We start from the raw sequence: 72089 nt of genomic DNA on the forward strand, positions 1-72089 counted from the left end.
TGCAGCCAAACAAAGACAAAGTCTGTTACCGTTTTCATATCCCAGAGAAATGTTTTTGCCCATGTTATAAGGACTATCAATCACAGAAGTATGGAAAGTCTAGACAAAAGACAGTTCCTTGGAATCAAGCTCAAAAAGGCAATGTTAAGTGTACATAGCCCTAGTAGGGAGGTAAATTCCAGCAGTTTCTGCTGAAATAGTACTGTATTTATTTTTATACATTTTTTGGATGTTGTATTTGATATTCAGATTTCCAAAGATGGATGTATTTGTTTTGCATCTTGCTAGTTACTGAAGTCCATGTGATTTAAAGTATATACAACAAAATACTTGCATAAAATTTTTACAAGTTCAGATTAACTCTAATTTCACACACTGTTCAAGCTTGACTAGAAAATGTGAGGAAAGTTCTATTTTCAGCTGAAAAGACTTTTTCCTAAGTAGAATTTTAGAAATGATATAGCACTTTTATGCACAATTGAAATGCTAGTTTTATTATTCATAGTAGAAATTTGTTACATATATAATACTTGGTATGTAAACAGTAGAATCAGTTATTGTTCCCAGTAATTACTAAGATCACTGATATAAATATTTTGAAAACTAGGCCAGGTTTCCCACTATAGTTAAATCTGCAGAGGAAAAAAAAACAAAACCAAAACAAACAAACAAACAAAAAAACCAGCAGCAGTAACAACAACAACAACAAATCCATAAAATATAAAATAGCAAATGAATACCATTGTTTGTCACACGCTGATAGTGTACATGTGATTCAGTATATGATATTTCAGAACTGGGCTTCCTGAAAAGCTATAGACAAACTGATTGTGTCGATGTCCACAAGTCTTATATTAGTTTATCTTCAGATGTACAACAAAAATAATAATAATTAAAAAAAAAAAAAAAAAAAAAAAGCAACTTAGAATCATAAAATCATAAAATTCTGAGAGTTGCAAAGGACCTTCAAAGGTCATCTATTCCAACTGTCCTGCAATGATCAGGGACATACACAGCTAAATCATATTTCTCAGTGCTTATGAAGGCAATATTAAGACAGAGTAGGAATATAGAATGCACTCTTCGTGGGCATTAAAGCTAGAGGTGTTGCTTCATAAAAGTATTTTTAAATAGTGGTCAAGCATTGGCATAGGCTGCCTGAAGAGGTGGTGGACTCACCATCCCTGGAGGGGTTCAAGAACTGTCTAGATGTGGCATTGAGGGACATGGCTTAGTGTGCATGGTGAGGATGATTTGGCAGTTGAACTTGGTGATCTTAGAAGCCTTTTCCAATCGTAATGATTCTACAATTCTATGATTTTATATTAGTGCACAACTTTTGTATTATACATTTCAATAGCACTCAGATAATTTGCTATCTTCTGTACTTTGTGGCACTGGCAATGTGATACTTGGAATGTGAAAGCTGTAACATAGTGAAAAACACGCTGATTAAAATTACAGAAAGATGACCCAGGTTTTTAAATAAAACAATAAGTACCTAGCAGCCTTTCAATTACTGAAGATAATTATCAGGCAAGTTCTAAGGAAATGCTTTCTGTTCCAGTTATAAAACAATGAGGTAATTCTCTCTATTCTTTTCACTCCTGCCACTCAAAAATACCTCAGTATTTGAAATATCTAAAGACCCAAACAAAGAGAAAATAGTCCAGCAGTATTCTACTGAATTGGTCAGAGATTTAGGCATTTAGCGAAACAATAGGTTACTGTACTGCAAGCTGTCATTCATGGTCTTCTCATAGGCAAGAAGAACAAATAATGGCTGCTTCTTTCACTTCTTTCTCACTTGTGTCTGCTGAGTAAGCTTGAAGACTGTACCAGCAATAAGGAGAAAAACAGTCTCTTGAGGAGTTAAGAACAAGACATGTTAGAAGACAATTATGTTCAGATTCGCCCAGTTTGAATTATACTGCCATTTTTGTGCCTCATTCCTCTTAGATGTGTAGATGTAGAGTCACCTGGTCAAAAAAGTGAGATTCAAATTGGCCCTTTCCATCTCTACCAGCTCTCAAGCACTCAAAATGTCACACTCATATTCCATGATAGTTTTGGCCTTGAAACTCCTAGTTACCATCCATGTACATCTCATTTCCCAAAAAATTTTTTTCTGTTAAATTCTGGACGATGGAAAATAATATGTTTCTCCTTTATATTTTCACTATCTCTGTGCTATTTTCTGGTTCTTTCTTATTCACTTGCTGCCCCTGGGTTGTACCAGCAAATACAAAAGTGAAAAGAAATGCAGCTGACTACTGGCAGGCAGGAGTGTGAATATGAGCAGCTCTCAGAAGAAGATTATATCAGACTGCAGTTAATAGTCTCCTCAGTCTGACTTGTGTTTTACTGATTCCTTCCAAACCTATGCCCTGTAAGAAAGGACTTTTTAGATAAGCTTATTTTTTAAAAATAGGATTCTATTTTATGTCAGGGAATTCAGTGATTCAGTAGCCATTGCAACACATGAAAAGCACTTCTGGTCTGAAAAGAGATGAATTTAAAGCAATCACTATCCTTTTTTTCCTCAGGATTGCAATTGTTTAAACAAGTGGATCTGCAAAATCTACTGTTTGTGTCTGGAGAAGAAGAGTATGTTCTTGTCTGGGGGGGCAATGTGATATAAAAATCTTTCTCATGAATGCACCTACCATTAATTCGTATTTTTTATTTTAATATGTCTGCATTCTTCGGGAACTGAAGTAAATGGTGAACTTTGTCTGAGGGAAATACTGACTGCTTAGTCTTTTGTTTATACTTTGAAGTCTGGAGCCAATGCAGTGCTATGTTAGTGCTCGGATGTTAAAAAATATTTTGCAAACTAGCTTTTCCTTCAACCAAAGCAAAAATAATGTTGAATGCTATACATGTGAATTTTCTTCCTAGAATTAGTTTAAAAATTTTATTTCCATTTTGTAATTTCTGATCAGATAGAAATACAGGGCGGTGATCTTCATAGTCATGCCTGCATGACCTTGTGAGTGGTGCTGGTCTAGCAGTTACATGGGGTGGAGAGAAGCATCCAGATGCTCCCTCATAAAATGTCCAAGAAAAGAAGGGAAAGCTATTCTTTTTTTCTAAGTGAGTTCTTCCTCTATGAAAGTGAGAATAAGACTGCTCAGTCATAAGCAGAGCTATGAGGGGACAGTCATCTATGTTCTCAACCAGGTGAATAATGAATAAGTGAAGCATAGGAAAACAGCTGACACATTTATCTTCTACATACCAGCAACAGGGAATCATTTCTAGCAACCTAATATATCAAAGGATCCTTTGAAAGAAGATGTCCCTCATTTATTTGGCTATGCTTACTAGAGTGTTGTTTTGTGATGTAAAATTACTGGTGCAAAGGAAGAGTTAGGGCTTAAATTATTTTTAGGGACTTTTTAAATACAGTAAAGAATTGTTCATTTCCAGTGTCCTCTTTCTATTTGTATCATAGGGAGCTTGTTACTGTGAGCCATTTTTTTCGTCAACATACAGAAAAATTATAAAGGATAGTTATATCGTTATATCTCAGAAGCATCATAGTTGTCCCACTTACTTGACCAGTTTTGACATCTGAGGAAGGAGGGATATCTGTAGATGTAAGACAGTGTTTCACAGAATCACAGAATCACATAATTGTAGGGATTAGAAGGAACCTCTGAGGATCAAGTCCAACCCCCTGCTAAAAACAGCTTCCTTAGGAAAGCATCCAGGTGGGTCTTGAATATCTCCATACAAAGAGATTTCACAGTCTCTCAAGGCAGATTAATAAACTTAAATTACAGGGCAACAGGGCAGCCTGTTCCAGTGCTCTGCCACTCTCACAGTAAAGTTCTTCCACACACTGGTATGAAACTTCCTGTGTTGCAGTTTTTGCCCATTGCCCATTGTCCTGTCACAGCACATCACTGAAAAGAGCAGTGTGGTGCTTGGACAATACTCGTGGCACAGCCATGTTAGCCACATAATGATCAGTAATTTAAAAGTATACTATATGCAAAGAAAGAGAACATCAGTGAATTTTATGAAATCCTTTTTTCAGTCAGCTTTCTGCAGGAGACATACACCATTAGCACTAAATCAGTTATAATTAAATTGCATTTAATCAAAATTGGCAAATTCAATTTCCCCCACATTTCATTGTGGTTTAAATGTTATAACAATAGATTTAATTAAAACACCTTCTACAGTATCTTCCTGGTAAAATCACTACTAGTTATAATTTTACTTTTTTGGATGAAAATTAAGCAACGTATAATTGTCCTAAGTTACTGACGAGGTTACTTGCTCTGGTACAATATAAAGCAGTACAAAAACCACCATCATGTCAGAAGGCACAGCTGTTAAAAAATCATTTTGGGCTTTTTTTAAGGCATATTGGACATTCTTTGGTGTTAAAAAATAAAAGGCAAATATTTGAACTCAGAATCTTGATTCTAGCTTGAAAGAAAGAAGACGAAAATGCTCCTTCCTTCCAGTGACTAAAAGGAAGCAATTTACCTCTTCTGTTGGAAGGCTCTGATATCAGTATGATTTCAGGAGCAAAGTTGATGTTGAACATGTCCTTACACACTGTCCTGCAGAGGTGCTTTCTTGAACTAAAGTCATGGTTAAATGGATAAAAAGAAATAACAGCCTTCTACCTTTTCTTTCTAAAATACTGCTACATCTGTAGCAAGGTTTTAAGATCTCACCAAAATTAGCAAAATATTATTCTTATCCTTAAACTGAGTTGCATAAAAATAATTGTATCTGACATAAAATAGCTGTTCTTTCGAAGTTATACTTTGGGGTAACCAGGGAGCAGGCAACCATAAATTAAAGCAAGACAGTCAGATTCCCTGGTTTCCAAACTGCCATCTTGGTTATTTAAAAAATGCACCTTTTTAGAAGAGAGGCAGATACACTAAATGCATGTATTTTTGAATAGCTTTATGGGGCAGAAGTATCCAGCTTCTACAGTCCAGATTTCTCAGCAGAAGTAATCAAGAAACAAAACAAAACAAAACAAAACAAACAAACAAAAAACACAAATAGAATAAAAATAAGTAACCCTTGGTGTCTCTGAAATCATCAGGGACATGTGTACGCCCACGTAGAAATAGAGCACAAAAAGTATCTCATTGATGAACCACTACTACTAGGCATTATCTATAGCTCCTCCTAGTAATTTAAGTTTATTAATCTTGTGAAATGAATGTTATAGACCAGTGAACAGCTTGTTACTGAGCCATTTTTGCCACTGCATGTACCATATGTCACATTGAGGCAGAATAGCTCTAGAAGAAAAGATCTTCAGGCAAACCCTTGGTTTATTAAAGCCACTCTAGGCAAGCAATGGGGAGGGATGTTAAATCTGTTTTTAAAAGGTTTATTTTATTGGAAAATAGAAAGCATTAAAAATAAGTAATAGAGCAATTATGTTCAAAGTTCAGCTTATGCATCTTCTCCTCTTACTTTAGAAATTGTTTTGTTTTACCATGGTTCAACTTACTTGGCACCTGGCATGACAGCTGCAAATGGAAGTAGCCTGTCTCCAAGGGGTAAGAGGATCCTAGCCTAGGAAGTGGCAGGACTCATTGAGAGGTCTTTAAACTAGGTACAAAGGGGGAAGGGAACATAATGAGGACCACTGGGGTTGACAGGGTCTTTTGAGGGCTCATACCAAACTTGATGGGTGAAGAGGGTGGAGTACAAAAGGATGAACTAGAGCAGAGGGATGCTGTTGTTCTAGGGGATTCTAGATCCTCTACAAAGGCAGTGAGATGGAAAGCCCAGCTGAAGTGCCTTTATACCAATGCACACAGCCTGGGATATAAACAGGATGAGTTGGAAACCGTGATGCACTTGGGAAGTTATGACCTTGTTGCTATCGCAGAAACATGGTGGGATGACTCCCCTAACTGGAATACCACCATCGACTCTTTAGAAGGGATAGGCTAGGTAGGAAGGGTGGGGGAGCTGCCCTCTATGTCTGAATAGACTGTGAGGAGCTCCCTCTGAGAAACAGGTTGAGAGACTGTGGGTTAGAATTATGGACAGGACTGATAAGTCCAGCTGGTGATAGAAGTATACTACAGACCACCTCATCAAGGGGAGACTGTTGACGAGGCTTTCTTGCTTCAGATGCAGGAAGCATTGTGCAGGCTCTTGTCCTTGTGGGGGACTTCAACCATTCGATATCTGTTGGAAAGACCACACAGCAAGCTGCAAGAGGTCCAGGAGGCTCCTGGAATCCATCGATGGTAACTTTCTGGTTCTGGTATTGGACAGACCAACCAGAGGTGAAGCATTGCTGGACCTGCTGCTCACCAATGTGGAGGAGATCATTAAAGGTGTTAAGGTTGGAGGCAGCCTGGGCTGCAGTGACCACACCCTGGTCGAGTACATGATCTTGAGGAATGTGGGCCTGACAAAGAGTGGGGTCCTGACCCTGAAATTTGGAAGAGAAAACTTCAAGCTGTTCCAGGAATTGTTGGCCAAGATCCCCTGGGATACTGTCCTTAAAGACAAAGATGTTGAGGAGAGCTGGGTAGTCTTCAAGAATGCCTTTCTCAGAGCGCAAGAGTTCTCCAACCCTCTGAATAAGAAAGTAGGCAGAGGAGGTAGGAAAACAGCATGGCTCAGCAGGGACCTTCTGGGCATACTGAGGGCAAAGAAAGGTGCATACAAGCTCTGGAAACAAGGCTGTGTCACCTGGGAAGAATACAGGGATGCCATCCAGACTTGCAGATGTGGGATCAGGAAAGCCAAGGCACAGGTGGAACTGAACTTGGTGAGGGATGTGAAAAACAATAGGAAGACTTTCTACAGTTACATTGGCCAGAACAGACAGGCCAAAGTGAGTGTGCCTCCTTTGGTAAATGTAAAATGAGAACTGGCTTCAACGGACGAAGAGAAAGCTGAGATACTGAAGGATTTATTTGGCTAGATCTTCACTGGCAGCCAGGATTCTAATATTTCTCACATTCCTGAGCCCTGCATCCCTGAAGACTGGGACAGTAAATTCCCCTCCACTGTAAGGGCAGAGCAAGTCTGAGACCACCTCATGAGACTGAATGCATACAAGTCTATGGAGCTGTATGTCATGCATCTCAGGGTTCTGAAGGAACTGGGTGAGGTAGTATGTTCTCCATCATATTTGAAAAGTCGAAAAGTTGTATCTGTCAGGAAAGGTCCTGGATGACTGGAGGAGGAGGGTCACATCACTCTTATACATAAGAAAGGTAGCAAGGAGGACTCACGGAACTGCAGACCAGTGAGTGTCACCTCTGTTCCTGGGAAGATCATGGATAACATGATTGTTCACATGAGGAACGAGCATGTGATCTGAGACAGCCAGCACGGCTTCACCAAAGGAAGGTCATGCTTAACCAATCTGATGGCCTTCTATGATGGAGTGATGGCATTGGTGGACAAAGGGAAGGTGACCGGTGTAATTTGCCTGGACTTGAGCAAAGCCTTTGACACGATCCCCAACCACATCCTTATCTCCAAATTGGAGGGATGTGGATTTGATGGGTGGACCACCTGATGGATAAGGAATTGGTGGAAAGGCTGCAGACAGAGGGTGGTCATCAATAGCTCTGTGTCCAGGTGGAGTCCAGTAACGTGCAGCGTCCCCCAGGGGTCTGTCTTGGGACCAGTGCTCTTTAACATCTTTATCAATGACATCATTGATGGAATTGAGGTACCCTCAGCAAGTTTGCTGATGACACCAAGCTGAGTGATGCAGTTGACACAGTGGAAGGGATGCCATTCAGAGGGACCTCATCAGGCTTGAAAGGTGGGCCCAGGTGAATCTGATACAACAGGTGAATTCAACACAACAAAGTGCAAGGTTTGGCATTTGGGCCAGAGGAATTCCAGGCACTTATGCAGACTGCAAGGAGCAGTCCTTGAGAGCAACCCTGCAGAGAAGGACCATGGAAGAGAAACTTAACATGAGTCAGCAATGTGCTCCTGCAACTCCGTCAGAAAAGTAAGTGGGATCCTGGGCTCCATCAGAAGAGAGGTGGCCAGGAGGGACAGGGAGGTGATTGTCCTTCTCTATTCTGCTCTTGTGAGGCCCCATCTGAGTACTGTGTCCAGGTCTGGAGCACCTAGTACAAGAAAAACAGAGAGCTGTTGGAGAGGGTCCAGAGGAAGGCATCAGAGGGCTGGAGCACCTCCCCTATGAAGACAGGCTGAAGGAGCTGGGCTGCAGGGTGACATCATTGCAGTCTTGCAGTACCTAAAGAGAGCCTATAGACAGAAAGGAGTCAACTCTTTGAAAGGGTAGATAACAGCAGGACAAGGGGAAATGGCTTTAGACTGAGGAAGGGAAGATTTAGTTTGGATGTCAGGGAGCAGTTCTTTACTATGAGAGAGATAAGGAAAAGGCTGCCCAGAGAGGCTGTGGATGCCCCATTCCTGGAAGTGTTCAAGACCAGATTGGATGGGGCCCTGGGTAGCCTGGTCTAGTATTAAATGGGGGGGTTGGTGCCCCTGCCTGTGGCAGGGGGTTTGGAGATTCATGATCCTTGAGGTCCCTGGCCATTCTGTGATTCTGTGAAATTGGTTTCTTTATCTTTTGCAGGGAGACTTACTATCAAAACTGAATTGTATTTTCATCAGACAAATTACTTACAGGTACAGTCTTTGGTCTTCAAGACTCTAGTGGATTGAACAAGAATTTAACCTAATATAAGGCTATCCAAGTAGAATATAGATGTAAGCTAGTCCTATTACCCACAAATTCCAGTTCTTTGGATACTAACACAGACAGATATACAATCTTTTCAGCTAGAGAATCATGTATTGCATACCACTCTTAGGGAGAATGATGTATCTTAAAGTTGCGTCCAGTTCTGGGCTCCCCAGTACAAAAAAGACAAGGATCTCTTGGAAAGAGTCCAGCGGAGGGCCACGAAGATGGTGAAGGGCCTGGAGCATCTCTCCTATGAAGAAAGGCTGAGTGAACTGGGTCTGTTCAGCCTTGAGAAAAGAAGACTGAGAGGGGACCTGATCCAGGTCTATAAATATCTAAGGTGTGGGGGGCAGAATGGCGAGGCCAGACTGTTTTCAGTGGTGAGTGGAGACAGAACAAGGGGAAATGGCCGGAAACTGCAGCATAGGAAGTTCCGCACAAACATGCGCAAGAACTTCTTTACAGTGAGGGTGACAGAGCACTGGAACAGGCTGCCCAGGGAGGTGGTGGAGTCTCCTTCTCTGGAGATGTTCAAGACCTGCCTGGATGCCTACCTGTGCAACTTGCTGTAGGGAAGCTGCTTTGGCAGGGGGGTTGGACTCGATGATCTCAGGAGGTCCCTTCCAACCCCTACAATTCTGTGATTCTGTGATTCTGTGTGATTCTCTGAATTCAGGCTACATGGCTGCAGTATGGTTAACGTCATCACAAAAATTATAAGACCAAAGTAATTAGTTTATCCAAAGATGTCTAATAATTTTGATGCTGCAGACTGCGTATATGATCTAGTTGAAAACCACTGGATGTAGATCACACACCTAAGGGATGAGTGAACTCCTGGAAGAAGTCATAGAAGGACATGAGGTTGGTCAAGCACGACCTGCCTTTCATGAACCCGTGCTGGCTGGGAGTGATCTGGACGCCATACATGTGCCGTGTGATCTCACCCAAGATGATTTGCTCCATTGCATTCCCTAGTATCGAGGTCAGGCTAACAGGCCTATAGTTATCCTCCTTATGGCCCTTCTTGAAAGTGGGAGTCACATCAGCAAGCCTCCAAACCTCTGGGACCTCTCCAGTTAATCAGGAGCACTGATAGATAGCCGAGAATGGCTTGGCAGTCACCCCCTCCAGCTCCCTCAGCACCCAAGGGTGTAGCCCATCCGGTCCCATGGACTTGTGACAGTCCAGATGGAGGAGAAGCTCTCTGATGGTCTCCACCTGAATCGCTGGGGGTACATTCTGAGCAGCATCCCAGACTTCCAGATCAGGGCATATAATGCCCAGAGAATAACTGATCTGGCTATTAAAGGCAGATGTAAAGAAGGCATTGAGGACCTAAGCCTTCTCTTTGTCCTCAGTGGCCACATTCCCTGCTGCATCAAGTATAAGATGAGAAATATCCTTGGTACTTCTTTTGCCATTGCTATATTTATAAAAGGATTTTTTACTGTCTTTTACTGCAGTGGCCAACCTGAGTTCAAATTGGGCTTTTGCCTTCCTAACTTCCTCCCTGCATGCCTTAGCTACTTTCTTGTAATCTCCCCAAGTATCCTCCCCCTTCTTCCAGAGGATGTAGACTCTCTTTTTCTCCCAGTGTCTCAACAGTAATGCCCAGCTCATCCACACTGGTCATCTTCCCCTATGGCTCACCTTACGGCACTCAGGGACAGCCTGTTCTTGCACCTTTAAGGTTTCCATCTTGAGGAGCATCCAGGCTTCCTGGTCCCCTTTACCCTTGAGAAGCAACTCCCAAAGGACCCGTGCTACAAGCGCCCTGAACAGATCAAAGTCCACCCTCTGGGAGTTCAAGAAAGTAGTTTTACTGGTCACTCTTTCGAAATCTCCAAGAATAGAGAATTCTACAATTCCATGGTCTCCCTGCCCAAGACGGTCCCCAACCTTCACTTCTCCCACCAGTCCTTCTCTCTTAGCAAAACCCAGGTCTAGCAGGGCACCACCCCTCGTAGGCTCTCCTACCAGTTGCATAAGGAAGCTATCTTCCACGCAGTCTAGAAACTTCCTGGACTGCTTCCTCTGCTCTATATCATATTTCCAACATTTATCAGAGAAATTGAAGTCTCCCATCAGAACAAATGCTGGCGATTGCGTGACTTCTGCAAGCTGCTCATAGAATGCCTCATCCAACTCTTTATCTGATTAGGCAGTCTATAACAGTCCCCCACCAAGATGTCCCCCCTACAGGCCTTCCCCCTGGTCCTTACCCATAGACACTCCACTCTGTCATTCCCAACCCAAAGCTCTTCAACATCAAAACGGTCTTTAATATAAAATATATATATATATATATAAATACACCACCACCCTTCTTCCCTCGTCTATCCCTTCTGAAGAGCTCGTAGCCATCTATCTCAGCACTCCAGTCATGGGAGTGGTCCCACCATGTTTCCGTAATAGCAACAAGGTCATAATTAGCCTGACTCACAATCACTTCCAACTCTTCCTGCTTGTTGCTTGTGCACTTCAGTGATGCACTTCAGTCAAGTCATCTGCCTCACCCCCAGTTCAAGCATTGATCCCCTAGGCTCATCTCTTGAGAGGCCTGTTTTGTCCCCCTCCCCCTTTGTAGCTAGTTTAAAGCTCTTTCAATAAGCCCCGCTAGTTCCTGCACCAGTATTCGCTGTCCCCTTTGAGATAGGTGGGTTCCACAGGCTGACAACAGGCCAAGGGCCAAGTAAACTGCCCCATGATCAAATAACTGAAAGTTTCTGGCTCGACACTAGCCTCTGAGCCAATTATTCATTGCCTGTGCTTTCCGATCCTGCTCAGTGTCCCTTACTGCACCTGGAGGTATAAAGCAGAAGATCACTTAAGCTCCTGCTCCTTGAACTAAACGCCCTTGTATGGGAACTGCTGAGTCACGGCCTGAACCTCTGATTGATCACCTGAGGTGAGCCATGAGTCAGCCAGAGGAGCACAGGTGAAGGCAATTCACCTGTGCTACCGGAAGGGGTGGAGCCTGGCTCCACCCCTCCTGGACCTATTTAAGAGCTGGCTACCAGAGGGGAAGGATCTCTTCTGGAGATCCTCCTCTTTGATATCTTCTAGTGAGCTCAACCCAAGGGTAAGCTCTTCTACTTATTCTCTTTTGTGATCCTTGTTTGCCTTACTCTTTTGATTATATTGCAATTATAACATCTTGGTTATACAGCTTTGCCTTACTCTTTTGATTATATTGCAATTATAACATCTTGGTTATACAGCCCTAAACTCTTGAATTTTTTTATCATTGTTCATAGGCTTGTCTGAGCAGTTTCATCACTTCCCAACTGAACTATGAATAATGGAAAGTAGTCAGATGACCTAACCAGATTAGGGAGTTTCCTGGTTATGTCCCTGACCCGAGCCCCAGGAAGGCAGCACACTTCCCAACGGTCCGGGTCAGGTGTGCATATGGGGCCCTCTGTTCCTCTGAGAAGGGAGTCACCCACCACAACCACCCTTCTTTCTTTCCTGTCAGAGGCAGTCTCAAGGCGTGGGTGTGACCACCTCACCCTAGGCTCTCTCCTAGGCAGATCCTCCATCACCTCTCCACTCACCTCCCCTTCAACTTCCAGTAACTGGAACCCGTTACTAAGAGGGAGCTGGGGAAGCGGGCTGGGCAGGCAGGGGTGTCTCCTGTGACACCAAGTTGAGACTCTCTTCCAACCTTCCCCATCAGTCAGGTCTGTCTGACTGTGACTGGGCAGAGGGTCCACCACCTTTCTGGGGTTTTTTTCCCAGAACTCTTCCCTCTGGTAAGGCAGTGAGTTATTCCACCAGTCAATCTCCCGCTCACACTCCCTGATGGTCCTAAGTCTCTGCACCTCATCCTTGAGATCCAGCACCAGGATTTCCTATCTTTTCTATTTCCTATCTTCCCTTCCCAATGTCCCTAAATGACTAGGATTTGTAATAAACTGGTTGGGCTAACATTTGACCCATTGTGTCTTAATTTTGCCATCCGATATACATATATTAAAGGAACCACCTTTCCCTCCTATAAATTGGAGTGAGACACAAATTCTGTCAAAAAACTTTATAAACACTTAGCAGCATCGACCTTACTTCCAGTGGGTCATTAGGATTCATGTCCATCCTCGTCTTGGTGGAGGACAATGAATCAAAGAAACAACATACATGCTTGTGCTAGAACAAAAATCCATCCCTTTTAATCTTTTCTCAGAGACTGAAAGCTGCAGTTCAAATCTTGTCAATGTCAGCCAAGCATTGATCTTCTAGAGGTTGAAGTAATAGCACTCAGGTACTACTAATTCAGCTTTCCTAGTAGCTCAGTTTTCTTTCTTTCTAGCATTTAAAAATCTCCAAATACAGTATTTTTCCATCATAAAGAAAATAAGTCAGACAAGTCTAAATAATGAGTGCCCATGCACTTCTCTACAATGACGAAAGTAATAGAAGGTACTTGGGCTTCTGTGTCTTCATCTACACCCCTTTACACAAAGACATTTCAAAAAGAATTTCTTCACATTCCTAGAGCTCATTCCATCAGAAATGATTCATGGAGCTCTGCAGAGCTCTCTCTGGTACCCCATTAGGTAATGCAACAGAAAGCACACTTGAATGATATTGATATTCATAGCCATGGATGTCTGCTGCAGAAAGCCTACTGGAAATTGAGAGTTCATGCTAATGAGCTCTTCTGTGCTATCCCTTAAGGGAACTTCAGGTCTGATTTAAGTGTGCTATACATTTCAGAGACAGAATGCATAGCATATGTCCTAATCTTAAGTACATAGCTTCCATTGGCCATTGTTTCCTTAGTCATGTTAGTGCATAATATCAATGAAAGTGATATTTTGTATTAAGTATTGATTCACATACAAATTCAGTATTTAATTTTCTGCAGTACTCAGGTTTTCCCAGGTAGAACACTAAGTTATACCACCTACTAACAAATTGATGTGAATATGTCTGCTTTCACAGATAAGTAGTAGATTACAATTGATCAGGTATACCTTCTACTTTCTGCTAACAGAAATGAAAATCCTCAAAAATAATTTTGCTATAATGCTTGCCTTACACTGGCAAAGTACACTTGGAAATTTCATAGCTATGCTGGATTTTAATCTTTACAAGTAAAATTCATCCTACTTGAGTGAACCTAACAGAAAATCTATGGGCCAGATAAGTTTAAAAAAAATGGAATTAAAAGCTTGAGTAATAATTTTGAACTTCACCCCAGGTTACTGATATTTCATCAAAATCTGTGGAAGTTAAATAATCCATATAACTCTTAAAAACATGTAACTGTAAAAACTTTGCTTTTATTATAAATTCTAATACGTGCTACAGATGTTTCTAAACAGATTATTGCAGATCCCTGGAAACAAAGTAGAAATTGCTAAGTTGAGGGAAAAAAAAAAAAAAAGAAAAAAGAAAAAAGAAAAAAGAAAAGAATAAGGCCAGTTTATTAAGCAAATCTTAAACACGGTTGTTGATTTGTGTTTGTTTTTGTTTTTTTTTTTCATCTCCGTAACGTCTGAACAATTCAATTCACATAACTTTATTTTAAATACAGGGCTTTTTTACCTCTTCCTTCTTCCTACATACCAGCTCCTCAGAATGCAGTAAATATGAATTATATTCTTTACTCTAACTTGCATGTGGAAGCAGTGCATATGTACCTATTATACTGTAATGTCACAGTAATCCAAGCTCACAGCCTTTGATTCTGTGTTTCTGGTTGTGCCTGTTGTCTCTTATTTTCTCACTGGGCGCCACTGATTAAAGTGGCTCCATCTTCTCTTCTCCTTTCATTAGATATTTATGCACATAGAAAAAATCCCCCAGGCATCCTCTTCTCTAGGCTGAACAGTATGAACTCCCTCAGTCTCTCCTGTGACATGTTCCAGTCCCTTAATCATCTTAATGGCTTTTTGCCACTCTGTTATATACAGTCCCAAGTTCAAATTCAACCCATTTTCTCTATCAAGTTTGTCATGACATTCTTGTTCAATTATTCCCAAGAGTGAACTAAAACTGTCCCTATCAGCATCTTCTATCTTCATTGCCTTCATTTACTGTTTTGCCTTTTTATAATCATATGTTCCCATACACACAGTTTTGATTGCATTAGGCTCTCTGGCTTCAAGGTCACTGATGAAAAAGGCAGTAAACTGTTTCAGCTGTCTAGAATGATAACAGAGAAAGGGTGCAGCATCAGATGCACAGACTCAGATATGAGTCCTTTTTCCCCCTTTTTGTTTATTCACAAATTATTACCATACTATAAAAGAATAACACTAAATATATTAATAACATAATCATTATAACTCAATCAAGGCCTTGATCAAAAATACCCTGAAGGTAAGAAAAGAGACAAGGCAAACATAGTATGACAAGAAATACTGTTAAACCCACTAAAAAGAACAAACACATGTTTGGCCTGCAGCCCGTTTTTGCAACCTGGAAAAGAATCCCTGAAGGTCCCAGTCTGTATTAGTCTATAACTGGTTAGAAAAATACTTCAACTTTCGTATACTCTGATATACTGATTTTGAATCATCACTAAAATTTGTACAATAAATGCTTTTAGAGTGTTCACAACCATGCCTCTGGGCTAATAGAAAATTAATCCTTGCACAACTTTATGAAGTTGCATGTCAGATAAGATCAAAATTAGTGCTGGAGTATCACTAGGGGCATTACTTTTTTTAGCTGGCTGTTTAATTTAACTTGCTGAATGTGGCTAGAGTTGAGCAGTACTTTTTCAATATAAATTTGGATCTGAGAGACAGGATGTCTCAGATGAGCAGAGAGGCAAGCAAACTATGCATTCAGAGTAGCACAGAGGGTTGTGAGTCTTAGTCAGCATATGCACACTCGCGCGCGCACACACACACACACACATAGACATCCATTTTAGACAATCCCATAAGTGAGAAGCAGAAACTCCCTAAGCTAGTGCATTATTACTTATTGACCCTTGAGAAATGGCAAACTGCGGAAAAGGAAAGAGAAGGAACATACTGGTGGTGGATGCGATAGGCAGTGCCAGAAGGGCATCCCCTGCTTCAAAGTGCACTTCTCTCTCATCTATCACAGATTCTCTCCTGCTTTTATTCTTCTTAGGGTCTGAAGAGTTTTTTCCATTTGTAGACCTCATTTATGTGGCCAGTGCGTGATACAGAGCCCAAGTGGAACACCTGCCTGCAAAACAGAATAAAGTACCAAAGTTAGCTTTCTTTATGAAACAAGGTATTTGCAGCTATAGCCACAAATATCAGTTCCCTTAAAACTGTCAGAATACTGTTTCATTGCAATATCATTCCTCAATGAGAGGCCCTTAGGTCTGTGACATAGGTGCCAGTTGAAGGGATTAGTGAACTAAAAAGTATGCTAGGCAGTATACCAGAATCCTACAACAGAATGATATGATGAATCAAAGTAATCTAGCACGCGCCTTTGTCTCAAGTGATGCAAGGCCATGTTTTAAAAATCCTGATTAGTGGAATGAAAGAGAGTTACTCATTCTATAATACAGAGTCATCCCTTTGCCCGAGATTCCTTTCGAGGTTTTGTCTTTGCAAATTAAGAAAAGGCTAATTGATAGGCTAATAGCGTCATAATACATCATCACTAATACACTAAAAGAGCTATTCCTGTAGATTCCAGAATTGGTAACATCAAACCCTGTTTAATTCACATTAGATCTACTGCTAAAATAGAAGAAGCACACAAATAATTAGATAATGCCTAATAATCCTAATTCTTGAGATTGCATTTGTAACACAGGAAAATCACCCACTATGTCATACTAATATTGTTATTTGCATTACCACAAGTTACAAGACAATATCAGTAATTAAGGAACACACAATCCCAGTTATTATAAGGGCTGGATGCTTTTCTGGACTTTTCTGCCTTGAGATAAGGCCAAACATATAATGCTGGAACCCATGTAGGGCCAGTCCCCACAACCCCAAAGTTTTCAATGATAAGGGACCTTCCCAATGTCCCATGGCCATATTTTGAATGCTAACCATTTGCTGTTCCTCCCTGGGGAGGCCCCAAATGATGATCCACATTAGTTGTATATCTATGATCATGATTCAAAAAATTCAGCACAAGCAAAATTTTACATTATCTCTCTTGTGGTGTGTCTCCTGTATTCCCCCTTTTTTTTGTGTATTAAGAATAGATTTCAATGTTTGATAAGTACGCTCAATGAAAGCTTGTCCAGGGGGAGAGTGAGGAATGCCTGTAATATGTCTAACCCCCCATTCTTGGAGGGGGCCAAGAAGTTCGAGTGGCCGTAGAAGTATAAGCAGGTCCATTGTCTGTTTTTTTACTATGTGGGATCCCCATATCAGCATGAACAGATAACCAGTGCTTACGGGCATCACAACTGCTTTCACCTGTATGTGCTGTGACAAATACATAAGAAGAACGAGTATTTATTGTTACATGTACATATTTTAGATGGCCAAATTTGGGAACATGAGTGACATCTGTCTGCCACAGTTGAAGAGGTGCTATGCCTAGGGGATTTGTCCCTATTTGAGGCAAAGGGACAATTGCCCAACAGTCTGGGCATGTTAGAATAATGTTCCAGGCTTGATCCACTGTCAGTTGAAATTTTTATGCAAGACTCTCCTATTCTAATGGAAAAATTGATGGGAGAGTCATGCTTGCTGAAAAAGCAAAAAAATAGCAAAGGCGACTGTGGCTTGATCAGTCTTGCGGTTGCTCTCAGTTAAAGGACCAGGCAACATAGTGTATGATCGAATATGCATAATAAAACAAGGAAGAGTACAGTGAGAGACATAATGCAAAATTCGCTTGAGCTATGCAAACAAGGCAGGGTTGTTAACTTCCTTAAGAAAAGATTCTTCAACCTGTTGAATGATACCTGTAACATACAAAGACTCAGTTATTATATCAAGCTTTTTTCTGAAAAAAAATGGAAAAGCTCAAGCTACCTCAGTGAGTTCTACAATTTGAGGTGATCCATAAATAACATGTATGTCTGACCGCCATTGTGTAGCAGTCGCACGCCAGAGACACTACTGCTCTGTGTGTCTTGCCAGAGCCATCTGTAAATACAGTAACAGAATTAAGTATTGAAACATGTGAAAATAAAATATTAGTAGTAAGGGACAGATCACTCAAATTATGCAGCAACTTATGTTTGGGAGGATGAGTCGAGATTTGTCTGGTATAATCTGCCATAGCAGTTTGTAAAGAGAGCGACTGTGCAAGTATCTGCAAGTACCCAATCTAAACCTTTTTTAGAAGCAGGTATGTAGATGCAATCAGGGTCAAGAGCTCATAGAATTTGTAGACGATGTCAACCTTGCTGCATTAGCATTGCAAATATCTCCACTCGTGACGTAATGGTTTTTGAAAATATATGCAGTAAGAATAGCCATTCAAGGATAATGAGAGGATCTTTTCTTGAGGTATCCCATTGATATAACAAGCTATATGGCTGATAGCAGTTTGATATTATTATAAGATATACTGGAAGTTATAAACATGATGGCTATATCAATGTTGCAATGATGTTTTTACAGAGTCTAAGCATTGTAGCTTTAAACGTTGTAGCTTTTCTGGAGTTAATTCACTTTTAGAAGTTAGATCTGGGCCTCCTTTGAGTAGCTGGAATGGAGGGTGCAATTCTTGAGTAGTAATACCCAAAAACAGTCACAACCAGTTCCTAATAATTTTTGCAGATCATTTAATGTCTGTACGTGAGGTTCTATTTTGAGGATTTGTGGCTGAATGATGTGAGATGCAGTATTTCCGTGGAGAAATGAGTTGCATCTTTTCTTCTGCTATTTCAAATCATCAGATTGGACTGCCTGTTGGATGAGCAATATACTGTCCTTTTGACCCTCTTCTTGTTCTGCTGCTATTAATATATCGTCCATGTAATGATGCATAAGAACATGAGGTCTAGCTTTTCATACTGATTGTAATGCATTTGCTACAATCAACTGACATACTGTTGGATTATTAAGCATTCCTTGTGGCAACACAGTCCAATGATACTGCTGAGCAGGGCTTTGTTGTTGATGGAGGGCACTGAGAAAGCAAATTGTGGTGCATCTTTTGGATGAAGTTGAATGGTAAAAAATCAGTCTTTAAAATCAATGACTGCTGTAGTCCAATTCGAAGTTAACATTGAAGATGAAGGAAGATCAGACTGCAACACCCTCACAGGCTCAATTACTGCATTGACAGTGCACAGGTCCTGTAAAAGCTTCCACTTTCCACTCTTCTTGAGGGCAACAAAGACTGGAATATTCCAAGGGCTGGTATAGTCACTTTGTGACCAACAGCTAGCTGTTCTCGAACTAACTCACACAAATGCAACAACTTTTCCTTTGTTAAAGGCCACTGATCTACCCAAATAGGTTGTTCTGTATTCTAAGCTAGGGGTATAGGTTGCTGCTGATCAATGGCCCTCACTGAAGATTTGTCTGTAAAATCATGCCCCACCAACTTAAAAGATCATGACTCCACAAAGTACAGGGAACTGGCAAGATGTAAGGAGCAGTATGAACAGCGCAACCATCAGGCCCTTCAAAAGATAAAATTTGGGCACTTTGTTTGGGTTGCTGCAAGTCCCCAATTCCTACAGTAGCAGAATGAGTCTTTTAGTGGCCATTCAGAGAACAATTCATTTGATTTAATGATGGTAACATCAGCTCTGATATCCACTAGGCCTTATAACTGTTGGCCATTTACTGAGCATGGTTATGGTTTGTCTTTTGCCACTTGTGTAGTCCATAGTTTATATTGGCAGTCCCTCTTTCATTGTAGACCCCTCCTGCACCAGGAACAGGGTCGAGCACAAGAATTCTTATTTGCTTGCTTAGGCTTTTTACGGTCCCTTTGTGCACGACCAGGTTCCCTACAGTAGTAACACTTCATTTCTTTAGCTGTCCCTGCATCGAGTCAGGCTGCCAGCACGTCTGCTAACAAGGCCATTTTGTGACTTTCTGTGCCCACATCTTGACAGGTTTTAATCATGTCAGTAATTACCAAATTTGCATTCTTCAAGGATTGTAAAACCTTTCAACAGTCCACATTTGCATTTTCTATTGCTAATTGCTTAAGCAAATCATCCAGGCGGCTTGATTTTCTACTTATTTCTATTTTGTAAATGGTCAAGAAATTTAATGTAGGTCTCGGCAGCCTCCTGCTTAATTGATGTAAATGAGGCATTAGATGAATTAGAATCAGGTATCCAATGGATAGCTTGCAACACCGAAGTGTTCACTTGCTCAAGGCATTGCCTATCTATCTGTGCCTGGGCCTGATGTGTTGCTGGATCCCCTCCCCCATGAGTTCCTCCATGCCAATACAATTTAAATTATTCAAATTATTCATAGCCTGGATGATAGCCTGCTCTTTGTATTCTGTCATAAACAAGGTGTATTGCATGGGAGACAAGGTCGTTTGTAACAAAGTTTTCCAATCATGAGGGGCTATAACATAACTGTCACCAATCGCAACCGAAAGATTATATGTAAAGGCACACTGAATTCCATAATCTCTCACTGGCTTCCTTAGCTCCGTCACTGCCTCATAAGGCAGGGATTCCCATTGAGGGGGGGGTGGGAGGGCGATTGCGTAATACAACACAGGAAAGGCTTGCAACGTATCAGCATCACCCCACGATATTTCTTTTCTGCACTGCTCTAAAACACTGCAAAATGGTGTAGAAAAATTTTTTTTCCTGCTCCCTTCAAATTATCATCAGGACAGAAAATGTTCGGTTCATCCTCTGGATCTACAGGACCAAGATCAAAAAGATCCTGTTTCCCGTGCCTCCTTGTCGTTAACCAAGTTAAATGCGGCCAGAAGAAACGCAACAGCAGGCAACATGGCTGGGGCATAGATGAGAGCATCATGGCAAGCGTCGGGGTCGGAGCAGAGGACAGCAGCGCAGTTGCAATTTCTCTCCTTGCTGGTTGGGGTGGGCCAGAGCCATGGATTGAATTTGGGCAGGGTCTGCTTTCTGCACAAGAGGCAGCGGTGCGGGTGGGAGGGAGGGCAATGGGATATTTCAGAAGAAATTCTTCCTTGTTGAATTTGTTTAGGCTCTTCCATTATTTGGTGCTTAACAGTAAAAGTTTAGCAGCCATTCTGTCTTTAGTAATAGAAACCTCCCAGAGTTTTGTACCAATATTTGTCCCAAATCTCTCCATCAAGAGAGAAATTTAGAGACATTTTTGCTTATCCATTTAAGAAAAGTAGCTAATGCTGAAGTAGGTAGAGGCTGATTCTGAAACTTGAAAACAATCAGTAATACTTTGAGATTTACTTGTTGCTCTTTCATTAGTGAACTCCCCATAGTTCCCAGCTGCTCACCTTCTGTCTTGCAGAACACCGCGGGCACCAAACAATCTCTCCCCAGTTCAGTCAGGCGGTGCTGCTGATCCAGGCTCGCTCAGCCTTGGCTTGATTTGCTCCACACAGTACATGCACCATTTGCAGCATCTGATGCATGGACTCAGATGTTTAATCATTTATTACAAGCTCTCACATTGCCTATATACCTTCACAAGTTTCCTTTTTCTTAGTTTTCCCATCTCCCCTTACAAAGTTCCCATCCACCTTTACATGTCGACAGAATATTCTACAAACACTCCTTAACCGTGCATGGAGGTACTTATCCAATCAGAGCCATGAGCCATTCCTTTTGCTTTTTCTCTTCTTCTAGAGGTGTCCTTGGTTCTCATGTTGTTTATCTTGCTCTACAGCTGCTGCTCTGAATAGTTTTTCTTATATTCCCACAGAAGGACTTCTCCATTCCTTTATTTTAATTTCAATAATAATAATTAGACTGCAATATTTTGGGGACATTACATGCAACAGAGGTACTATCTTAAGAGTGATTACTTGTTGTCAATTTGATCACTTGAAGATGTTGCTTGTCGCTTTTTTTAAGCAGCCTCAGCACTTGATTCCCATAGAGCAAAATGCTGAACTTGCACAGTCCGAAAAATATGCAACCAATTAGGCTAAAATACTGCAGGAAAATTAATAAGTCCCTTGAGTTATAATGTCCATATGTGCCCATATGCTTCTTTCAGAATAAGTATTTTTATGAGCTTACCAAATCTGTTCTTTCCTTACTTTAAAATCTTGATATTTAATAGTACCATGTTAATTCAATTTCTTTCTACCGTGTTTGCAGGAGTACTTATACCCTCTGAACTGCACAATCTACTGGGAACTTCCTTGACTTACACATTTGCATATGGGTAGCTGAGGGAGAATATCTACCCTCCTAGGTCATTACATTAAGTTTTGATATCTATTCATTCAAGTGGTTTTACATCTTGGTTTCTCCCTCAGGAGTAGTAGTGCTGTCTATCTGTTTTTATCTGTTTTTTAATTATCACTTGAGTAGTGAAAAATACTCCAGTAATGTCTTTGCTTTCACGGATTTTGGGAGTTGTCCACTGGCAACTGAGTAGTGCTGGGTAAGGAAGGAAAACCAAGTTTTTTACTTCTAATAAGCAAGATATTCTACCGTGTGTAGTACAGTATCACAACAACAGCTATAGTCACAGACAAAAACACCTACTTCATGCCACAATAGGGCTTATGATACTAGTATAGGGAAAGAACAAACAGATAGGTATAGAGAGAAGCGATCATAAGAGTCATCTCTGTCTTATTGTAATGAATTCCAGTTCTTACTTCAGATACACTGCCGAAGTAATTTGTCCTGCTCTTTATACTTCAAAAGTAAACTGGAAAACATGCAGAGACATGATGTTGAAAGATCTGGGTGTTTGAAATATTTTTAAGTAGAAGAAATTTTACCTTTCTGTTTCTGACTGTGAGAAACATGAGAACATATGCTCAAGATAAAAATTTTTAATCAGGTAAAGATCTCCGTGAAGAGCAGTTTACTCATTATTGCCACACACCCCTTAATGACAAGGGAGAAATTGCACACCTGATCAATGAAATCCATTCCATTATATACCTTGAGTATGGAGCAGGTAAAGCCTCTCCTGGCACTCATTGGTTAAGTGCTTAGGCTCACCATCTTCCAACACTGTTGCTACATTTCCATACAATGTCTGTTACCACCCCATTTTTTTTAAAAAATAAAATTATTTTTTATGGCAACAGGTGGACATAACATTTCAACAGTCTGCAAACTAGTTGTGTTCTGTACCAGACTCTCCTCTACCCTATATAATTACCTTATATAGTGTCTGTGACAATTCTATCCATGTTGGAGTGCCCCAGTCTCAACTTAACTCTGTTCAGCAGCTTCCTTTGTGAAAAACAACTTACCCAATGCTACATACAGAAATACTGGAAATTTCCACTGCAAAAACACAATCTACTTCTTACATGATTTCTGGCTTCTGATACTGCAAGGAAATGCATCTGATGCACACTGCTTTAACTTAGTAAAAAGATGAGCTCAGTAAATGAGTACACATTCCTTTGTATGATGCACACAAAATAGGCATATATATACATTTTGTTGTGTGCTTCATTAATTTTAATTCATAGTAACAGCTATTTAATCTTAAAAGAAACAAATACATGCACCTTAGTCTTAAACAATTAACTTTACAACAAGGAATAGGGTTTAACTACTAAGAATAGCACAACAAGATCATCTTGTGGTTTCATTTGCTTCTCCAAATTATCTGCAATGTTTAATGCCTTACTATATCCAAGTTTCCTTCCTAAAATACCTTTGTGCTGAAGCAGTAAGTTATCTGAAAAGTACTAAGTAAATCCAATTCTGTTTCATCAGACAAAAATGCAGAAAGATTAAATTAAATGAGTTCTATGTTGCAAAAGAGAAGCAAGAAGAATTTACAATAAACAGAACAATAAATACGTAAAACTGTATGTAAACTTTCTGACATATTAGGTCTCCCTCCTACCACCACTCACTGTTCTGCATGTCCATGAAATAAAGCCAGACTTTTCCTTTTAAAATTCATTTTAAAATTGTTTTTCTACTATGTTCTATGCAGTGAATATGATTTTGCCTGTTTTGCTTCTGTCTCTTTTTTTCTTTTGCCTCAGAGATAAAAGACAATGGCATCTGCATTAATACTGAGATAAGAAAGTCAACACAACCTAATACAAAATTGTGACAGTAATGAAAAAACAGGCGACATTTCAGTCTAACATTTTGTGACATTTACTAGCATTTGAGATTAAAAATGTGTTGAACAAAGATTTTTCAAAACTTGGGCCCCAATCAGAATTTATTTATACTGGATTACCCATGTACCATTTAACTGAGATTCTGGAGTAAATGATATGACCAGAGCTAACTTCCTAGTCGATGATTCTCAAACTGTGGCTGACCCACTTTTGTTCTAAACAAATAATGCCCAGTGTCATATCTCATAAGCATTTGTGGAAGCTAAGGATTAATACAACAGTATAGTCTATATGCAGCTGAATGCAGCTTCAGGATATATCCTGAAAAATGAAACAAAGCCATATGCAAAAGACTGACACTCTTACCTGAAAGAACTGAAAGCAGAAATTTAATGCTAACATAATTTGAAAGATGAAAATCATTCTTCCTGCTTTCTTTCCACAGATGTTTGGGTGAGTTCAAAGTCTTGATCCTAATTTTTATGTGCTCCACTTTTTTATTTTTCAGATTCTTGACTCTTTTCAAGCCCTTTACAGAATTGACATAGTTTTGAAACTAGGAAACCACGGCCATTTGAAAAGGAAATCAGAGTAGAAGGAGTAGAGGTAAATCTGCAGTGAGATATTCTCCTAAAAACTCCATTCCTTGCAAATATTTCCATCTTCTGCATGAACTTTAATATGTGTTTCACTAACATGCCCTTGTCTTAATTAAAAAAAAAAAAAAAAGGTAGATATAATTCAGAATGTTCTATGATTCTATGATTCTATATATTAAAAATCTATTTACCAACATAAGTCCTCCTTGGTCATATAAAACATGTAAGATTACTTATGGATACATCCACTAGTACCTCCAAAATCAACTCTAGAAAATTAATTTTCATATGTAATATAAGTGAATATGCATGTTCTGCAGTGTTTGCTACAGTACCCAAGACATTCTACAGTCTCAGTCAAGGCCTTTGGAAACAAATATCCAGCTTGACAAACCTAGTTTCTGCCTCAGAAAGACCTGAGGTTATTGAGATGTACCAGAACTAATGAAACTGGGACAGTAACTCAAGGCAGCAAAACAAAGCATAAAACTAAATCCAAACAAAAATCTCTTCAGAATCAAAGCATAGGACAATGTTGATAACTATAAAGATAATATATAATCTTTTATAATTGGATGTATTTTTATTTTTCTTCCCACTATATTTTAAAAATGACTCACTGCAGGCTCAAGATAATAGAAGCCTGCAGAGTAAGCAATCCTAATACCACCCCTGCCCTCTCTAATCCACATTTCTTATAATTAAGGTACAAATCATACAAAAAAATCTTCACAAAAGCCTCTATTGTTCTATATTGGCTTCCTTTTATATTCTGACACTACAGATGTTTCCTTATTTACATACATACAAGACAAAGAGATGATCCAAAACTGCCAGTATGGCTTCACCAAGGGCAGATTTTGCCTGACCAATCTGATGGCCTTCTATGATGGAGTGACACCATTGGTGGACAAGGTCATCTACCTATACTTCTGCAAAATCTTAGACATGGTCCCTCATCACATCCTTCTCTCTAAATTAGAGAGGTATGGACTTGAAGGATGGACTGTTTAATGGATTAAGAATTCATTGGATGGTCACAGCCAATGGGTTGTGATCAATGCCTGGATGGTGGCCAGCCACAAGTGGTGTACCTGAGAGGTCAGTCTTGGGACCAGCGCTCTTCAACATCTTTATCAGTGATGTAGATTATGGCATGGAGTGCAAATTTGACACCAAACTGAATGGTGTGGGCAATACACTGGAGGAAGGGAAGCATCCAGAGGGACCTGGACAGGCTGGAGAAGTGGGTCCATGAAAACCTAATGAGGTTCAATAGGGCCAAGTGCAAGGTGCTGCCCTTGGGCTGGGGATATCCCAGGTATTTATACAAACTGGGGGAAGGTCTCCTTGAAAGTAGCAATGTGGAGAAGGACTTGGGGGGTCCTGGTGGACGAGAAGCTGGACATGAGCCAGCAGTGTGTGCTTGCAGCCTGGGAGGCCAGCTGTGTTCTGGGCTACATTAAAAAAGGGGTGGCCAGCAGGGACAGGGAGGTGATCGTCCCCCTCTGCTCAGCTCTTCTGTACTCTGCTCTGGAGTAATGTTTCTAGGCCTGGGGCTCCCAAGTTGCCCAGAGAAGTTGTGGATGCCCCATCCCTGGAGGCATTCAAGGCCAGACTGGATATGGCTCTGGGCTGCCTGGTCTAGTCGTTAGTGATTCTGCACATAGCAGGGGTTTTAAACTAGATAATCTCTGAGGTCCTTTTCAACCTAGGCCATTCTATGTTTCTATGATTATTTGTCATCAGAGAGACTGTTAAAATGTAGGAACTGACATGATGAAGTAAATGTATGAATGAACAGAAGATAAATCTTTTGACTAGTTCATATTATTAAATATTGTCCAATATGCTTCCCACAATAAATACATGGAAGAGAAAACACAGCTTAGAAAAGTATTAAATACCCAAATATCACACTGTCTATATGATATTTTAAATCAGTAATAGGCAAGGATAGACTGCCATCAGAAAACTGCAATCACTTGCAGAGAGTATGTTATAAATAGAACATACCAGCCTTTAATTTTAGAACTCCTTCAATTAGAAAATGAAAATATTTTAATCAGAAATTGAGTTTTTAAAAAAAACAACACCTCAAACAGAAAATGAAATTAAATTTTTAATTCAATTTTGGCCAAATTATTTTTGAAAGGAACATTTCCAAATGTTTTTTCCACAATGAGCCACTGAATGGAGGAGTCCATAAAGCTGTACTCTGTAACTACAAATATTTTGATGCTACTTTGGGTTCTAGTGTGTTGCTATGTTTATTACTTATGCTTTATATTGACGTGCAGAAGTCAAACTCTAGCCACAGAGTAGTATAGAGCAGGTATGTTTAATCAGAACAGTACACATGCCAGATGCAGAGGGGGTATTTCCACCTAGTCTGCATACCAGAGGGCAAGAAAGGCGCATATTTAAAGAGCAAACTGCTCACATAACGCATTAGATGTCCAAGAAAAGGCTGGGTTATCAGAATGAGTCCCCAAAATGATTGACATCCCCCTCTCACCCCAAGTCTCAGCTCTTTTACACATGTGTATCTCTTGGTGATCTTTCCGATGAAGATTGCTTTCTTATTTTCTTGGACTTTGGTTAGGATGGAGGATACTTGGCTGGCTCTGGTTGGTTGTCTCATTGACTACAACTCTGTTCACCAATCCGCTGCTTCTTTGTTAATTTGTGGTTTGCCGTTTTTTAGTCTTTTGTCTCACATTCCAGAGATAGGGGAGCTAATGATGTTCTTTGAAAAGACAGGAGATCAGCTTTCTGCACTAAGTCTGTAGAAAAGCATCTGTTATCAGCAGCTGGAACATGGCTTAGCAAAATCAAATCTGCAGCTGATTTTTTCAACACCTCATCCTAACTTACTTTCCTTAATTCAATATAACTAAATGTTATTTGAGGCAATATTCTTTTCTTCTAAGTAGAAATATTCAGAAACCTGGAGATCTGATCCCTGCTGACATCAAGGACAGAAATAATTGCACTAAGTGTAAGAAAAGGACTCTCAAGTTCCTAACTGCTGTTCACAGCTATTGAAAAGATTCTCTGAAAGATACTGCTAAATATTTTCCTTCTGGAATAGTAATTCCAAACTACAAAGCATTCCCTCATGTTGCCTCTTCAGTAAATGAGTAAAAGCAAATACATGAGTTTGTCCCACAAATATTAATGTGAAAATATTTTTTCAGAACAAGTTAATAGTTTCAAGCTCTCATACAAAACTGCTGAATGCATAAAACAGTAGAGACAATTTTGTCAGAGTTATTATAGTAGTAAGATACAAGATTCTTAGATCTGTTCTTACTATCACGGAGTTATCTCTAGATCTGTGTCCTTGAAGGGACAGCAGGCCCACAGACCCAGAAAAGAAGGGAAGAGAGAAAAAAAAGTGTTAATGGTTTGCAGGCCAGTCTGGCCCAGCCCCATGACTAATGAAGCAGGGGACTCACAGACCCACATCCGGGAGAATGGAAAAGGGTGAAGGGTAGGGAGACAGTAGATGGGCCTGAAAAAAAAGAGATCTGAAAAAAAAAAGATCTGAGGAGGAATGTTAATTTACTAAATATGATCTCAGAATACAAGATAACACAATACAACATGATACAATTGGAACTGAGGCCAACAAGTCAAACAAAATGAGTGTGTCCAAAACTGAGGCCTTACTCTCTTGACTTCAGGGGGACCATGTGCTTCTCTGCCATGAACAAAGAGAGAGAGACTTGTGACCTGCCAGGAGCTTTAACATTTCTTCCTCTGGGAAAATTCCACTCTTCCCCTCCCCTCTGAGAACAAAACACACAAAGAAGGCAGTCCATGGAACCAGAACATTAACTCTTTAACTCCCACTTTACATGATGTTCTGATATGGAATACTCACAACAAAAATCACAAAACCACGACACTGATTCAGATGGATAAAAGTTACGAAATAGTTGTGGCTAGAAGAGATCTCTGGAGATTATCTTGTCCAACCCTTGTAAAAATGACCCTGTTGTATTTACAGGAAACAGAATCCTTCTATGTTCTTACTTAAGATGCTATGAAAGTTTAAGTATCATTATATTCAGGAGAAAGAATGTTGTGTTTCTTTTTTAATCCAAGCACAGATCTTGGGATCTGAGACCCAATTCAAAGTTCCCAATTAGCTCTTTTATATATAACTCCTTTTCACACATTGTCATGAATAAGAAAAAATTACCGTGAGGGAGAAGAATGCTGATACAGAACAGAAAATTCCAACGTATCTTCTGAGACAACAACTGATAACTAGAAAAGATGAAAACACATAGTCTAGAACAAGATAGGAGGAAAGAGATAGGGTAACATGGGTTCTAGCAATTGTACATAAAGTGAAACAGTGACTAAAATACCCCTGTGGTGACAAAACTGAGAGACAAATGGCTGCTCCATGGAGGTGGTATTTGTGTGGTATTTGGTGGTATTTGTGATATAACAGTGTACACATGTGTAATTGGCCACAGATACAGGACTTAAGATGGTCTATCAGACCTCAGTCATTTATTTTCTGTTTCAGTTTGACAGCCTTTGTATTTACTTTTAAGCAAGTATTTTTGCTGCCCAGTGAAGCATAAACAAGCAGAAAAGTTTGTTAATATGTTATTTGCGCAACTACAGGAATCTCACTGGGAGATATCACAGATGTTCTGGGTTTTCATAGCAAGGTTTTGCTAATGGGATACCTGTGGGTGTTGCCTCTGTGAGCAGAGCCCAGAAGCTATTTCATGTCAGATCAAAGTCAGCTCCAGCAGCTTCGTAAGGGACCTGCTAATGGTCAGAACTGAGCCATGAGTGATACTGGCTGTGCCTCTAGGAGGGCAGATTTAAGAAAAGAAAATAACACTGTGTAACAGCAGCTGAGAGAAAGGAGTGAGAAATGTGAGAGAAGCAGCCCTGCAAACGCCAAGTTCTGTGCCAAAGGAGGGCAGGAGGTGCTCCAGGCAGAGAGCAGAATCTCCCTGCAGCCCAGGAGGGGCCCATGGTGAAGCAGGCTGTCCCCCTGCAGACCACATGAAGCAGATCTCCACGTGTAGCTATGCAGGAGCTCATGGTGCAACAGATAAATGTGTTTTGGAGAAGGCTGCAGCCCGTGGAGCCCCTGCAGAAGCAGGCCCTCTGGTGGAGCTGCCACCTGTGGAGTGCCTGCTGCCTGTAGTGCAGCAGAAGGGCTGGGGGAGCTGCAGCCCATGGGGCCCCACGTTGAAGCAGTGAGCACCTGTAGGTTGGGCTCCATAGTATGGAGCCATGCTGGAGCAATGCTTGGAGAGCTGCAGCCCATGGTAAGCCCACACAGGATCAATTTAGGAAGGACAGCATCCCGTGGGAGGGTCTCACTGGGAATGTGGGTGGAGAATGACCATGAAGAAGCAGCAGAGACGGGGTGTCATGGACTGACTGGTTTCAGTTCTCACTGCTTTAGATTTTTTCTAATGGGCAATACATTTCATTACTTTCCCTACATTGAGTCAGTTCTGCCTACGACAGCAATTAGTGAGCAATCCCCTTGTTCTTATCTCAACTCTTGAGATCTTTTTCATCATATTTTATTCACATCTTCCTTTGAGGAGGAATGAGAGAACAATTGTGGTAGAGTTTAGCTGTCAGAGTGAAACCACCAAAAGGTTAAGCCAGCATGACTTTATCTTGCAGCCAAGTCACTTTTCCAGCAGCTTGTCCAGACCCAGAAGGTTTTCCAGCAGAGTGCATGCTGCAGAAGGCACATGATTATTCTGCTAGAGTGTGAATCTGCCAAGCCAGAATTCTGTCACTTTATCAAGTAAGAGTTTGTGAGGAAGCTCTGTGAATTAATCAGGGAGTCGGACAGCAGCTTGTCTAAATAGCTAAGGAATAGTAATGAGTTATTGTGTCCTCAGCTCTGTATCTCTTTTTCTCCAAAGAGCTATTGGCACCAAATAGTGCTTGGGTGTTTATTTTCCACTCAAATGAAAATGTAAAGATAAAACCAGGATACTTCAATTCCTTTTATTTATTACACTGGGAGCAACAGAATTACATAAAAAGGAAAATATTACTTTTTAAAAATCCCTGAGAGATCCCAGTAGAGAAATCTGGTTTACAACCGTGGAAAGTTCAAGGTGCTTTATTCTGAAAAGTGGCAAGCTTGTGGTACAGTGGAGACTGCACAAAGATTTTCTGAAATCTCCAGCATGGCACTGGGCAAACAGGAAACTGGACATATTTGGACACAAGTACTTAATGGTCACTAATAGAGCAACTATGGTGCAGCATGTTGGTTATTAACATGTGTGTCATATTCTTGCATTTCACATCCACACTCAACATACTAACATATAGTAAGATCAGAGTTAATATCTACAGAGAAGTGTAATATCTACACAAGCACCAAAGGAAGCCTAATAAGTGATGTTGGCCAAAATTATCAGGAAACTTTTATCAAAATCTTTAAAAGTATTTTCCTAACTACTAACACACTTTAAAATTACAATTATTCTCAATTTTTATACCTAAGCATGTGCATAGTTTTGTCCACAAACACAAGTACAAGTCTACTCCAGAATACTAATACGTGGAGAGGAATGAGATAGATAAGAACTATCAGAATATGTTCCCACAGAGCAGGATCAGTGCATATGACTTGTTTTTACATTCATGTAGCTACCAAGACTACTCACTCTACACTTAAACTGCATCTATTCTGTCAGTGCTGTAATGCGTGCAATGCTCTATTAAAAATCTCACTACTTTCTGAGGGTAAAAAAAGTGAAAAAATGTTATATTATCTGTAGTAACTTAAGAAGGTTCAGTTTGAAAAATACAAGCTGATAACAGTCATATTTTGGTCTCTGTCTTACTTCTGAATATTTTCAAGAAGCTTTTATAAGACCTTTTCCCTAAAATAAATAGTATACAGATTGCAATCCCCAAGACAAACACCTAAATTTGCATTAGCTGAGAATAATCATATCATAGAATCATAGAATGGACTGGGTTGGAAAGGACCACAGTCATCACCTAGTTTCAACCCCCCTGCTATGTGCAGGGTTGCCAATCAGCAGACCAGGCTGCCCAGAGCCACATCCAGCCTGGCCCTGAATGCCTCCAGGGATGGGGCATCCACAACCTCCTTGGGCAACCTGTTCCAGTGCCTCACCACCCTCTGTGGTGGTAATTCACAGAATCTCATATTTATCACATTACCCCCAGTGGCTCTGAGGATTAATCATTGTCTTTATAAAACCTAAAGAATTGGAGAATACTGGTACATTCTCTATTCACTAGATATGGGGAGATAAAGTTACAGTTCTCACTTACCTAAACTTCAGGCAAAACGGAAGCCTTGGTTATTGATGTTAACACATTTGTCATTGATGTTACCATGTGTTGCATGTTGATTTTAAAATTTGTTATTGTTGTTACCACATAAGCAACACTAGAGGAAAACTTCTCAACAAGCTTCCTGAGAGAATTTGAATGTTCATGTAATTTGTAATGGTTTTTTTGTTTGTTGTTGTTGTGATTTTTTGTTTGGTTTGTTTGTTTTTAATCAGTGATACAGCTAAGTGCAGGGGGTTTCTTTCCTTCTTTCTTTAAAGCTTTAGTACATCTGATATTTTGTTCTTGCTTAACTCATCTGTAATATGTTACTCACAACATATTTTGTTGTTTTTTTTTTTGTTCTGTGTGACTTTTGTTTGTTTTTAGAAAGACATGTAATATGTTGACTCAGACTGCTTCACTACTGCTCAGCCTCTTGCTTGGTCTTTTCATCTTATCTACAATTTAGACAGCTGAAACTCAAAAAAGAGCCAACATAAGAGAATGGAAGTCAGGAGGTGGTTCTGTCATGCTCATATTGATGTGACTGTTGTTTTGAAAATTACCTGTGAGCCTGGCAGCTGCACATAACTTGTTTCCTCAAAAAGAAAACAATTAGCAAGACAGATTCCAGTAGGCAGTTATTTGGCATATGATTTTCTTCCCCTCTGATGTCTTGGGCTTTTACAAGGACTAAGAATTACCCATGTGGTAAACAATTGGATTTACTTAAGAGTTAACCCCTTCTGGTACATGTGAGAGAAAGTACATGTGCAGAACAGAGCTAACAACCCTAAACAGGACCCTGGTAGGGGACAAGAAGGTAAGACTATATTGTCAATCCATTTGGAAAAGTAGATTTTAGGGAGAGGATTACAAAGAACTACAAAGATTTTAGGTAAAGGATTAGCTTGGCTTCTTAATGGTGCATGGACATGGTCTATCACCTTCACAGAAGTTTATATCTAAAACCATCAATCTATGTTTGGTTGCTAGGATTGGTTTATCAGGCAGGCTAAATAAATAGATAAAGTTATTCCACAGTGGTATTCACTAAGGAGTGGGAACATATCTATCTCTTTCCAGACTACTGCAAAACTTTCCCTATCATATATAACAGCCTTAGGAGGAGGCACAAATATCCCCAAACACATATTACCATCTCATTTTTCCAGGATAATTGTTTTCTGGGTGGTTGTTTTTTCAGTTTTGGGTTTTGCATGTGTGTGTTTAATTTGTTGGAAGAACCAGAGATAATGTGTTACACAAAAGATGGAGTAACCATCAATTGCCCTCTGAAAGCCAGAATCTTGGTATAAAGGCAAGAGAACTAGCTGAGAGCATATAATTGCAGAATCATCTCCATTTGGATTCTTAATGGTCCAGTATCTGTACATACCTGTGAGATGACACTATCTTGATAACAATACCTCAAATAAAGGAAGCATGGGATTGTGTGCTGTTATCATGACTAATTTGTTTTACTTTCTTACGATCAACTCCTGATCTCTACTATTCCCAGTACCAAAACTTCTGGTTTTGCAGATTTTCTGTTAGAGTAAAATAATGATTTCTCACTGATTTGTACTGATCTGAGTTGTGGAATGATTGGCTAAGAAGACACCAGGCTCTTCTTTTATTACTGAAGTAGAAGTGAAGAGCAGAATATCTGCAAAACAAGGATTACAGACATGATCGAAGTGTGAGTGAGAAGTAAAACACACTTTTTCCCATATCAGATCCCTACAAATCTGATCGGAAGATCAGATTAGAAGAAGAGTACCAGCTGAGATTGAACAAATAACAGATTTTGTTAGCTTCTATTATCTGAAGCTGGAAAAAAATTGATAGCTAAAATAATATAAAGTAATATATAAAGTAATATATAAAGTAATATAATACCGATGAATTATGTTTCTAGATTCAATAGTATCTCCAGCACTAAAAATATTAATACAAAATAATGAAGGGGATAGCTGTACTTCAGCGTTTTTCTTAGTAATATCTCAGGGTTGTTTATTGATTTTATTGGCTTACATTATTAAATTACATTCATTCCAACTAGAAATTAATTAAAATAATCAGTCAATGTAAAATAAGATCAGCATTACCAGTGACAGACTGAATAGGCAGATAAGTTGATCACAGAAAGAAATAAGGATATATCAATCAGAAGTTTAGACCCAACAGAAAAAAAATTAGGTCAACTTATTTTTTGTTCTTAATTACATACCCACTGTGGGGAATAGAAATCTTGATGACTATTTCTAGACTGCATAATTATAATTCTCAAATCTCAGTGATCATGTCAAAACTTTAAGCAGAACAAATAGTGAAAACTAGGCATGCTGAGATGTTGAGCCACCAAATTACATTAATAAAGGCGTAGCTTAATGAAATCCTTTACTAATTCCACCAAATTAAAATATGGAGATCATTGAAATACTTTAAAAATAAATCTTCCACATTAATTAAACAGCCTTACAATAGATCAGTCTAGGCTGCTGCATAACCTTAAGATTGTACTGATAAAATAGGTTGGTTGTAAACTGACTGCAATTTTTTTCTAACTTAGTTAAACTATTATTTACTGAAAATTGTGCACAGTCCTATGCTAACTAATATCCTTAAATTAAGGATTGTTTTTCTTGCTGCCATTCTGTCACACCACTGAAAACATGGTAACGTTCTTAATAAACTTTTCAATTTAATAACCCATTTCTGAGTCTGTCTCTGCTATGTTTAGGTCATATTTTGGCCTCATTAAGCAAGAATAGGCTGAATTTTCAGTAATGATCGCTAGGAGTCACTCAACTTTCTGCACAAACTAACTTTTTTCACTTTTCTGTGCCTTAGCTCTTCTGTCTGAAAATATATATATTGGTTTTTGCATTTTATTTAATTAAATTCATGTGTTGGTGGAGAGTACTCTATGGACTGTATGCTAGCTACTTAGGTTAAAATCTACTACTTGTGCTATACTGCTTCCCTACAAATGCTGCTTCCAGCAACAGCTTCTGGCCACTATGCAAAGATTTGTGCCACTGGAAGGAGATGGGCAGCAAAAAAGGCCACATTTTCTAATGATCTCTCCATAATCCTACAGATACAAGGTGTAAAAATAAGTTGATGTTGATTAAGAAGGATACTTTCTTGGTATAGCTGACAGGTAATTTATTCACTAGACAGTGAAACTTGAGGAACATATCTACCTGAAAACATACAGTAAATAACTGCAATGCACGCTGAAGAACATTTCAGCCCTTGTGTTTTAAACTAAAATGTAAAATGCTACACACAAACCTGGCAATAAAATTTTGCTCAAAATGCCATAAAATAGACTCATCAGATGCATTTTCATTAGCTACCAAATACTGCATCAGTTCATCTAAGTATATAAGGAATTTACAAATCAAATGAGAAAAATAAAAGAAAATAAATTTTCTTCAATTACCTGCAATCAAAGAGGGTTAAAGAAAAAGAAAGAAAAGAAAAGATAAAGGGCTGATCACGTCTTCTTAATCTTGAGACAAAACTGTTTACAGGTGAAAATAAAATAAAATAAGTGCATAAAAATAAAAGATTACAACCAAGAAGGATACCATCTTTTTACATGGTCTAATAGTGATAGGAGAAAATGGAATGGCTTTAAAATTTTAAGAGGGTGGATTAAGGTTAGATGTTAGGAAGACACTTTCTGCTCAGAGGATAGTGAGGCATTGGCATAGGCTGCCCATAAAAGTTGTTGATCCCTGGAGGTGCACAAGACCAAGCTCAATGGGGCCCTGGGCAGCCTGATCTGGTGGGTGGTAACCATCTCACGACAGAGGGTTGGAGCTTGATTATCATAACTGTAGAATAGAATCATAGAATCCTTAGAGTTGAAAAAGACCTTTGATGACCATCTAGTTCAACAACCCTGCAATGATCAAGGACACACACAGCTAGATTGGGTTGCTTGGGGAGCATTCAGCCACTCCTTGGAAGTCTCCAAGGGGCATCAACCACATCTCTAGGCAGCCTGTGCCAGTTCCTCACTTTTCTCTTCTGTTCAACCTAAATCTACCCTCTTTGACCTTGAAGCCATTTCTCCTTGTTCTACCACCACAGACTCTGCTAAAGAGTCTGTCTCCTTCTTCTAGACCCTGAGCTAACTCCCCTTTAGATGCTGAAACACCACTACCAGGTCACCTCACAACCTTCCCTTCTCTATGCTGCAGAAGACACAGTTCTCTCAGCCTGTCCTCTCAGGGAAGTGTTACACTTCTCAGATCATTTTTGTGGCTCTCCTCTGGATGTGGTCCAATAGATCCCTGTCTCTCCTGTGCAGAGGACTCCACATCTGGATGCAGCACTCCAGCTGAGGTCCCATAGAGCAGAGCAGAGGGGCAGATCCCTTCCCTCATCCTGCTTGCCATGCTTCTTTTGATGCACCCAGGTTCCAGTTGGCTTTCTGCACTGTGAAGGCACAGTGCTGGCTCATGTCCAGCCTCCCATCCATCAGTATCCCCAGGTTCTTTTTTGCAGGGCTGCTCTCAATTCTTTCCTCCCCAGCTTCTATTGGTAGTTAGGGCTGCCATGACCCAGGTGCAAGATCTTGCATTTGGATTTGTTGAACCTCTGTTTCTGTCCACTGTTCAAGCCTGTCTAGTTTCCTCTGAATGACATCCCATCCCTCTGCCCCACCGAGCCTTGTCACATGGTTAGGAGACATATCCTTTCCCATTTGTTTGGTTTTTTATTCTTTTTTATTTATTATCTCAATCGAGCAGCAACTCCTCCTTCACACTTCTCTGCAGTCTCCTGCAGGAGCCCCCTGTTGTGTGACAAAAGACCCTCAACCCACAACACTGTGTAGTGTCACAGATGCCATGATTTGTAAGGACACACCACTATCTGTAGTTATCTTAATTCATGTGACATTCCTTCTGCAGAAAAAATATATGTAAATATATATATGTAGATTAATTTTGTATAATATAAATTTATAAATACATACATAACATATACATATGCACATATATCTATAAACACATATAATAAATAATACATATATAAATATATGCAAAATATTTTTCATGGTCACTTAAGAATTTTTTTAAGTTCCTAAGATTCTAACATTACAGTTCTTCAGAAAACTTTTTCCTAGCCAAATCAAGCTACAAATTACAAGAAGCTGTTATCAGAAATTTCCCTTTAAAAATCTTAAATAAGTTGCAAGCCCAAAGTATCTTCTGTTTGTTTGTTTGTTTGTTTGTTTTTCCAATTAGCTTTTTTATTTTTGTTACATGGTTGTCTGAATTCTTATTGCAATATTAAAAAGGTATATGTAAAGTGAGTTTTTTTGGAAAAGAAATGTCAAAAAAGACATGAATCTACCAATCTCTTGAAGGTAGAGGAAAATATTAGATCTTTAACTTCAAGATGACATAATACATTCTTAAGGAAATTCATTTATTTATTTGAATATAGAAAAAGGCTTTAAAGTTTACAGATTAGATTCTTTTGCATTTTCAAGACTCTGAGCTAATCCCTTCATGAGAAGTGAAAGAAGAATTACCTTCAAAGCAGCTCTCTGCAGTAAGGTTTTTTTTTCTTGGCAAATTTTGACTTATTACAATGCCCACAATGAAGATTGATTAATAAGATCGACAGCTTTTCTTAACTCGGGAAATTGCAGCCAACCCATTTTCTAGATATACTTTACTTATTTACTTTATTACATTAGATTTTATACGGTTAGGACAAAGTATACTGAAGATGTTATAAATGCAGTAGAACTATGTGCACAGAACTACTGTTTCTATAACAACAAAATCACAAAAAATGTAGGCTTTTCTCTTTGTAAATATACTCCTGAGAGTGTGTTGATCAATAAATCATCTTAGATGAATGCAAGGAATAGAGTATCATTTGTGTGGCATTAGCAGATAGCACACAGAATTTAAATGATCATTTCTTAAAAGCTTATAAGGAATATCACAATTAGAGTGCATGGAAGAAACTCAGTAAGTAAATACATATATACATAAATACTAATGCATAAATTAAGTATTAGCACAACTAAATATTAGTTGACTCTCTGACTGAACCCTCCAAGTTCAATTACATTTCATAGTAAACTATATCAATCTGAAGATTGCCAAAGAGATTAGAAAGATTCATATTCATAAAAAGCACCTTCTACAGCAGAGAAAATTAGAGGAGTTCCCCCTTTTTCCTTTTTTTTTCTTTTTTTCACAGAATCACAGAATCACAGAATTGTAGGGGTTGGAAGGGACCTCCTGAGATCATCGAGTCCAACCCCCCTGCCAAAGCAGCTTCCCTACAGCAAGTTGCACAGGTAGGCATCCAGGCAGGTCTTGAACATCTCCAGAGAAGGAGACTCCACCACCTCCCTGGGCAGCCTGTTCCAGTGCTCTGTCACCCTCACTGTAAAGAAGTTCTTGCGCATGTTTGTGCGGAACTTCCTATGCTGCAGTTTCCAGCCGTTTCCCCTTGTCCTGTCTCCACTCACCACTGAAAAGAGTCCGGCCTCGCCATTCTGCCCCCCACACCTTAGATATTTATAGACCTGGATCAGGTCCCCTCTCAGTCTCCTTTTCTCAAGGCTGAACAGACCCAGTTCACTCAGCCTTTCCTCATAGGGGAGATGCTCCAGGCCCTTCACCATCTTCGTGGCCCTCCGCTGGACTCTTTCCAAGAGATCCCTGTCTTTTTTGTACTGGGGAGCCCAGAACTGGACGCAGTACTCCAGATGAGGTCTTACCAGGGCAGAGTAGAGGGGGAGGATCACCTCCTTTGACCTGCTGGCCACGCTCTTTTTAATGCACCCCAGTAAGCCATTGGCCTTTTTGGCCACAAGGGCACACTGCTGGCTCATGGCCAACCTGTCGTCCACCAGGACACCCAGGTCCCTTTCCGCAGAGCTCCCCTCCAGCAGGTCATCCCCCAACCTGTACTGGTGCATGCAATTATTCCTCCCCAGATGCAAGACTCTACACTTGCTTTTGTTAAACCTCATCCGTTTTTTTCTGCCCAGCTCTCCAGCCTATCCAGGTCTTGCTGAATGGCAACACAGCCTTCAGGGGTGTCAGCCAATCCTCCCAACTTCGTATCATCGGCAAACTTGCTGAGGGTGGCCATTATCCCCTCATCAAGGTCATTGATGAAGATGTTGAACAAGACCGGACCCAGCACAGACCCCTGAGGAACACCGCTAGTTACAGGCCTCCAACTGGACTCTGCACCACCAACAACGACCCTCTGTGCTCTGCCAGTCAGCCAGTTCTCAACCCACCTCACTGTCCACTCATCTATCCCACACTTCCTCAGCTTTTTTATAAGGACATCATGGGGGACAGTATCAAATGCCTTGCTGAAATCAAGGTAGACTACATCCACTGCTCTCCCCCCATCCACCCAGCCAGAGACAACATCATAGAAGGCTACCAGGTTGGTCAAGCACGACCTCCCCCTTGTGAACCCGTGCTGACTACTCCTGATAACCTCCTCTTCTTCCAGTTGTCTGGAGATGACATCCAGTACAAGCTGTTCCATCACCTTTCCAGGGACAGAGGTGAGGCTGACTGGCCTATAATTGCCTGGGTCTTCCTTCTTGCCTTTTTTGAAGACCGGGGTGACGTTGGCTATCTTCCAGTCTTCAGGCACCTTCCCCGTCTTCCAAGACTTCTCAAAGATGACAGAAAGCAGTTCAGCAATCACCTCTGCGAGTTTCCCTGGGGCGTGGGTCCATGTGTCCCCCCGCCCTACTACTCATGGAACCAGGCCAAACCAACCTATAAAAAATTAACAGTACCACTCAATAGAATGACTAGCAGTGCAAGACAGGTTTACAGGTTTACACTCGTTAATCGGTATTATCTTTTCAAGAAAGATATGAACTTGACCCAATTAAATTGAATTATATTTGTCAGGGGCCATGCTTGCAGAATCATAGAATCATAGAACCATAGAATGCTCAGGTTGGAAAAGACCTGCAAGATCATCCAGTCCAACCGTCCTCCCATCACCACTGCTACCACAAGCACTAAACCAGATCTTGCAGCTCCTCATCCAGACGCCTCTTGAACACTGCCAGAGACGGCGACTCCACCACCTCCCTGGGCAGCCATTACAGTGCCTGACCACTCTCTGAGAGAACAAGTTCTTCCTCATGTCTAACCTAAACCTCCTCTGGTACAACTTGTGTCCATGTCCTCAGGGAGGAAGAGGCCAAACTCCTCTTCACCACAACCTCCCACCAGGTAGATATGGAGAGCAGTGAGGTCTCCCCTGAGCCTCCTCTTCTCCAGACTAAACAACCCCAGCTCCCTCAGCCACTCCTCATAAAACTTGTGCTCCAGACCCCTCACCAGCTTCATTGCCCTTCTCTGGACATGTTCCAGGGCCTCAATGTCTTTTTTGTAGTGAGGGGCCCAAAACCGAACACAGTACTCAAGGTGCGGCCTCACCACTCACTGCTGAGTACAGGGGATGCTGACCTCCCTGCTCCTGCTGGCCACACTATCACAGAATCACAGAATCACAGAATGGCCAGGGTTGGAAGGGACCTCAAGAATCATGAATCTCCAACCCCCCTGCCACATGCAGGACCGCCAACCTCCCCATCTAGTATTAAACTAGACAAGTCTGCCTGGGGTTCAATCTGTCCTTGAACAACTCTAGGGATGGGGCACTCTATTTCTAATGCAGGCCAGGATGCCATTGGCCCTTTGGCCACCTGGGCACACTGCTGGCTCATGTTCAGCCGAGCATCAACCAACACCCCCAGGTCCCTTTCCTCTTCACAATCATCCAACCATTCATCCCCAGTCCTGTAACGCTGCATGGGGTTGCTGTGGCCAAAGTGCGGGACCCGGCACTTGGCCTTGTTGAACCTCAGCCCGTTCACCTCAACCCAGCGATCCAGCTTATCCAGATCCCTCTGAAGGGCCTCTCTACCCTCAGGCAGATTGACACTACCTCCCAACTTGGTGTCATCTGCAAACTTAATCCCTTCATCTGCAAGTACTCGATCCCTTAATCTAGGTCATCAGTAAAGATATTAAACAAGATGGGCCCCAGTACCAGCCCCTGGAGGACACCACTTGTAATGGGTCACCAGCTGGACTTAGCTCCATTAACCACTACCTGCTGGGCACGGCCTTATAGCCAGTTCCTTACCCAAAGAAAGTATAACTGTCCAGACTACAGGCAGCCAGTTTCGCCAGGAGGATACAGTGAGACACAGTGTCAAAGGCTTTGCTGAAGTCTAGGTAGACTGCATCAACAGCCTTTCCCTCATCTGCCAGACTGGTTACCTACTCGTAGAAGGAGATGAGGCTGGTCAAGTACGACCTGCCTTTCATGAACCCATGCTGGCTGGGCCTGATCCCCTGGATGCCACTTGCCAGAATGGATTCAAAATGAGAAAAGTTTCATTATGCACATATAGAATTGCTCAGTAATTACTCTCAGGATGTCCTCCATTTTACATTTAGTTCAGAAATCACTAAAAGAAAGAGAAGAAGGATCTGATCATATTTATTGTCTAGATTAAGTCTGGAGTATTAATAGGTAGACTATTGGTTTTGGATAAGTAGTTATTGTTTTTATTTGCAATGAATTTTGAAACATGCAGTTACAGTGAATTACCACTTTAATAAATCACTGTACACAGTGAAGAGAGCCAGCCTATGAGCTGCAAATGGCTTAGCATTGCTCTTTTCTGATTTCATAAATATGAACAAGGATCTTGGTTAGATGTAAATGAAATCTTTCAACTTCAAATTTCACTGAGTTTTATATCTGCAGAGTGCAAATAAAGCTCAGATGCCCTAAATAATTTATCTTCAGATTGGTTCTTAACTCTGAAGATTTCTACAAAAAGATAAACCACTAAAGAAACCCAAAGAGTATGAGATAAGATCATACATGGCAGCAGCATTTAAATTTGTAACTGGTCTGATAAGGAGAAAAAAGAGAAACATCAGCATCAGCTGAACTAAAGCTCTGAAGAGTTAAGAAAAATAAAACAAAAAGATAACAATATCAATGCTGAATGTTTAATTTGCAATAGTTTGCTTTTTAGAACTTAGAAATAATTTTTAATTCACTGGATGTGATGCATTAGAAAAAAAAGGATGCTTCAGCCCTTCATGCTGTGTTCTTGAATTTATTACTTTTAAAAAAATAGCATCCATCATTTTCTATCTGCACTTAATAAGAAAATAAAAGAATCAGGAAGAAAGGACCATATCAGAAACAAGCCCTTCATGTGTGTGTTCAACAGAACGTAGCAAGACAGTTTGAGAATTAGTTTGTAGAATCACAGAATCATAGAATGAATCAGAGAAACATAGAATGGCCTAGGTTGAAAAGGACCTCAAAGATTATCTAGTTTAAAACCCCTGCTGTGTGCAGAGTCACTAACGACTAGACCAGGCAGCCCAGAGCCATATCCAGTCTGGCCTTGAATGCCTCCAGGGATGGGGCATCCACAACTTCTCTGGGCAACTTGGGAGCCCCAGGCCTAGAAACATTACTCCAGAGCAGAGTACAGAAGAGCTGAGCAGAGGGGGACGATCACCTCCCTGTCCCTGCTGGCCACCCCTTTTTTAATGTAGCCCAGAACACAGCTGGCCTCCCAGGCTGCAAGCACACACTGCTGGCTCATGTCCAGCTTCTCGTCCACCAGGATCCCCCAAGTCCTTCTCCACATTGCTACTTTCAAGGAGACCTTCCCCCAGTTTGTATAAATACCTGGGATATCCCCAGCCCAAGGGCAGCACCTTGCACTTGGCCCTATTGAACCTCATTAGGTTTTCATGGACCCACTTCTCCAGCCTGTCCAGGTCCCTCTGGATGCTTCCCTTCCTCCAGTGTATTGCTCATGCCGCTCAACTTGGTGTCATCTGCATACTTGCAGATGTTTCCCAGGTCATCCTTTTATCCTTTCCTAAAAATAAGAGGAATATTTCCATTTGTGTCCAGTCACAGGGGATTTCACTGGACAGCCATGATATTTCAAATATGATTGAGAGTGGCTCAGCAACCACATTAGCCATCTCTTTCAGAACCCTAGGATGGATATCATCCACCCCCATGGACCTATGTACATTCAGTTTCATGAGAAGGTCTCAGACTTGTTCCACTGTTACAGTGGGACAGAATCCACTCCACTAACCCACACCTAGAGCTTCACGGTCCTGGCAAACATGGGAAGTCTGACTACCCGTGAAGAATGAGGCAAAGCACTTATTGGGAAACTCAGCTTTTCCCGTGTCTGAGGAACCCAGTTCTCCATCCTCATTTACAAGACTGGGAACACTCTCCTTGGCCTGTCTCCTCCTGCCTATGTACCTGTAGAACTCCTTCTTGTTATTTTTCACATCTCTAGCCAAGTGCAGTTCCATCTGTCTTGGCATTCCTGATCTTATTTCTAGACATGCGGCCAGCATCCCTATATTCTTCCCTGGTTACACAACCCCGTTTTCATTTCCTGTACATTTGTCTCTTTTCCCTCAGTTTAAGCTGCAGGTCCTTGCTCAGCGACACAAGCTCATATTGAATATTTCTGTAAGATTTATTACGAAGCCAGAGCAATGAAAAGAAGCAAGAAACTTGGAGGCAGAAGAAAAGGACAAAACATGTATGGTTAGAGTATGCAAAAAAGAATTGAAGGGTTTATATTCTACTCAGACTTTATATTTTCCATTCAAATCAAGCAAAACTATTTTCTACCTCCTCATACAAATACAGACTTTCAGCTTTTAGAAAATATCTGTGGATAGTCGTCTTTTATATAATAATTATTATTACTAAGTATTTATTTGTAGTTTGTTGAGAAGTCAAGTAACTGAGAGACAGTACCTAGAGAATCTTCTGTATCTGTGTAAGGAACAGATAACATTTTGTTCTTTTGACAACTATTCATTTCATTGAAAGTGTAGATGCATATGTCTGTGTAAACATAGGATTTAAGCAAGCAGTGTTTAAAAGAATGTTTGATTGAACGGCATTATGCTATGCGAACTATAACTTGTATCCACTAGGAAAAAAAAAAAGAAAAAAGAAAAAAAAGTTTTCAGAATACAAGGTCAGGCAAAAACAAATACGTATTTTATAGAGATTCATTTTAGATGCTAGAAATAAAACAAATTAGTATTTGAAAGTACAAACTAATAAAAATATGCCTGTAATGTATCATGTGTGAAACACAGAATGCTCTCCACTGACCTTTGAAGAGTCGCTATACTTGACCTCACATGGCTTCTGGTGAACATGATAAGAGCAGTTCAGGTCATTTCCTCTGGAATAGGTTCTGGTGAGTTCTGGAGTATAACGACTAAAAATCACCAGCCATATGAACAGTACTAGCAAGCTTCTTTAGGAGTGACAACGAAGATTCCCTGTGACTGCAGACTGCAATCCAGAAGAAAGGGGTCCTTAGAATGTGGCTGTGCAGATAAGCTTCTAAAATTCAGTTCAATTGGTACTGAAAATAATAGTTTCCATGTTTTAGCTTGTGAAAATAAACAAGAAAAGGGTAACATATGAAGGCATAAAAAGGTGTCAGGCATCCCAGATTTGAACGTGGCCAGAAGAACTGAAACAGGAAGAGTTTTTTTCCCATGGTAATTGTATTATCTTCTTCTTTTAAAAGGCTTTTTAGGCCAGCCAACTTAGCCCTCACCTTGAGTACCTGCATGTTAGAGATGGGATGAATCAACAGCTGAATTACTCATGCAATCTTCAACAATCTCTCCAACTAATGAAAGTCCTGGCTTTTCTTGCACTTGAAGGAACGTAAGCACATCTACATTATCCCAAAATGTCCTGACATATGTGCCAAGACATATGACTAATGAATGAGAGGAAGCAGCACATTTTTTTCACATTTCTGAGTAGGTCTGTTTTTGATGTCCCCAGACAAAGAAATTAATGTCACTACATAGTGAGCTTTTTTATTTTTACGAGTATCATCAGCAACAGAAGCCTTTCATCCTCACTTTCCAGTAATTTAAATATCATATAACTACTGCTATTCTGTTTGGTGGCTTTCATTGATTAAATGCAGAGTTTTACAGGCATTTGTGTAGGATGAAGATTCCTGGGGCAGGATCTTGCTTTGTTGTTTTGTCTCTCTTTTGATGTTATACCTTTTGTCTCCCACAGTATTACACATAGTTTTTAGCATGTGACACTTTACCCACTGTCACTTCCTCTAAAACATCTGCACCTTCCTGATCTATGGTCACAGTGCCTTGACATATGCTTTTGAGGGTATATGTCACCAGCTTGCAACTACAGTCAGGATTGCAGGAAGGCATCCTCTTCTTGTTCTTACACAATTTGCATGTTTGCAGCTGGTGGTTGGCATTTTGGATTACGGAATTAAAATGATACCAAGGAAAAGATTGAGCTTTACATCTTACAAATGATAGAAAGTGAAAGGATGTGGTGGTTTTAAACATCAGCTTATCTTCCACTTTGAGACTCATTCACTGGTTTCATCATCACAGCAGCTTTTTTTGAGAAAGACTTCTGAATATTTATGGGTCCAGATTCCAACTACAACACCGAGGCAGTTAAACTAATTTCTGACAAATTTAAACATATTAATCCATTTAATAGTTCTCAAGAATTATTATTTTAAATTTTAACTTCTTATAATGTTAGTCTAAAATAGGATGGAAAATGAACCCAATTATATCATAAAACTGCACTGTCAGTCATTTAAAAAAAAAAAAAAAAAAAAAAAAAAAAAAAGATGAACCTAATTAAATCCTTTACTTGCACATATTTCCTCCATGTCAAACTCAATCGTTAAAGCCTTATCAGTCATTCTTTTCTACTGACACTGAAGAAGTGATCATATTTGTGAAAGAAAAGACATTACAGCATAACTTAAAGGTCTACAATCTATCCATACAACACTACCGGGTATGTGGGCAAGGTTTTAGTAGCAGGGAAGCAGCAGGGGCAGCTTCTGTGAGCAGAATCCAGCAGCTGCCCCATGTCAGAACAGAGCCAGCTCCAGCTGGCTTCAACAAGAACCCAGTGCTACCAGAGCTGAGCCATGATTGATGCTGTTTGCACCTCTGGGAGAAAGGGAAAAACTGCAAACAGAAGCTGGGAGGGGCCTTGCAGCCCCCGAGGTGAGTGCCAAAGGAGGGCAGGAGATGCTCCAGGCAGAGAGCAGAAGCTCCCTGCCACCCAGAAGGGGGTCCATAGTAGAGCAGGCTGTACCCTTGCAAACCATAAATACCACATGGAGCAGATCTCCACATACTGGCCACAGAGAAGCCAGCGGTGCAGCAGGAGGACTGAGGGAGCTGCTCGTATGGTATGGACTCATATTGGACTCCTGCTTGAAGAGTGCCAGCCTGTGAGGTGCCAAGACAAGGTCATTTGCGGAAGGATGACAACCCATGGGAGGGAACCCACATGCAGCAGGGACAGACAGTGACCATGCAGGAGCAGCAGAGCTGAAGCAATATGGACAGACTACGACCCCCAGTCCCATTTCTCCTGTGTCATTCAGGGTGAAGAGATAGAAAAGAGTAGATGGGAAGAAAGGTAGATTTATTTTGCTTTTAGTTTCTCAGCAGTTTCTCAAGTCTTAGCAGTTTTTCCAAGTCTGTGTTTAGCAGAACTATTCTCACCCCCCAAAAAAAAGAATATTTTAATTATTAATGGTCTTCAGAATATTTTGTCTCATAATGTAGAGATAGGGGGCCAGAAATTTACAGAAAGTGGTCTCTGTGCCATTATATCTACCATTTATACTGGAGAATCCCTTATTTGAAATTCTACTTTCAGCTTTCATTCCACAAAACAAACAGCGGTGACAGTGATGTGGAAAAAAGATGATGTCCTGGCTAGAAGTGGTAGAAATCAAGAAATAAAACTTCACAGATTCTGAAACACAAGGTTTCCTGAGTACTCTGCACAAAATTCATTTTGTAGCTATAAAAGTATTGGTTAGGTTTGTCAAATGTGAGAGAGCAGATACAAAGTTTACTGGACATTCAAAGTAATCGGTGAGACTTCTCGAACAAGTGGGAAAAGTTCTTTCAAGCCACAGAGATGTTGCCCACTTCTAGCTAGCTGCCAGTCCATTGCTATTGATATTTAGCAATTAATTGAGTCTTCAGCAATTAATTCAGAGTCTTCAGTAAACTGCCATTTTGTCTGAAGAAGGTTGTTTTTCCTAGATAAGTGGGACATCTGGAGCCTGAGAGCAGAGTCTCAGCATTCCACAAGCTGTGAGGAGATATGCTGTAGTCTCCTGTGGTTGATCATATAGACACCATAATAATTAGAAACTTAGTTAGCAGCTAATTTTATATAAATATTTTCTTGACCAAATATGGGACCTACCTAGCACATGACCTGGAAACCCACAGCTACTGAAGACTCCCTGCAAGAACCCCGTATTAACCCAGTGTATGCGTAGTATTAGATTTTAACATGTATAGCTATTCTCAAAACAGATGGACTTCATGGAAATTGTATAAATATTCACATATAAATATTCACATATTGAATGTATATCATCTGTGTTCTTTAGCTTCTTGTGTGCATTCTAGTAGGAGTAGATGGGAAAGATAAAAGAAAGAGCACTGGTGGAAGTAGTAGCAGGTAGTCTACTACATTTGCACTTGCAGATGACCATTTACACCAACACTTTTACTAATGCATGAGTCATAAAAAAAACAAGGTGTGTGGAATTTTAGTAATGCATATAAACAAATTCTCCTGTACAAATTAGAAATCATCGTATCCTTAAGTGTTATAAATTATTGACTTTTGACCAAAAAGCAGATGCAATGCATTACCTAATGGTAGACTTCAACCGTTATTTTACAGCTATACCCAGATTTAGATCTTGTGTTTAGATTTATTCTTCTGCTAACATATCCTAATATCATAATCAGTTCCTCAGAAAATGCAGTTCAGGGACATCTACAAACACCTAGCTGAGTTATATATTATTATATTATTATATATATTATATAACTGCTGAGTTCTCAGCAGTTATAACCTCACAACTCAATTTATTACAATGAAGATTAAAAGAGAAGTATTTCAACTCCAAAATTTATTGGTTACTATACCTAGGATAGGTTTCTATCACACTAAGGTCAATAAAGACGTTTTACACTTGCAAACTGCAAGGAAATACAACATAATTGCACTTCAGAGTTAAAGCAGTATCAACAAAGAAAGGAATGTGAATCTGTGCTAGCAGAAAATATGTTACAAGCTAAAAAATTGAACACTAAGCTGAAAGCATTATAGAAATTATTTTATATCTACAAATTGCTTCTGATTTATAGCAATGCACAAAATAAGTGAGAAATAGAAACTCAGAACGGAATTTAAATTACTTTTTGTTGAGTTACTGCTTAAAATAGCATTTCATTTAAAGAATATAAGCATTTGGTACATCATAGGTAATACGGATGACCTTTAGAAACGTGATAAATGTTCAGAGGCTTTATACTACCTTCATTAGCAACCAAGAAGTAATTTCAATCAGCTCAGAAAATGCTTTCAGGAACATCTTATGTGAAAGCAGTTTTGCAGGAGATTATTAAATTATTTCTTTGCCAGTCTGTCAGAGGCTCAGAGTGCCTTCATTTGCTTCTTGGGGCTTTGCAGCAAATGACTGAGAAATAATTATGTGTAAAATTTAAAAATGATTCGCTTGCTTTGAATATATCAATGTGCATGTACAAAAAAACAAAGCAAAACAAAAACCTGCCTACAGATGGAAGTTGGCTTTCTCCCAGTTCAGGAACAACAGAGAAAAGAAGGTGCCTGTCCAATCAAGAACACATTAGGATGACAATATAGATGAGAATTAAGGATGTCAAATTGTCTGAAATTTACCTCCAAAAAGTTATAGACGTCATTCTTTTGAAGACAGAGAAAGAAAGATTGATACGATCTCATCTAAGAAACCCAAGAGGAGAATAAAAGCCCCTAAAGAAAGGGCTAAAAAGATAGATGCAGCTCCCTAATCCAGAAGAATAGTTGCATCCAGGAAGGAAGGTTCTGTCCAAAGAATTATAAAGAATGCTAAGGAAACTGGCTCAGAAGATTGTATGCAACTCTCTTTATAGCGTTTATGGCATTTCACCCATCTTCTTATTTATCTTGAGCTAACTGATGTAAAGAATGCTGTTGGTTTTTTTTTTTTTTTAGTTCTAATGTTTTTGTTATTTCAATCACTGTCTGCTCTGTAAGAGATAAATTGTAAGCACTGAAGAAAGTAGGTAGTGTGTGGGACCAGAAGTCATCCATGTAGCCTGTAGTAGGTCCCTTTAATCCTCCTGTCTGATTTTCAGAGAAAAGGAAAAAAAAAAAACAAAACACACCCAATTAAGACAAAAAGAGAGAACAAATTTACTATAGATGGCAAAAGAATGTAAGATAATGATATAAAAAAAGGAGTTGCATAGTATAAATCAAACAAATGGGAGAGAAGGATTTTCTGACTGTGCTTCCACTGTCTGGAAGCAAGAGGCCCATTCACCACCATCATCCGGAATCGTAGATCACGAAGGGAGTACTGGAGACTCCTGGGAACTGTAGTCTGTCACTTCTCTGTATATCCTCCTCCCAGTGAGGCAGAACTTACCTAAGAATAGTTGAAACTGCCAGTAGCTAAGACCCAGGAAATGCAAATAGCCAAGGCTGCTAGGAGCTAGCCCAGGAAATACTGGCACTATGTTCCACCACTAAACAGCTTGGGAGGTGGATACTCTCAAATGAGAGTTCAGTTCAAGACTACCTACAATGTACTTGTTTGTGTAAATCTAATAAAGAACAACAGCAATTATCATGAAAGTCACAGTTTATATTTTTACGCCGTTGTTATCATTCACAGGAAGTCATGGTATAGAATACTGATAAAACCTGGACACAGAGACAGATACAACTTAACCCAAAAATGACTGAACCTAAGGCAAAGCGTTTTCAGTTTGAACTAGTTGAAGTAAGCAGATTTACATTAGGTCTTCATCTGGCTCTGGAGATCTCTGAAAAGATGGGTATCATTGCAAAAAGAAACAGAGAAACATGATTCTGTTCACAGGAATCTGGAGTTTCCAGTGAGATTACGTGTTTGTTGGTGTCCTTATTGCATTTATGCATGTGGGAGAACAATTACCTGTTAATTTTGAGATGTAAATGATTCCACAGGCAAAAAACAGTGTAACAAATCCTTCACTTCTCTCAGAAAGTGTTTAGAATTGAAGCAATTACAAAGAAGACTTCTGGGCTCAGATCACCACTGGCAGCTATGATTTAAAGTCCAATTTATTATATTTAATTTTAAATTCCTAAAATTCATTTCTTTTTCTTCTGTTCTTTTTGCTTTGTGTAGAGATTTGCTTTAAGTATGTGAAACATCCTTTTACTATTTTGCTATAAAAATTGTCTATTCATTGCTATTTCCTACCAGGAGTGTGAAAACAAAGACAAGCAACTCTGATTACAGTTTTTGTAGTTACAGAATGCCCACTAAGAGAAAAAGACAGTCCCTGCCTAAAGGCATTATAAATTGAGTGAATGATAACAACCGTGTAAAAATATAAACTGTGACTTCCATGATAATTGCTGTTTTCTATATTAGAGTACACAAACAAATACACTGTAGTTAGTCTTGAACTGAACTCTCACTGGAGAGTATCCACCAGAAAGCAGAACAGCTTAGATGTGAATGATTCACATGCATCATCAGGAATAATAAGAACTCAATGCACTTTGTCATACTTGACTTCTTCCTCCATAATTTATTTGCTTGCTCTCAACCTACTTCCCCATTAGTACCAAAGGAACAGAGTTTTGAAAATCATTGCTGTATGCTATCTAGCAGTAGATCTAGACACCAGTGGAATAGGAATATACAATGGCAAGAAAATATGCAAAGAGACATAATGTAGCAGTATTTCTTTCGACTAGTTGTAACCACCCACTTTTTTTATACCAGTTACACTGGCTTCCTCTTTAGTCAACGAGTCTCTCCTTGAAGAGGAAGAAATGCTCTCTGACATGACTTGTGTATTGTTTTAGGATCACTTAACTTCCTCTCATTCCCTTTGGGTAAGCGTGCTCAATTGAAATAACACTAGGCACAGAGACCTTAGTAAAACCTAGGGCAGTCAAGTCTGGGTCCAAAGGCTTTCATTGCCTAGATTCTGTTTGTGAGCCTAGACACTCAACCAATGAGCAAGTGTCAGGAGAGCATTACCTGCGTCAGGTTTAGGGTATATAATGGAATGAATTTCACTGTCTGGTGAGCAATTTCTTCCTTGCCAGTAGGGGAGTGCACCCTCTATTGCAATAATGAATATACTTTGCTGCTATCTTTGTCTAACCTGAAATTTTTGACTCTGAGCGTTTCTCACAGTGCTGATGACCAACTGTGGAGGGGGATAGGAATCACTTGGCGCACAAAAGCAGTGCATAAACCTGATCTACCTGTAGTCTTAGTGACCAGGACTTTTGTGGCTTGGGAAAACAAGCACCTCTATTTCAAGAACAGAAGTCAAGCAAATTTCATTTTCTTTTAGAAAGTTTACTTGCTAAAAATGTCAAATTCTCTTCATTATCAAATATAGCAGTGGAACAATGAAGACTGGGCCTCTGTCAGTATGACAAATGCTGAGCAGTGCATCAAGTTAATCTGAGATTTCTCTATTCTCCATTGTACTAGGCTACATGAGAATTGGAAGTTTTAAAAAGAGTTGAACACGTATCTTGATTATAAAAACCTTTACAAAATGCAGGGAAGTACCACAAGCCCTTTGGAGAACAGGTTTACAATTCAAAATGTTTTTCACAAATTGAGAACATATTCCAGGGAAAAAAGAAGTAAGATTAAATAAGATATCAATCAATAAAAACAGATGTAAGTTTTGACACTTGGACAAGAAAAACTACAAGCATACTGGTAGGGAATAGTTAACTAGGCAATGGTAATGTTGAATGAAACGTAGGAACTAATGCTTCACAAACTGAAACAGCTCCAAACTATTGAGAAAAAGAACAAGGTTAAAGGGGATGCATAAATGGGCATAGTCTGCTGGATATAGGACAAAATCTTCCCATTCAATGTACTGGAACTGTAGTATCAGCTGTGGTTCATTTTGAGACCTATAGTACAAGAAAGATAAGGATCCTGGTGCCTGGTGTAATTGTCTTATTCCTCACAGTGGATATTCTATTTATTTTAAAGATATCCAGAATGTTTATATTTTTTCTACAAAATGCAATTGTTAGAAACACTCACTTTCTGAATTATTACTTCATATTTAATACAGAAGTGACCAAAAAGGAATCTTCTGTCATCCTGAAATTTGTTCCTTTTTTAATTAAACATGAAATAACCTTACTGTTATAACCATTTTATGTATGAAATAGAATTAAAAATGCATATGAAAATAGCAAAATATTCATTCAACTTGTTGAACATGTTGAACATGTTGAAATGTTTAATTTCAGCCAAACATTAACTGACTTGGCCTATCTGAGTCACTTTTCTCGCAAAACCATGTCTCTCTTTAGCCAGATTTAGGTTCCCATTACTTATTTTTTGGCTCAGACAAGAGCTAAGGTCGATCAGAAACAAATTATTTCCTGACAATGAATTTTACTAACATAGATTTTTCTTTTGCAGAAACACTGGAGCTGTAGAAAAACCTGTTTAGTAATGAGGAAGCATTTGAAATGATGTAACAGATACTTGGATTCTTCTATTTGAGGAAAAAAAGTCATGATCAGTGTTATTTATCTTCCAAAGCTAGAGGTCTGTCTTTAAATTCTCATGCATGCAGACTATCTCACTTAAGACTCAGATATACCAACACTGCTAGATGTCCTTTTTTGGAAGAAAAAAAATATCCTATTCTGTATCCTCTTTTCATCATCTCACTGCCTCATTAAAACAGAAAAAGTCACAATATGAGTTTGATTCTGAGTATAACAACATAGTTCCTAGGAACACACAATCCCATTCCAGTGAGATTCAGATTTTGCAGCTTTAGCATAAAGGAGAGCTCTGCCATGGATTTTCAAAGGTACATTTGCAGATCAGCTAGTTATAATTTGTACAGCATTTTTAATGCTGAGATGACAGATTAATTAAAAATGTGTATGCTGATTCTAACAAAGTGTATCCTGATCTACAGAGCAAATGAAATCAAAGCAGATTGAGAGGGGCAGAATTTTAACAACTTCTTTGCTGACCCCTACCAGCACCATGCTAATTCTATCAATTCTTACCTTTGACAACTCCTGTTCTGTACACTCCTTGCACAATATGCAGCTCAGAAGGAAATTAAATTTGGCTTCTACATTTAATGCACTGCACTTTTTCAAGTAATAAAGTCCACTCCACAGGAAAAAAAAAAACCAAAAAAACTGATTCATATTATTAAGTATGAATATATTTGATGATATAAAATGTAATGAATTCGTTACAATATTTGTTCATCTGAAAATACCGCTAAGTCAGAGGAACAGACGAGGAAGTCATTTTTCCATTTTTTTTTCAAACAACCAATAGAAATTAAAGAATCTGTTGTAAACTCTGACACTCACATTTGTTTTCAGAAGAAAACTGAAGACAGAAACTGTCTTTTTCTTTAGATGTTAGACCAATTTACCTTTTCAGGGTGTATCTATATCATTCATACCTATTATATCCAAGGTTAATGTTTTCCAAACACTAGATGCCCAGGCTTCCTCTCTGGCATCCTCCTGCTCTATGTGCCACCTCCTCTAGTCCTTCTTGTTGTCTTCCAAGCTCTCCAGGCCAGGGTTCTTGCTGCTACTTTCTCCTTCACACTCCTTAGTCACCCACTCATTTTCTTCCTTAGATTCATGCCCATATTTCTGAGGGGAGGAGAAAAGTCAACTAGCATTTATTTTTTCTCAGATGTAATGATACACAAAAAAAGACCTTCACTTTTGTCTTCATGTTCGGCTGTATCTTCCAAGACTCCTAGAATCCCTTCCAAGTTGGAAGGGATCCGTAAGGACCATCAAATCCAACTACTGGCTCCATGCAGTATTACCCAAAAATCAGACCCCATGTCTGACAGCGGTTCATGTTCAATTTGCTGTTATCCAAGACCCCCAGATTCCTTTCAGTACAACTGCTCTCCAGCATCACATCCCCCAGTCTGCATGAATAGCTAGGGCTACCCCTTCATGTTCCTTTCTTCTCCATGTCCACATGGTATTTCCTTCCTAGTCCTCCCCCTTCGTTTTATCTTGCTCTGTTGCAACTCACCACAGCTGCATCCTACCTTGCTTTGAGCCAGTGTGCCTAGCTGATCTTACTGATGGGCTCGCTCCCTGCTCTGTACCAGTGCACTGTGCAAGATTACTGTAACATAGCACCCTTCCCTAGCAAGCAGCACGCACCCACTGGGACAATTCAGTAATCCGTTGGTGATATTACTCTGAGGGCATCACCCTCTGCTGCATCCACTCTATGCAAATTGCTCTCTCTAAGCAGTTGGATCAAAGTAAAAATGGAACATTCGACAACTTTTTTAAGTAAAAGATCAAGAGATCTTTTTCATGGAAATACCCATCTGCATATTGAGTGACAGCTAAAACTAACCAAACAAAAAACAAGAAAAAATCTAAGATACTTAACTTGTTTGTAATCAGACATGTAATCCTAGAGGAAAAAAGTAGTCTGAATTGCTAGTGATATATACGTGTTCCCCCTGAGAAAATAAATAAAGCAATGCTATTTTTACATGTGTAAGTATGAAATCTTAAAGAACAGAAAAATCCATCTTTCTGTAAGCATTTGTATGTTTCCTGAAACTGTTTATATCATGAAACTTAGTGCTTTTCTGAAGCAGATGAGTAAAAACAGGTAAGTGTAGCTCATTTTTCCTAGTGATCACAGAACATTCCTTTAATGCACACAGACCTCAGAAAAGTGTGTTTTGAAGACCATCAGACAAATCATACAGACAAAAATACAATTTTAGAAAAAGTGTGCATTGAATAATTTGTAATGGTCTCATCTGCTGCTTGAAAATTGGGCTGTTATTCCTCGGATTTCTTCAATCTATCAAGAACATGAGAGTTTACTAAGGTTATTAGCACATACAAAGTATATCAGCAAAGTTTGAGTTGCTTCCCCTCATTTACTAAACTCTTATTATTGTCATGGGTCTTAGCCCTAGTCTGTGCTGATGAACTGTCAGAAACTGTCCTACCAAAAGGCCATGACTTGGCCTACAAGAACAAATCAACAGATGAATGCTTTCAGAAATTCTGCTTGGTATGTTTTCTGGGAGCATTTTTATTGCCGTATCGCTTTATGTGTATTTCTCTACTTGTTCTCTACTTGTTCAAATTTAATTTGACCTCTCTAAGCATATAATTCATTTCTATATAGTTCTGAGTCAAGTATCTTCACATGCAAGAAAAAATGGAAAATTGCCTTGCAATGAGAAAATTCTATGTGAGAGAACAAACAAACAAACAAACAAATAAAGCACCCCTAAATATTCTTTGTACCTGTAAGTATATGGAATCTCCTTAAGATATTTCTGTGTCTAGTCACTTAAAATATGCAACATTTTCAGTTACTCAATAAAGACAGATTATTTTTTTTAACTCCCTGGTTAAGGAAGTTGGGAAGGAGAAGGAAAGAATACATTATGTAATTCACTGTATTATTCCTGCAGGCAGACTGTTTTTCCGTAGGTGTGACATAAATTAGAAAAAGTAAATAAACTGAAGTTCTGTATGTTTATATCAAAACTGCTACCATTATTTCAGATTATTTTTCATTATTTCTGCTGTTTCTAATTCAATATGTCGTTCTTTTGATCACTGTTATTTCAAAAACTTTGATGGGAATTTCTTTTCTTAAATACCTTTAAAATCTCTGTTTAACTTGATAAAAGTATGGATAAATCCACAATGAGTGTAGGGAACCTGCTTTGGCAGGGGGTTTGGACTCAATGATCTCTGGAGGTCCCTTCCAACCCCTACAATTCTGTGATTCTGTGATTCTGTGATTCTGTGAGTGGTTCAGAAAATCCTCATCTCTGTCTCAAAACTATTCATTACTAGAAGGAGCCAGTGCAATTTGATGTTAGTCTCTGACTCAATTCAAAATAAATTATGCAAGCCAAATGAGAAAATTGGGAAGAAAAAAAAAATTACAACTGTGCAAAGTTCCAGAATATACAAAAATTTAAAACACTTAAAAAACAAAGGCCAAATTATGTAAATCTCCTTTCCACAGAAACTAAGAAACAAATCTATGAGAATATGCAACTCCTCAGGTAACTGTACCTAAAATAAAAGTATGCATACATACCAGTTGCATACAATTGCATACAATTTTCAAATTAAAAAATTTCTATTATAAAATCAACTAGAAAATGTAATTATGAACAATTTCAGCTCAGAAAGTCGCTGAAATGCAGGAGTTTCATAAATTGGTAAAATTAATACTCTATTCAATTTGGTTATCTTGCCATAATAAGATCTCTCAAGGCTTGTCACCAGCAAGTCAGAGACAATGTAGTAGTAACACATCAAGCACAGTGTTGCTATGGGATTTCCAGTAAGTTCAGGGCACTGAAGATGTTAAATGAAAGCAGGCTAGAGAAGATGATGCAAGGGGTGCTATAAGCACTTGTTCACTGACTAACACAGCTTTTCTGGCTTTGAAATAACCCGATCCAATATTTCCCTACTGACAGAGACCTATCTTTAAAGCTACCCTAAAGCATTCAGAGGTAACATGAAAACTGCTTTCAGTAAAACTGAGGAAAAGAGCATCAAAACTTCAGACCTCTTCCAAACAAAGCAAACAAGCAAACAGAAAACCCAGAGCAGAATTATAGCCAATGAAATCTCATAATATATAATGTGTTGACAGAGAAGGTATATTAGACAAGAAATCTGAATTTTTCTGCACTGCAATTTCTCCATATATAAAAAGGGACAGTAGTGTTAACTACAGTGGTTATAGGACTTTAAACTTTGCACGCATCCATGTTTTCCAGGAGGTAACACATTTCCATTTCCATACTGGCTGGCTGGGAAAGGCTTTATTTACAATACAGAACAACAATCTTAAAGAGAAGATCAAGTGCTATTCTTAATATTTATGGCAAATGTCGACAATATGACAATTATTTTAACAAAATCCAATATGGGACTTCAGTTCAGTTACTCTTCCTCTGGCTCAGGGCATCTAGCTGACCTGCCTATATAGGAAACCTCATCACCCTCATCTCCATTCATAGTCTTCTTCAAGGAAGAAATGCTACAGAGTGCATTCCAGCTCCTGCTTGGTGTGAATCACCCTCTGCAGATACCTCCAATCTTCACATACAGACTAAAGCGAGAACTCCAGATGATTCAGTACGAAACTACATTTAGGTAGGAAGAATCCAGGCAATAAAAGCAAAAGTTATGGGTAATATTCCAAAGTAAAGATCAATTTCATCATCTTTACAACTTTCTTTATTCCTAAATAGTATTGATACTTGTTTTACTGCACAAATGTAAGCTTCTCTTCCACTAACATTATATGAGGGCAGCTCCAAAAATAATTCCTCTTATTTCATTATGTTGGCCTGTTATGTCAGTAGCAGATGTTGCTGCTTGTCAGTAGAGACTGAACCTTCTTGCCAATGTTCTGTTACATTTTTTTGCCATGTGACAGGAAGCAGTAGAGGCAGTCTGACAGAATGGTCTCTGACATGGAAATGCATCTAAAGCAAAGGTGTATCATTGAATTCCTCCATCCAGAAACAATGTCACCCACTGTCATTCACTGATGTTTGCTGGACATTTATTGAGACAGAATAGTGGATGTAGTACAGTAAGGTGGTGCGTTTCAGTAGTGGCGACAGTGACAGTGGGTCACTCCACTGTGTAGATGTTTATGAGCATTAACTGCAGGCTTTTGTTCATTGCTGGAGAAAATGCACAGTGATGGCTCTGCTGAAAGTTCGTGTTTAGTAACAGAATTTGCTCTATCAAATAGTGTTATTGTGGTATTTGTATCTATTGTAGTTTCTATGGAAACATAGGAGGCATTACTTCAGGAGCAACAACCTTCCACAGGAACACAGATTTGTGTGTGACAATCCATGCACTGAAAACTCCATTTTAAGGATGGTTTTTGCCTCAGTTTTACCATTTTTTGAGCGCATCTCTTAAAGCAAAACATTTGCACAATTTTAAGTAAAATGCACTTTGAGGACTTGGAAAATTGCCTTAAGATTACTGTGCCATGCAATAAAGGTTAGAATTTTCATTGTTATGTAGAATGACCCTAAGCATAGGCCATTAGAGAATCTGCAATGCCAGGTTAATAATGTTTTCCTGAAGAAGCCAGTTTCTTCAGATTGCCATGATAACCACTGTAAGTCAGAGTCACATAAGAACTTTTTTTTAAACTATATATAGAAATAATTAAACAAACAAACAAACAAACAAACAAAAACATAGATGCAGTTGCTCTAATTGGCATACCATTGGTTGTTCTTACTATTAACATACAACTCTTTTCTGAGGCTAGAGTTGGAAAAGATAAAAATATGTCTAAGGACATTTTATCTAAACAATTAAAAATAGCTTTCAAATGTTTTTCAAACACCAGTAAGAAATTTGTATTTTCTCCCTCCATCACCTCTCTATTTTCTTGGGTCTTATTATTTGTTTATTCCAGAAAGAGAGACTTCCTCTACCTAAATGTTAAAGAAAACACATTTTGTTTTATCAACTTCTTCATTTCCTTCAAAAAACTTCAGTGGTGCCGAGGAATTCACATACATTTTCCATCCAGTGGAGGCCAGTTAAATCCACTGACCTGACAATTTTTCAGCTATAACCATAAAACCTCTCAAGTTTTAGCAACGCAAGGAAGGAGAAATGAGTTTTAATCACAGTATTTTCCAGTAAGATGTTATACTTAGAGATTTTATGAGAAGGAATAATTTAAGGGGAAAAAAAAAGAGGGAGAGAAAATGAAATCACACTTCAATTTTTTCCTAATTCATGGTGTTTTAAAGATACCTGCGGGCACATGATGTCTATAATGACATTATAAGCATAATTGTCAATACAGCATATATTTAAAGAGTACTCACAGCTTCTTCTGATTCTATAAGAAGTCTGGCAGACAGAAAAGGAGCAGAATGAGCTTTCCGACCTTACTAAATATGATTAATTGTACTATTATGAAGATATGAATATTATTCACCTTTAGTTCATCTCTCCTTTCACAAATTGCTGATATATCTACATTCAGTTTTTAGTCTGTGCCATTAGAGAAACAGGATTTTTTTGTAAAGTGACTTATCCATCTTTAGTTCTTTTATTTGTGAATGTGATCAAGCAGAAACCTAGAAATTTTTCATCACACCCTCTGTATGCCTGATTTCATTAGCTGATTACAAAATTGTTAAAGAGAAATTTACTTTTTAGTGACTTTTTTAGGACAAATAGCAACTGATTGGCTGACTGGAAAGAAGAAGGCACCGAGGAGAATTTATAGTGGCCTTCCTGTACCTAGCAAAGGTAAGTACGGGTAACTAAAGCTTACAGGAAAGCTGGAGAGGGACTTCTTATAAAGTGTGCAGCAACAGGAGGAGGGGAAATGGTCTTAAATGGGAACAGAGTAGATTTAGGATAGATATTAGGAAGAAATTCTTTGCTGTGAGACACTGGAGCAAGTTGCCCCGAGAGGTTGTGGATGCCCGCATCCTAAAAGCATCCAAGGCCAGGCTGGATGGGATTTCAAGCAACCTGGTCTAGTGGAATTTGTTCCTGCCTATAGCAGGGGGTTGGAACTAGATGATCTTAAATGTCCCTTCCAACACAATTCATTCTATGATTCTATGATTCTAATTCATAATTCCAAGGAGGATCTGACTGAATAATCAAAACTTCAGTTTTCCTCAGAGATTTATACAAGACTTACAGGTAACAAAACACTTCAGTTATACAAACAGATTTCAAGTCATAGGAAATACTTCCTTATCTGGATAAGCAATTCCACTAAGTTTTCAGAAATTTGACAAGGTATTACTGGTTTTCCAAGAAAAAATATGGAGAAAGTATGTTTTCAGCCGGTATTTTTCCCATGTTGTCAGGTTTTTTGAGAAAATAAGGACTTAACTGAAGGCATTGCCTTGAAGAAACTACTTCTGAATGTAACAACAATAGTTGCTATTTTCTTCTTCAGGGTTAATACATCTTGCCAGTAGTGTTATGTCTTTTCCAAACCTTATGAATTGTAGGGCAAAGTCTATTAGCCAGAGGTCATAAATAATAGAAAATATGATTAGAAGGGATTCTGACTATATATATATAATGGATATAAGTTGATGCCTAGAGCAAATAATACTAGACGTTTCAAAAAAACTCATAGACCTCAGTGTGGATACAAACTGGCTCCATACAAACTGATTTCTAGAAATTATTCCTGGGGAGCTAGGTTAACATCCATGTCATCCTTTTCCTTCATAGAATACAGTTCATAGGGATACATTAACAATCATATATTAACAGAGTTTAAGGAAGTCTAGGGCCAGAAAATAGCCCAATGGATTTCAGATCTTTTACAAGGATGTAAAAAAACTTCCTCTAGCCAATTACGTTGTCTTTTTTTCTCTGCAACATCTTGATTTTGTCATACCTAAACTAATTTCCAGATTTGCAAATGTTCATGGTTTACTTTAGTGAACATCCAATAGAAAATTTCATACAGTTAATTAGTTCTCCATTAAATATATATATATCTTGTTCTCATGTTTGATACAAAATAAACTGAGACTTTTTTGCCTCAAGAGTCATAAGCCATTGTTCATTTTTTTGTGCCCTCAACTGCAATATATGACAGTGAGGAGATGGTGCATTTCAGCAGTGGCAACAGTGTCATGAAAGACAAGTCACATTCCAGATGGCCATGCACAGCTGTCCCATCATGAAATAAAGAGTGTCTCGATTAGCTCATCTGTGCAAATCAGATAATGGGGTGAATACGTTGAAAAATATTATTAATAGCTGAGAATTTGTTATATCAAATGGCATTATTGTGATTTTTGTATCTGTTGTACTTTTCAGGGAAATAAATAGGAGTCATTACTTTCAGAGTGATCTACATACATGTCTTTAGAGAATTGTGCCTAATGTAAACATCAAAAATGTGAAAACTGCAACAGTTTCCCTCCTTTCATTCAGACGCAATAGTGCAATGAATTGTAAAGAAGCTGTGTTAGGAAAAACCATAATCCATATATATAATCCATATATCCATATAAATAAGACTTAGATCAAAATGAGAGACTTATTGTACATAGTCAATAATGCAGCTTTTTGTCCTACTATTCACTTTTCCCCCGACCTGCATATTCAATTATTTCTTAATCAGTGAATGTTTTTCTCCTTTTCATATGTTATTTGCTAACTTTGTAGCAAATATTAGAAATATTAATGTGTTTTATCCCATTCTCTGGAAATTTCACAAGTATATTTCAGTTGTGATGGTTTGATTGAATGTGAGTAATGGAGTTGCCTGGGAACTATTGTTTTTTTCCCTTAATTGAAATAATTTGGCATGGAAACAGATAACAGAGATTTTATTTGCTAAAAAAAAAAAAAAAAGTAAACCTACCTAAACTGATTATCCTTTTCAGACTAATATGAAATATTAAATGCACAGATGTGTCATTAAATGCAAGGCAGAAACAAGCCAGTACCTAACTGATATTGCTATCCATATTACACTTGCAGATTTTAAATCCTTTTCCACAAATGGAATTACAATGACTCCAAGACAAAAACCATTTTTTCATAGCCAGCTATAAGTTGACAGCATTTAGAAACAATATGACTATACAACTAGCTGTACCCAGAATAGAAGGAATAGAAACAACTGAACAGTTCTGTTCAAGATATATGAATGTCAAATGTCTTGATAGCAACAACTGCTGCAACTGCTGTGTGCTCATGTGTAGAGAAAGCACATTCCTTTATTTTTTTTTCCAATTTCAGTTGTTTTGCCACAAGGAAAAATGAAAGCAAACTCAAAAAAAGAATGAAAGTGGAATCTTCTCCCATGCCCAAGACGTTAACCTTATCCTTCCCTTCCCTTCCCTTCCCTTCCCTTCCCTTCCCTTACCTTCTGTTTCTAGAAACCTGCGTTCTGAGTTAGAAAGACAGAGATAATAAATCTGGATGGTATGTATGCAGGGGAAGTTATTTTTCAGATTGGGAAAGTGGTACTGAGACTTCTCTAACCATGTTTTGTTGAAGCAATTTCCAGTAATACATTAAATTGAAATTCAATTACAAAACAAATTAATCTCAGCTAATAAGAAGATTGGCTGGGCTAGCAAGATGATATAAAGGGAATACAGATTTACCAAACACCAAGCAGACCTTGTGATGAGAAAAGACTTGTTTCTAAATTATTACACTTGAAAATCTAGGTGGCATTTAAGAAAGCAAAGCAACACTGAAAACTATTTTCAAATTTTTCAGGGTAAACTCCAAACTGAGAGAACAACTAAGAGGGCCATGAAGGCTATCAAAGGTCTGGCGTACCTCTGTTATGAAGATAGGATGAAGGAGCTGGGCTTGTTCAGTCTGAAGAAGAGAAGGCTTCAGGGAGACCTCATTGTGGCCTTCCAGTACTTGAAAGGATCTTATAAACAGGAGAGACAGCAACTGTTTCGCAATCTGATAGTAATAGGACAAGGAGGAACGGCTTTAAAAGAAGTGAGATTTCGGTCAGAGGTTAGGCAGAAATTCATTACTCAGAGGGAGGTGAGGTACTGGCACTACTGCCCGGAGAAGCTGTGGATGCCCCATCCATGGAGGTGTTTGAGGTTGGACTGGCTGGGGACCTAAGCAATCTGATCTTCCGGTTTGGCAATGCTGCCTGTGGCAAGGAGTTGGTATTGGGTGAACTTTAAGGTCATTCCCAACCCAAATGATTCTGTGATTCTATGAACAACATTAGGTTGATTTGTTATGGCAGTGAGAGATATCAGTAAACAAATATTAAATAGATCTCCATAATCTCAATGATGTGTGATGTATTAATGCTTGTTTATGCACAAAAGACATTTCACATATAATCTTCAGTTTTGAGAAGCAGGAAAAGCTACATGTATAAGAGACACAACGCATGTAGAGAAACAAAAATATTTCAGTATAAGGTGCATACAAGTTTTCTGGGCTTAGAACACAGACAGTTCTGTATGAAATTGCTTTTCAAATGAAATATATTTAATGTAAAAAAGAAAAAATCCCAATAAATTGTTTTTTGAAAATGTATTGGCCCAAAATAAGGAAGTTTACAATATGAGGGAAAAATAAAAAAGGATTTCTAGTTCCTCTTAGAAGCTGTAATTTGTTCTTTGCATCCTATTCTCTTCTGGAGAAGTGATCTTCAGCAGAACAACAGTCCTGGGTGCGTAGCTTCGGACTGATGTCACAGAGGTCAACATCTGGTAACAGAGACTATGGACAAAAATAACTGACATTTCCTATGATGTTTTCAAGTTCTAGTTGCCCAAATTCTCAGACCACATGTACATGTAGGTACAACTCACTTCGGCTCATACTAATCTCACACTACACTTGTACCAGAATAAGTAATTATGAGGAAAAAAATAATACCACTCCAAACAGAGGTTCACAGATTGACATGATAGTTCTGTCTTGTCTCTGTCTGGTTCGTATACTGATGTCATGGTTTTATGATTTTTGGCTATCAGTATTCCACACCATAACATCATGTAATGCACTGGGGGGGGGGTTGACTTCTGCCGAATGTTCATCCGACGGAGAAGAACTACATTTCCCCAGGAGGCTTTGCAGTCAGCAAGGAAATATAACTCTGTGCAAGGTCACCTGAGTTCTTCTTCTTCGCCTGCTCTTCACCGTCTGCGCTTCGCCATCTGCTTTTCTTCAGTCACTCAACTGGACTGCACTTCTCACCTCAGCATTGTGGTGAGGTCTATCTACCATCCAGACAGACTCTCTCTCTCTCTCTCACTGTATTTTTTGCTAATACTATATTTAGTAAATCATTTGTTCCACCTCAGATTATTGCTGTTGTTTTCAAGTACTTTGGGGTCCCCTGTTTCCCCTTTCCCAGAGGTGCGGATTCGCAGATCCCTTCACCCTGCTGGTCACGGAACTGGGCCGAACCAGCCCGTAAACCACTGACAACTGAATATAAAAGCATACTCCACGACAACTGATATATAAATTTTTCTATTTGGACAACAACTAGTGTCAAAAAGTCATGTGAAAAGAACAGGTAAATTAGAATCACAGAAAGGTTTATGTTGGAAGGACCTTTAAGATCATCTGGTTTCAATCCCTCTGCTACAGGCAGGAACAACTCCCTCTGAACCAGATTGCTGAAAGCCCCATCCAGCCCGGCCTTGTATGCTTCTAGGCTGGGGATATTCACAGCCTCTCTGGGTAACCTGCTCCAGTGTCTCACTACCCTCACAGTAAAGAATTTCTTCCTAATATCTGGTCTAAATCTACCCTCTTTCCCTCATTCTGTCACTACATGCCCTTATAAAAAGCCCCTCCCTTCTCAGCTTTCCTGTAGACCACCTTCAGGCCTTGGGAGGCCACTATAATGTCCTCCCTGAGCCTTCTCTTCTACTGGCCTCAACTCTCTCAGTCTGCTCTCGTAGGGGAGGTGCTCCAGCCATCTGATCATCTTTGTGGCCCACCACTGTACTCACTCCATCAGCTTAATTACATTCCTGTGTTGGGGGCCATTTGTGGAAATGAGGCACACACTCAGATTGTGAATGATGCAAATCGTTTATTACAAGTTCTCACAATACTTATATAAATTCACAAGTTTCCTTTTCTAGTTTTCCCATCCACCCCGACAACTTTCCCATCTGCCTTTACATGCCAAAGTACTACACAAACACTCATTAACCATGCATACAGGCGCTCATCCAATCAGAGCCATGGGCCATTTCTTTTGCTTCTCTTCTTGTAGAGATATCCTTGGTTCTCAGCCTTGCTTTCTCATGCTGTTTATCTTGCTTCACAGCATCTGTTCTGAATAGTCTTTCTTGTGTCCAGAACTGGACACAGTATTTCAGGTGGAGCTGAGTAGAGGGGCAGATCTCATTGTATTCGCGTGGCCAGTGCGTGATACAGAGCCCAAGCAGAATACCTGCTCATTAAATAAAACAAACGACTAAAGCTATCTCTCTCTACAAACAAAACACGCAGGAAGTATTTGCAGTCACAGCTACTTATTCCCATGATTTCTTGCTAACCAAAGCAAGAACGCTGCCCTCCTCACTTCCCTACATATCGCTGACTGAATCCACATTGCCCAAGTCGTTATTAACTTGAACAACAAGTACTTGTTCTATCACTTTGTTAATCATAACAGGCTTCAAAGACATGTTTGTTCCCATGTGAAGCAGTTTTGTGAATTCAACTTCATGGCTGCGAATGCTGAAGCCATTGTGTGTGTACTGGTGCTGCACAGTCCCTGTTTTGCTGCACACATCTATCATTTGCAGAAATGCAGAGACAGATAAACGGCGAAGCACCTTTTGGCAAGCATTGTTTGCATTTTCTATTGTGAGCTTTTGTAACAGTATCTCTTGTGCTTCCTCATTCCTGATTTGCTTGTCAAGGCTATCTTTCAGCTTAACAATAAACTGCATGTGGAACTCAATAGGACCCTATATAATGCTGGTAAATACTTTCTGTGGTTTTGAAGCATCTAGGACTTTCAAAAAAGCACTAAAGGGCAATTCCTTAAACTGCTCCAAAGCTTAGGCAGGCAGCTGCACTTCGGCTGTCATAGTAGCAAAAGCACGTTCCCTACCAGCGCATTTACCCCAATCACCAGCAAAGGATCTCCTTGCCTTCTCTCCAAATTCTCAACTGTTTTTTGCTGGGTTGATTCCCTCCAATATGCCATCCACACCATATACTGAGTAATTGTCACAATCAGTTGTGCCATGGCTTTACAGTCATGCAGGCAGAGTATAGCTCTTCACTACTAAGCTCAGCAGATTAATCGTATACGGGGATCCTAACCTGAGGTCAAAAATTGTTTTCCTGCGTTCCTTTACTATTTGAAAACTTACTCCCTCCCACCTGGGGCGTGTATTTGACTCGTATATCACAGGGCATGCGAGCGCTGAAAGCAAGTGATGGGCCATTTCAAGATGTCCACTTGATTCTGTGTCCTTTTGGATGGCTCGCCACACACCGGGGGGAAACCATCCTTGTCTTTAAGCAAATTACACGCAGGCGGCAGAAGAAGAGTAGAAGGCAGCAGTGCCGGGCCGGCAGGCGGACCCGCCGAGCGACGGGAGTGGGCGGATGCAGCGTCATGGGGCGGTGCAGCGTCGCGGCGAGCGGCAGCGGCGCGGCGAGCGATGGGTGTGGCGGGGGCGGAGCGGGACGTGACGATCCGGAGCTGGACGCGGCCGCTGGGATGTGGGCGCCTCGCAGCGGCGGCGACGCTGCTCTCCGGGGGCCGCGATTTTTCTTCTCCCCGGCCGGGGGAGGGGTTGGAGTCGCGGATCGGGTCCAGGCAGGAGCTGCTTCTCGAACCGACGGGCCGAGGCGGGGATGGCGGGGAGTGCGATGGGAACAGTCGGAAGAATTTGTCCTTGTCGAATTTGTGTGAGCGCTTCCGATATTTGGCGCCGAAAAAGTAAAAGTTTAGCAGCTCTTTTATCTGCAGGAAAGGATGGGCTGTTTCTCCTGGTCCACGGGCCCGGGGATCCAGCAAATTCTCTGACCCATCCCATTATTTAAGGTCACGCCTAATGACAGAGGCGCAGTAGATTCTATCGAGTCTGCCGAACCCCAGTGTTTCTTTCAAGTCTCAAAAACAGTTCTCCACGGCCCTAAAAGGCTTTGTTCTATCTGAGCAAGTAGCAGCATCCCAGATTCTTACACCAATTTTGTCCCAAACCACCCCACCAAAAGAAAAGCCAGGTTTCCGAAATTCAGGGACTTCTTTGCTCAGCCATTTAAGAAAAGTAGCTAATGCTGAGGTAGATACAGTTTGATTCTGAAACTTTAAAATTCTCCATAATACTTCAAGATTTACTCATCACTTCTTTGTTAGTGAGCTCTCCACAGTTCCCCAAATCCACTTCAGTATTAAGGGGTCGCTCAGAATACCATCCCTCTTCACACGATGCTTCTACAGAATATCCTCCGTCATGTGGTAAACTGCTTTAGGTTCCTTGGACATTTCCCCATCCATAATTCCCCACTGCCCCCCAGAGATGACACTGCCATACAGTCAATCCTGCTTCCTTTCAGCAGCCTGAAGCTCAGTGGGACTTGCCACTGCTCAGCCAAATAAAGTGATTGAAGTCCCTGATACAAGGCGCCATTTGTGGAAGTGAGGCACACACTCAGATTGTGAATGATGCAAATCGTTTATTACAAGTTCTCACAATACTTATATAAATTCACAAGTTTCCTTTTCTAGTTTTCCCATCCACCCCGACAACTTTCCCATCTGCCTTTACATGCCAAAGTACTACACAAACACTCATTAACCATGCATACAGGCGCTCATCCAATCAGAGCCATGGGCCATTTCTTTTGCTTCTCTTCTTGTAGAGATATCCTTGGTTCTCAGCCTTGCTTTCTCATGCTGTTTATCTTGCTTCACAGCATCTGTTCTGAATAGTCTTTCTTGTATTCCCACAGCGGCCCCAGAACTGGACACAGTATTTCAGGCGGAGTCACAAAGGAGCAGAGTAGAGGGGCAGAATCACCTCCCTTGACTTACTGGTCACACTTCTCTTGCTATAATACAGGCTATGGTTGGCTTTCTGGGCTGCAAGAACACAATGCTAGCTCATGTTAGGTCTTTCATCAACTGGCACACCCAAATCCTTCTCCTCAGGGCTGCTCTCAAGCCACTTTCAACCCAACCTGTAGCTTTGCTTGGAATTGCACTGTCCCAACTGCAAGATCTTGCACTTGGCCCTGTTGAACTTCATGAGGTTGGTATGGGCTCTCAAGCCTGTCCAGCTCCCTCTGGATGGCATCCATTTTCTCTTGCATGTCAACTGCACCACTCAGCTCAGTGTCATCTGCAAACTTGCATTCAATCCCTGTTGTCTACTGTCCATGTTGTCTACAAAGTTGTTAACTCTCACCATTCCCAGCACCGACCCCTGAGGAACACGTCTCCATTTGGACGCTGAGCAGTTGACTAACTATAGGATTGTGACCATCCAGTCAGTGGTGTATCCATCAAATCCATTCTTCTCCAATGTGACAACCAGGATGTCATGTGAGACAATGTCAAACGCTTTGCACAAGTCTGGGTAGATGATGTCGTCAGCTGCTCTTCCTTTATCCTCTGAGCAGTAACTCTTTCATAAAAGGCCACCGAGTTTGTCAAGCATGATTTGCCTTTAGTGAATATTGCTTACCATCAATCACCTCATCTTTACTTTTCATGTGCCTTAATAGGGCCTTCAGGAGGATCTCCTCCTTTCTCTTGCTATGCACAGACTGGACTGTAGTTCCTTAGATTTTTTTTTTCCCCTTCTTGAAAATTGGGGTTATTAATTTGTTATGAATTATTATAATTCTTAACAGTTTCATTTTAAAAAGTCTAATGAACATTAGTCCTTTTTTTGAATAAATTTATCTAACATTTTTCTGAATAATTCACCATTTTTTAGGAACAGTTGACAGATCATACCAACAGTAAAATAATTTGGGAATCTCCTATCACAATGGCTTTCTGACATTAAATTCAATTTTTGAAGGAATCAAAATTCTCAAGAAAGGTGTTGATTGTCCTGTGGAAATGAATAAAAGTGAAGTATTTTGCTCAGAGTTTAACTGATTAAGATATTCTGAGTACAGAGCTGCCTCAAAATATCTCACTTAACTTAGAACAACAAAGTATCAAACACCATTTTGTTATATTACTCTTAATATGTACTGTAATTCTGCCTCCCTTTTTTTAGCTTGATATAGCTAAAGACATTGTAAAACATTTTCCCTGAAGTGCTGCACCCTCTTCCTTAAAACCAAATTCTGCTGTGTTTCATGGAACTGTGTGTTACAGATGCATTAAAAGAAATTGGATCCTGTTAGATTATGAGGGAAAACCTTAACTAGATCTAAATTCTCATCAAGGATTAATTGTATTATGATAAAAGAGCATTAGTGTACTTCTATTGCTGGGATTAATTTAAATGAAATGTCTTCGCTCAATCAGCATCACTAATAGTTTACAAATAACAGAGTATTTCAGTTGGACTAGCTGATTTTGGAGTTCTTTTCTAGCCTTGGTGATTCTACTATTTAATTTTATACAGAAAATATATAATTCAGTATTTCCATATGAATTTTTTTTCCATTTTCTTTTATTTTAGAAAATAGTCCTAGTTTTGCATTTCTTTAAGCCAATGGTTGTGATATTTGCAGCATAGGCGTTTGAAATAATATCATATCTGGTAGCTTCTAGTACTGCTCCATAATGATTGGAGAACTATCAGATATACATGACAGACAGCAGATATTAATATATAGATATAAAATATGAAATCTGAAGTACCCACTTACAGCAGTTGGTTTTACCTGAATTTACCAGCATGAAAATATCTAGTCTACGAGCACTGTCTAAACCAGGCACGGCCAACCTTGGCCCAGCATAGTCTGCCATGCAGCCACCCCCTACCCTACTCCATCAGAAGCCCTTACCCACCAAGCAGCCTGGCCTGGCCCTGGCCCTGCATCCATTGCTCACAACAACCAAACATCAGTGTGCACTTGGCACTGTCTGGGCTGAAATCAGGACATGGGCAGAGCGCATGCTAACTAAAGTTATGGAAAATAATTGTATGCATTTTGATACACTGACTAAGCACAGTCCTGTGAACAGCAACAAAGATGCACCCTTGCTTTCCATAGCTGAACTATCTCTTTTTCTTGTTCTTCTTACTTTGAATTAAGTGGCAGTTTCTCTTCAATGACAACTAAAGGCGATATCCTACAAAGCTAGCTGTATCCACTCATTTAGTTGCTAAGTCACCTACCACTCAGGGATCATAGAATCATAGAATCATTGAATCACAAGGTTGGAAACGACCTATAAGATCATCTAGTCCAACCGTCTCCTCATCACCATTACTACCACTAGCACTACAATGCAACTACTCCACTTCTTCTTCTGTGTTCCTTAGGCACTACAGCATGCAGCTGCACTTGTGCTAAGATTTTCTGTTGTCTCTCTCCCACATTCCTTCTCCTTCCCCTGATTCATCACTGGCACTTGCTATTATTTTTTATTTTTTATTTATTTTTTATTATTTTATTATTTTTTATTGCTGAATTTTAGTCATTTCTTTTTATAAGATGATCTTTGCTGAGCCATACTGCACAACAGCAGTTGAGCTCTTTGCATCTCAGTTCAGCACTACTTTGGGCTATTTTTTTTTATGAGAGCAGCCTGACTTTCCTCTCTGTGTTAGTATTTTCTAATCATGCTGGTATAATGAGGGTTAGATCAATTTTATGTGAAAATATAATATTTTAGTGTGAAAATAAAGTTAGTAAGACAAAGGCACCATTTCAGTGCTATGAGGGAAATTTTTCTGGCACTTGTCTTATTCTGTTTCTTTTATTCTCAAAATTTGAGTGATATTCCTAAGATGCTGAGTGTTAGTGATCTCATGCCATTTTATCCTCTGCCCAAAAGGAACTAAATCAGTCAGTCAAAACTATAAAGGATTCTTTACGCAGATTCTTCTTCACACAGCTATGAGCTAAACTCAAATGTCACTTAATTCACTAAAACCCCAGAATTACATCCAAATTTAATTGCCGGAAAAATGTAAATTCCCATGCTTCCAGCCTCTTTTGTTTAACTGCTTCCTTTTAAAACCATGAAGTAAATTTTTCAGGTTTTTAAAGGGTTAAAATCATAGAATCATAGAATCACCAAGGTTGTAAAAGACCTAAAAGATCATCCAGTCCAACCGTTCACCCACTACCAATAGCTCCCACTAAACCATGTCCCTCAACACAACATCCAGCCTTTCCTTGAACACCCCCAGGCTCGGTGACTCCACCACCTCCCTGGGCAGTGCATTCCAGTGCCTGACCGCCCTTTCTGAAAAGTAATACTTCCTAATGTCCAGCCTGAATCTCCCCTGCCGTAGCTTGAAGCCATTCCCTCTGGTCCTATCACTAATGACACGAGAGAAGAGGCCGACCCCCAGCTCACTACAACCTCCCTTCAGGTAGTTATAGAGAGCAATGAGGTCTCCCCTGAGCCTCCTCTTCTCCAGGCTGAACATTCCCAGCTCCTTCAGCCTCTCCTCATATGGCCTGTGTTCCAGACCCCTCACCAGCTTTGTTGCCCTCCTTTGAACACGTTCCAGGGCCTCAATATCTTTCTTGCAGTGAGAGGCCCAAAACTGGACACAGTACTCGAGGTGCAGCCTCACCAGTGCTGAATATAGGGGAACAATCACCTCTCTGCTCCTGCTTGCAACACTGTTTCTGATGCAAGCCAGGATGCCATTGGCCTTCTTGGCCACCTGGGCACACTGTCGGCTCATATTCAGCCGACCATCAATCAATACCCCCAGGTCCATTTCCTCTACACAGTCCTCCAGCCACACCACTCCAAGCCTGTAGCGTCGCCTGGGGTTGTTGTAGCTGAAGTGCAGGACCCGGCATTTGGCCTTGTTGAAACTCATCCCATTGGCTTCAGCCCAGCTCTCCAGCCTGTCCAGGTCCCTCTGCAGGGCCTCGCTATCCCCAGGCAGATCCACACTTCCAGCCAATTTGGTGTCATCTGCGAATTTACTGAGGGTGCACTCGATGCCCTCATCGAGGTCATCAATAAAGATATTGAAGAAGACAGGCCCCAGCACCGACCCCTGGGGAACACCACTCACGACCGGTCGCCAGCTGGATTTGACTCCATTCACCACCACTCTCTGTGCCCGGCCCTCCAGCCAGCTCCTCACCCAGCCAAGAGTGTACCCATCCAAGCCTCGGGCTGCCAGCTTCTGCAGGAGAATGCTGTGGGAGACAGTGTCAAAGGCTTTGCTGAAGTCTAGGTAGACCACATCAACAGCCTTTCCCTCATCCACCAGATGGGTCACTGGATCATAGAAGGAGATCAGGTTGGTCAAGCAGGACCTGCCCTTCACAAACCCATGCTGGCTAGGCCTGATCCCCCGCTCATCCCGCACATGCCACATGATCTCCCTCAAGACAATCTGCTCCATAACCTTCCCTGGCAC

This window comes from Lagopus leucura, unplaced genomic scaffold, assembly GCF_019238085.1.
Source record: "Lagopus leucura isolate 7727_CA_CO unplaced genomic scaffold, USGS_WTPT01 Super-Scaffold_100016, whole genome shotgun sequence".
In the NCBI taxonomy this organism is placed as follows: Eukaryota; Metazoa; Chordata; class Aves; order Galliformes; family Phasianidae; genus Lagopus; species Lagopus leucura.